At 35.1% G+C, this 69,120-nt stretch overlaps 2 protein-coding genes, 1 long non-coding RNA gene and 1 other non-coding gene across 4 annotated transcripts; 1 reads left to right on the forward strand and 3 right to left on the reverse strand.

Moving 5' to 3' along the window:
• Positions 1–13,498: 13,498 nt before the first annotated feature.
• LOC141670132 (small nucleolar RNA R71) lies at positions 13,499–13,605 on the reverse strand. Its single transcript, XR_012554376.1, has one exon. It is a non-coding gene; the product is annotated as a small nucleolar RNA R71 (small nucleolar RNA).
• Positions 13,606–36,236: 22,631 nt separating this feature from the next.
• Positions 36,237–43,074, reverse strand: LOC141663950 (serine/threonine-protein kinase haspin homolog). Its single transcript, XM_074469796.1, has 14 exons — positions 42,917–43,074; positions 42,557–42,806; positions 41,590–41,680; positions 40,470–41,053; positions 39,605–39,728; positions 39,277–39,389; positions 38,873–38,984; positions 38,632–38,724; positions 38,491–38,552; positions 38,280–38,410; positions 38,130–38,200; positions 37,997–38,049; positions 36,877–36,943; positions 36,237–36,576 (listed from the first exon to the last, which is right to left on the reverse strand). Exons 1-14 carry the CDS (start codon positions 42,930–42,932, stop codon positions 36,451–36,453), a joined length of 1,893 nt encoding a protein of 630 aa, XP_074325897.1. The 5' UTR covers positions 42,933–43,074; the 3' UTR covers positions 36,237–36,450.
• A 5,808-nt stretch (positions 43,075–48,882) lies between these two features.
• On the reverse strand, positions 48,883–49,458 carry LOC141664238 (uncharacterized). Its single transcript, XR_012551897.1, has 2 exons — positions 49,311–49,458; positions 48,883–49,127 (listed from the first exon to the last, which is right to left on the reverse strand). It is a non-coding gene; the product is annotated as an uncharacterized LOC141664238 (long non-coding RNA).
• A 5,731-nt stretch (positions 49,459–55,189) lies between these two features.
• LOC141665528 (uncharacterized) lies at positions 55,190–56,149 on the forward strand. The gene is made up of 2 exons (XM_074471513.1): positions 55,190–55,535; positions 55,644–56,149. The coding sequence occupies exons 1-2, from the start codon at positions 55,190–55,192 to the stop codon at positions 56,147–56,149; spliced, it is 852 nt and encodes a 283-aa protein (XP_074327614.1).
• Positions 56,150–69,120: the final 12,971 nt, after the last annotated feature.

The raw sequence follows: 69,120 nt of genomic DNA on the forward strand, positions 1-69,120 counted from the left end.
ACTGAAATATATTCTTTATTTTATTAAAGAATAAGGTGTCAATAACCAAACTTATTTTCGATTATTCAAATAAAGATAGTACTTTCATATAAGTATATCTTTGGTTATTTAATACTCATTTCAAGTATAAGTTTTAATACTTCTACTTCAATTATTTTTATAAAGATTATTCTTTATGGGAATATTATTTAAATAATAATATTCAGACTTTTCTAAATATTCTGGGGACTGATTTACTTCATTAAATCAGCTTTACTCCAAACACTCTTTAAAGTGTTTTCGAGTCTTCAAAATGATTTTTAAAAAAGTTAGAGCGGATCCCAAAACTCATTTTTATATTTAAGATCTTCCTTTTTAAGGGGATTTAAATACTCGCTCAAAACCTGAGGGATCCGGCTCTGTGGTGTATTTTATATTCGCAACACGGTTGCAGTTTTGGTAAATGAATTGATTACTTACCCAACGTTCGGGAAGTAAGTCCATCTATTGAGTCGGCATAAGCAACATGGGCTCAGTGGGCGTCCATGATAGTGTAAGTGGCTCAGTGGGAGTCCATCAAATGCATAAGTGGCTGAGTGGCAGTCCAGCATAAGGTCCTATTATGACCAGGGTGATGACCAGTGGGGAATTCGTCCATCTACTAGTAGAAAAGGTTACTTATGGGTATCTTTGCCTGATCAGCAAGATATCTGGTTTATGCCAAATTCTTTTCCTTTCCAAATTTATTGGATATTGCAATTCTGTTCATACTTTACATGACAGAGGTTTTCAGGAAATTGTATAAAGAAGATGTATATGTGGATATATATATATATATATCAGAACTTAATGAAGTATATCATAACTTCATTTCCTTTAATAATATTTCAAAGATTTAATCTATTCAAATCTTGTCTTGTAGTCTCATCTATCTGATGAACTGTTGAAAGCTCATTATACTTTGAACAGTGGTAGTTCAAGCAGCTTTTTAAATGATATAAGTATAGTGAAGTATTTGGTAACTTCATCCCTTGTTTTTACTTATATCTAGTAAGTAATTATCTTACGCATGATAAAAGATTCTAGTAAGTATCCATTTAGATACTTATATTATTGTTATCACTATATATTATCTTGCGAGCTGTAAGGCTCACTCTTGCTTTATTTCTTCATCACACAACAACAGTTAGGAAAGATGGCCAGACTCGAGCAGACCCAGCGCAAGCGCGTGGGAAGCGTCCCGCGTCTTCCCGATGATGTTGTAGCTGCTATAGCTGCAGAGGTAGATCTATTGGTAGATCAGGCATTCTATTTTTGAGAATCAAATTATGTATAATTATAACTTGTGGCAAATAATGGCAATTAACTGTAAACTATCAAGTAATCATTTTGGGTTGTAATAACTTTTAAATTGTGGATTCAAAGACTTGTACTTATTTCAATTTCATTTCTGAGACTATAACGGGTTGTGGTGTGTGTTAGTGTGGGGTCACAGCATAAGGTTATTTATTATTAATTAAGTGAAGTGATATTATGGAAAGAAAGACCGTGACGACCCGGATCCCCGACCCCGGATCTGGGGGTGTTACAAGATTCATCCTTAGTCATCTGAGTTAGACCTTTGAAACCAGTCATTAAAACAGAATTATCATGCATATTTTGATTAACAGGAAAAGGCATGTTGTTTGCAAACATGTTATTCCAGTAAGGCATGCTAAATGGCATTTGAGGCATACTAAATGCAGCATAATAAGGATTAGGTGCAAATGGCATATTAGCAAAGTATGCATTCATATTATGTGCAGACATAGCATTCATAGGCATAGGAAGCATGGCATTCATGTTGGGAAAAGAAGATGGTACAGATATAGGAATAGGCATAGCAAGTTTGCAATTAACAGACAGATGATTAACACTACCACACTTAACATATATTTTTCTTGGAGCATATTTATCAGGTGTGTAGTTGTTATGTTTGTTAATCCCTACTTTCCCATTTCTATTGTTTTTCTTTTTAGTTTCTGTTTTAACCTCAATCTTTTCTAATCTGTCATTCAATTGCTTGATAGACAGATGACCAACATTCACTTTCTTCTCCTTCTTCACTTGACTTGATTCTCCTAAAATAAAGTTTTTAGAAAATGATCCATACTTTTCATTTAACTTGGCAAGTTTGGCTTTGCTCACAGGTTTAGTCACAGCCGACGGATGAGGATTTGTGTCACTCGACGGATAATCCTTTTGATTATCCGACGGATGACTCTCATCATCCGTCGAGTCCACATTTGTTAGCAATCCTTCAACCAAATTGGATTCCAGCTTCTCCTTACTCTTTTTCCAGGCTGCATCACAAAAGGACTCAATACCTTGAACTTTGGTGATTTGAGCATGAACATCTCTAGATGATTTCCATGCCTTAATCACCTCTTGTTCTCATTCAAGTTGCTTCTTCAAAATCTCTTCTTTATTCAAGGACTCAGTTAATTCCTTCTTAGCAATCTTACATTCTATTCTCAATTTCTCAAATTCAAGAAACTGAGACTCTAGCACATTATTCCTCTCACTTAAAAACAGATTGTTTTCTTTGATTTTAGCATTTTCCTTAGTGAGAGACTTAAGTGTAACACGCAAATGATAGTTATGTAGACATGTCATTAATTGCATCATTACACTCAGCTTTAGATAAATGAGCTAGGTTAGTGGTGATTACCTGATTACTTGAAGAACTTGTTTCTGTTTCATCAGATTTGGTCATTAGGGCTAGATTTACATAGCTGACATCTTTATCCTCATCCAAGCCATCTACTGCCCAGTCATTTTCTTGTGTAATAAAATCCCTTTCCTTTTGTTTGAACAATTCAAAATACTTCTGTTTATAATCCACGGGCTCAAACTTCTTCTTGCTGGAATCTGACATTCTACACTCACTGGCAAAATGGCCTGCCAAGCCACATTTGAAACATTTGAATTTTGATTTATCCACCATGTTTCTATTTGGCTTAGTTGCTCCAAAGTTCTTCTTGAACTTGAGCTTGGAAAATCTTTTGGAAAGGAATGCAAGATGTTCATCAATATCATCCATATCATCTTGGCTCAAAGAATCTTCATTTTCAGCTACCAGCCCCTTGCCCTTGTTTTCACAGACCTTTGAAGTAGACTCGACAGCTTCTACCTTACCTCTTTCTCTTTCTCCAACTCAGCAACCAGTGCTATGGACCCTCCTTTCTTCCTTCCTTTCTTCCTTCCTTTCTCTATCCTCTCATCTTGCTCTATTTCAAGCTCATAAGTTTTTAGGATACCATACAGTCTCTCCATAGTAAACTCCTTATAGTCTTGAGAGTTTCTCAATGAGACTGTCATTGGTTTCCATTCCTTTGGAAGAGATCTAAGGAACTTGAGATTGGAGTCTTTTTTCTGATAGACTCTTCCATGCAACTTCAGAGCATTTAGCAGTTTTTGAAATCTACTAAAAATGTCAGTGAGAGACTCACTATCTTCACAATGAAAGTGCTCATATTGCTGAATTAGCAGCTGCATTTTATTCTCCCTTACTTGCTCAGTACCATCACAGATTAACTGAATTGTATCCCAAACCTCCTTGGTTGTTTTTCAGTTAATGATGTTATCAAACATATCACCATCAACTCCATTTAATAATATATGCATGGCCTTCTTGTCTTTCCTGACTTGCTCAATATCAAGATCTGACCATTCATGCCTAGGATTGGGAACAGATGGTTCATTGCCTGTTACAGCTGTCATTGGCACATGAGGACCTCTCTATATGCAATCCACATAGGCCTCATCTTGAGAAAGAAGATGTAGGTGCATCTTCACCTTCCAGTAGTGATAATTGTCTTTGTCCAGAAATGGAATCTTCACTCCAACATCCTTCTTGTTCATCTTGTTGTTTTGTTATGAACTTTAAACTCTTTGTACTTCAAGAGCTTGCTCTGATACCAATTGTTATTCCCTAACAATACAACAAGAATTACAGAAGGGGGGTTGAATGTAATTCTGGCTACTTTTTGAGATTTATGAAAAATGATTCCAACTTGATTTATATCTAACTGTTTGATTTATAAGGTGCGGAATACAGAGTTAAGTTAATCAAACATAAAGTAATAAAAACTCAAGTCTTTAAAACTTTCTGGTGGATTTGAATGTATCCACCATATATATATATATATATATCAAGAGAACCCTGTGAAGCTTGAATAGCTCACAGCTGCTTTACAAGTGAACAAACAAAACTACAGAGAAATGTTAAAGGATACAGCTTACAAATGTTTCTCTGCTTAAAATGTGTTTGCTTAGTTTTTGTTGTTATTGTTCTACTTGCTACACTTAGTTTATATATCACCAAGTTTACATAGAATAAGACAAGATAATAAAACAGAACCTATCAAGTCTAACTCCATGCTGCTTTACTACTCTATTCCAGCATCTTTGAAAATCTTCATAACTTGCATGGAAATAGTAATGCTTCTTTGTTCTCAAAACCCTGCTAAACAGGCTGCCACATTCCTTTTGCAAATACTCGATGCATGTGACTGTGTTGTCACTGTCAACAGATGTTTGAATTGATCATCCGTCAGGTAGCCTTGTTGATCATTTGTTGGGTAACCTTGTTGATCATCCGTCGGGTAGCCTTTTATCACTTGACTCCATTTCATTTGTGCAGAATTACAAGACATCTTATATTTATATTTAATCAACCTATTCTGCACATCTACTAGCACTCTACATGATTTATAAGCTACTACAGAATCTATACAAAGTTGTTTGCAGAAATGTGCTACATGACTTATTGTTACATAAGCTACTCACCCGATGGATATTAATTAGTCATCCGTCGGGACTATATTGATTCACCTGTCGGGACTATAATTGATCATCCATCGGGTGCTACAAAATTCACTAAGTTAAATCTACTAAGGTGTTTTGTTTAGCTTATCATCAAGTACACAACATATTCCTAACAAGTTGTCAGTTTTTGGGAGGAAGATTAGTTTTATGGTTCAGTAAGAAGCAGAAATCCATTTCTAGTTCAACTACTGAGGCTGAATATATTGTAGCTGGAACCTGCTGTGCACAGTTACTATGGATGAGGAACCAGCTCATGGACTATGGATTATCATTTTCTAAAATTCCTATTTGTTGTGATAATCAAAGTGCAATTTCCATGACAGGAAATCCAGTGCAACACTCTCTTACTAAACATATCAGTATTAGATATCACTTTATAAGAGAACATGTCATAGAAGGGACAATTGAGCTTCATTTTGTTCCTACTGATCAACAGCTGGTTGATATCTTCACAAAACCATTCCTGAAGCAACATTTACAAAGCTTGTCAATGAACTTGGTGTGGTTAGTTGGGACAGATAATATTTTTTATTTGATCAAATCCTGATATATATTGATCAAATCCTGATGTTATCTTAAATATTTTAAAGATATTATTTTGGGAATTAATGATGTATTTCTCTATATGCATGTTCAATTAAGTAATTTATTTGCTAAATGTGCATGTATACATATATCTTTGTCATCATTACAAATCAGTCTAGGGAGACGTGTATCAATTATACATTTTTTTTGGTTAAATCGTTTAGTTAACTTTACAGTTAATTATTAACCAAACCCCTAGTCCTTTCATATTCCCTCTCTCCTGGTTATTTAAACCACCATTCAACATCCAGTCTAATCATATCTTCCCGAAACAAAACTCGCATATCTCTTTCATTCACGTATTTTTCTCCTTCTCTCAAACAATAGAGAACTTCGGTTGGTTTTACAGTTATGGCACAAATATTGTGACACTCTTTCGTGAATGGGTGCCAAGTTCATGGCATATCCACGCTATTCCAAATGACATTTGGTTTCAACTCCCAAAAGTAACCAAAACTGACTTTATGGGCTTTCAGAAAGAACTTCATCTCTACACCCTTCTTCAGCAAGAGAAGATCATTCGTCTTGCACTTCTCTTTGTTGAAAGCAGGAAGAAGTCCTGATCATTCACCACCTTAGTCCTCCCGAAAAACATCATCTGGTTGTTTCTCTTCACCATCAGCTTTGTCGGGCTTCTTATACTAAGGCTGCTAAGTTCTTATCTACTAGACTAGGATCCTCTTGTAATTTCTCATGAATGTAATCAAAATTTCATGAAATGTAATCTTTTGATCTATTAATGAAATTTTTTGTTTACAAGATTTAATCTCTGTTATTTAGTTGCGTGAGCATGTGATTGTTCTAATTGTATCCTGTTAATCTCTAAATCATACACTTATCATCTTATCATGTATATTTTGATGGTTATTGAGATTAAATTGTGGTATTCTAATGAGTTTGCATTTTTGACGAATACTGATGAATTTGAGTCGACAACTCCTGAGATTGTCAAATCCTGAAGGGTAAGCAATTCCAAATACTGCCGACAGGTCAGCATATTCTAAATTAGAATATTATTTTTAAATAATTTCTGAGTTGTTTAGTGCTGCAATTGAATATCTTATTCAATTATTGATTAATAGTGGATTATATGTTGAACAATTTCATACGGTGAATTCTTGATAAAGTTGTGCGTATTTTGTTGCTAATTCCGCACTTTACTCCACTTTTAAATCCTATTACTCAGTAATTGTCATCTTTCAGAAGTCTAATTATATAAGCTTCATTCTTCGTATATGTTTGTTATATGCAATTCAGCTCTACAAATCTATATACCCACAAGAACTTCAGTTACACAAATCATCATACACACAACATTAATATCCACAACTCACACATATCCTTACTCAACTCCTACATACATCATGTCATCTTCTGAGGTTTCACCATTCTTCATCCAAACTACTATCATTCATGAAAACACCTTTGGCACCAATAACTATTTGGCTCTGCTTACACATAGGCAGTTTCCAAAATCTTTTCATGATATTCAGGATTTCTAACTCCAATGTCCAATTGGGTATGCTCTTACAAATCCTACCAAGGTGTCATACAAGGTTGTAATGCAGGTATGGAATACAGCTCTTGTTAATGAAACAAACACTGCTTTCTCTTTTGAATGTAAGGGACGCAGGTATGAAGTTGATGTTGTTGTCTTGGTTCAAGCCTTGAGACTGCCTGCTTGTGATGGTGCTCCTGATAACTATGCCACTGAGCACCTGTTTGCTATGCTAAGGACACTGAGCTATAAAGGTGAAATCACAACCATTGGCAAGCTGACAAGGACAAAATTGAAGAGGGAATGGAATTTTTTCTTTGACTGCATCAGCAGGTGTTTCTTGAATAAAACATCAAATTTTGATGCTCTTCCATCTACTTCTCTAAAAATTGGGTACCCTCTCCTTTACTCTGGTAATTTTGACTATGGTAATACTATACTTTAATTCATAATTGCTAGGATAGAAGATACATCAGGAGTTATAGGGTATACTAGATTCTTTCAATTGATTTTCAATTTTCTATGCCCTAATGATAAATTTGATAATGATAAATTGCACCCTGTGTTTCAAATTTCTGAAAAAACTATCATTGATCACATTAAAAGAGATAAAAAGAATGACTTTTCAGGACCTTCTTTCCTGCATAGGGAGGTCAGGCAATTTCTGTTAAGAAATAGACCTACTCCTATACAAGTGCCTGCAAATCCTGATGTTGGCACCTCTGTACCACTTCCTGATGTTGTGGGACAAGACACTACCCATCTTGTTTCTAACCCAAGCACTTTTTCCCCTAAATAGCACTCTCATCCAGCCCCTTAATTAGCTTCCTCTGATGTCTCCCAAAAGGCATCAGTTGTAATAAAGAAAAGGCTAGTTAAGAAATCTGTTCACTCTGAACAGAAAGCTCTAAAGGCCTTATTAAGAGAGAGTAAGAAGAAATAAGGATGTTCAATAGTCCAAAAGAGAAGACTGATCATGCCTGTTAATTCAAATTCTGATGATCAGATGCCCATAGGGTCAAGGTTGAAGATCAAGAAACCAACAGTTGGAAATCCTGATGCATCTGTTCACATTACTGGTACCAAGGAGCCAACTACTGATGCTAGTGCTCTAATCAAAAAGATTCCAGTACTCAAAGAAAATGCAGTGACCAAGATAGCTGAAAAGAGCAGCTTGAAAAGAAAAGGTGGATCAGCAGTTGGGTACACCAGAAAAAAGAACAAGGTTCAGTCCTCTACTATGGATGTCAGTCCACAAGAACCTGAGTCTCAAAGGGATTTAGCAACTGAGACACATCCAGTCACACAAGAACCATCTTCTAAAAGGGAAGATGCAGACCAGGAAGTTGCACAAATCATTGTTAATTTTGCTCAAGGTGACCTTCTTGCTGATTCCGAGCAACTACTGAAGGAAAAGAAGGCTCATCAGGAAAAAATAATCAAAAGTGGATGCAGTTATTAATGATCCTATTTTTTAGGAGAGTATACAAGAACCTTCACCAACTCTAACTGAAGCAGCTCATATTCCTCAGGCACCACAAGAACCATCCGTTCATAGTACTGATGCTGGCCTATCTCATCCTCTTGACAAGTCAACTCCTGATGCTACATCAACTTCTGATGTTGTTCCTTTTTCCACTACAACAGCTACTACCGATGATCCTTTGCTAAAGCATCCTGATATGTTGTTAGTTCCTTCACTATCGTCACTTCCACTTGAGGACTCACCTTCAGGTATTGTTTATTCTCTTACACATTGTTACTCATGTTTGTATGATTATAAATAGTCTCTTATTTGAGGTTACCTCTATTTATATGACAAGCATACTACTTCTCTCAGCCATCTCTTATTTCTTTGACAAATGTGTGACTGTGCTATTCTGTGAGACTGTGTGAAAATATTATGAGAGAAAATAAAATTTTTGAGTGGCAGTCTCTAGTGCTGGAAAAAGGAGAGGTAGCTTTGAGAAAAGATTTTTATAAGTGTTTCTTTACTTATAAACTTTCTTCTGTGAGAAAAATATTACTCTCAAAAGTAATATATGTGTGAGAAGTGATGAGATCACTTGAAAAGAAAAGAGAGATTTAGGTGTTATCTTGTTAATATTTCAGGATCTCGTCAGGAACAGACACATATTGCTAAGGATTCATCTAAAAGCAAAGCAATTATTCCTAGTTCTGCAAATTCTTCTGAGGGTCTGTCAAGTTCTAATTCTAATGATGATAATGATGATGATGATTCTAACATAGCTGGGCTTAAGGCTGCTATTGATGTATCTAAGAAATCCACTTTTGGTTCTTCTTCATATTTCAGTGAGAATCCTTCTTATTGCAATGTTGATGTTGAGCACTTTAAAAAGCCTGAATAGGATTTTAAATGGAGAAATGCAAATACTTCTATTTCATCTGCTATATGCAACATGTTCACAAGGCCTAAGATGAAATTCAAAATCCTGATCTGAAGTTGCATCTTAAGGATTCTACTATTTCTGTGAAAGGGATTCATTCTGAACTTGCTGATATAATGGAATCTCATGCTAGTTTAAAGGAAAATATTGATGCATTCATGATCAATACACCTACCTCAACTGAACTCACAAATGTGAAAACTGCTCTTCACGCTGTGGTTCAATCTCAACAAAGCATGGATTTTAGATTTTCTTCTTTGGAAGATAAAGTATTTTCTATGGCTAACAAACTGGATGCTATGTTTTCTCTTCTTTCAAATATTGATGCCAAAAAGGGGGAGAAGATAGTTGCTACAAAATGTACACCAGATTCTATTCAGATGAAGGATAAAGATACTGATGGTGATGGTGAGAAAAATCCAGTTGCCAATGTTCCAATTGTTCCTACTGCTCAACAACCTCAACATTCTAAAAGGTCTGTTTTTTCAGGGGCAAGGAAAGTCTACAGGTGCTCATGAAGCCAAGCACAAGACTACTGATGATGCTCCTGAGACTGGTGATGTTACAATCTCTAACTTAGCAGATGCTAAAGGGTTATTCTTTCCTTACAGACACAAGGAAACAGGTGAAGAGATTATTATGTACTACAAAGATAAAAAGTTTGAGAAAAAGAATTCTAGGAGTACTCTTGGAATGATAAATGAAGAATTTCCTGATCTAACAACTGAAGAAGTAGTTATGCAACAGAAGGAGTTAATAGCTCAAATTGAAGTTGAAGTCAACACCTCTAAAGGAAGAGGAAGAAGATGTGGAAGATCTACAAGAGCTAGAGGAAGATGAGGAAGAGGAAGGACTCATAAACCAAGTCAAATGGTTACAATTGATTCTGTATTTATGAATGTCTTATCTAGAGAAGGTTATGTTCCTGTACAAGGACATGAATTAGCAGAAGAAGTTCAGAAGACTGAAGAATTAATTGTTCAAAGGAAGAAAAGATCAGCCACTGATAATGCTCAAGTTGATATAACAAATCTGAATGTAACTCTTGAAGCAGACACAAATCCTGAGGATAAAGTGAATCCTGATACTGAAAATTTGACAGCTGATTTTGACACTGATGAAAAGGTGATCAAAGCATTGAATCATTTGGTTCTTACTACAGTAGTTGATTCTCATAACTCAGAGGTTGATGAACAAGAAAGAATTGACAAAAGGAAAGATGATCAAGCATGTAATGATTATGTATAGAGAATTTTAAATTCAGAGAGAGAGCAATGGCATAAAGCAAAAGGAAAGATTTATGATTTACCTACAAGTTATGCTCCTTTCAGAAAACATGATAGAAGATGGAAAGATGTTTATTCATTCAGTTATCCTAAAGGGTTCAAGCATATTGAATATATGTCAGCAGGACTAAGAGATCCTATTATAGAACAAGAAGATGTTGACAAGTCCATCAAAAAACCTTCTTGGGTGGAACATAATGAAAGGCTGAAGCTTATCAAAACTCGAACCAGAGGAGGTATTGGTCATTCTGGAATGGAGATTCTGAGGTCTGATTTACTGGATACAAATACTCTAACTGACAATCTTGGTGAAAGAGTTACTCCTTCACATCTTGAAAAAGTTGAAGCTGTGAAGATTGTATATTGAAAGATAAATAATGATGACGTCAGAGAGGAGATTCTGTACTTTTTGAAAGATGGTAAAGTAAAGAGTTTTAACTTGCAGACTCTTGATGAAGACTGTGACAGAGTTGAAATACATTTACTATCTTCTTAGAGTTGAGAATAATGTCACTAGAAATTGGTCTTCTATGATACTTAAAATTATCAAAAGAAGAGTCATGACCAAAGATGATAAATACAATGGTAATTATGTTCCTATGTACAAAACGTATACTGGTCAAGAAATGAAGATGCAAAAGGGAGCTGTTGTTCTAAAAGTTTTTCTCAACAATTCTCAGTTATCCTTCAGTCCTGATCATGAAGATGTTAGTTTGAGCTTTATATTAATTGGTGATCTTGAATTGAATACAAGTTCAATCTCTAAACTAAGATCAGTCATCTATCAGCTTGAAAAAGATACTGAAGAGAAAAAAGAGTTTAAGAAAAAGCTTATTAAAGTCCTACAAGACAAGGAGGAAGAAAGGTTGAACAACTTTCTGGAAACAACTATCAATTATCTTAGGATACTGAAGTAAGCTTGATAAGTGGATTTTATATCCACTAGGAACGCTTTATTACAAGCTTAAATTGGTGTTTTGGACTCAAGTTGTTGGTATTTTGATGTGTTTTTGTGTTATTGCATTTCAGGTATCAGTTAAATGAAGAAAGGAGCTTTTAAAGGAAATATGATAAAAAGTGATCCGATTTGGAATCCAAGGCCATTGTCAAGATATAGAGAATCTTGTTAACTTCGCGTGGGCAGTTGAATCGCGGAACTCAAGTTATGGCCAAAATAAGATTCATCAGAATTTTCCAGAAGCCGCCCACGCGGCCGCGTCAGAAGTGCACGCGACCGCGTGCTGACACGCGGCCGCATCAGACCCGCGCGCGACCGTCTACTGATGCGCGGCTGATTTCGCTGATTTCGCTAAAAAAGCCTTTTTTGAGTGGAATTTGATAATTTTAAGGGTACAGGTCCACTAGGGGCTTATATATACTTAAAAAAGGGTTTATATCATCCGGGAAGATTGGGAGATCAAGGAGAAGACCTAGAAGCACAAAATAACTCCGAAAAAGAAGATCTTGTTTTCTACTTATGATTCTTTGAATTAGTTGTAACTTTGGATGTTCGTTTTCATTCTTGTTGAACCTAGACCTTTTTTATTCATACTTTGATTATTATTCAGTTTATTAAGACCTTGTTTTATACCATGCTTTCATTGGAACCCATGATGACGATGAGTTCAATTATGGGCTAATCGTTATCATGGGATTCTAGCGGATTTACTTATGGATTTCAATAATTAATTTGTTTCGATATCTTGGTGCGTGGTGATTGTATGATATCCTAGTATTGGTTGTGCTTATTCGTCTTATGTGTGTAGCTAACATATAAGAACTTGCCATGCTAGCATAGGTTCATGTATTTGTTATGCATGATTCGTAGGTAATTTTAACCATCTTACTTGCCCTATGTAATCAGGATAGATAACTTGCGTATTAAGCCGTTATGTTTTCAATTCTTATAGACATATAAGGACTAAGCATAATTGGTGTCTATTCAACTTCTATCTCTTTTGTGGATGCTTGGTAGTAGGGTATTCGTACAACGAAAGTTGGCGTTTACTAGTTTTGTGTTATCTGGTTAGTGTCATCAACATTACATGCTAAGGTTAAGAACAATAAGGCTATTGAATGAAGTATTTAATGAAGTTAAAATCCCATTTTGTCATATATAGTAATTCAACCTCAATTCTCTTAGTTAATGTTATTTAGTATAATCTCTTGGTTTAATAAAAACCCAATTTGTTATTTGTCTTAGCATTGAGCGACAACCATACATTGTTGCATAGGTGCATAAATTGAACCTAAACCAGTCTCTGTGGGAACTAATCTGATTTATATCTTATACTACTTGCAAACGCGTATACTTGCGTGAATTTTAGCGCATGTTTTCGCCCTAACAAGTTTTCGGCGCCGCTGCCGGGGACTCGGTGTTAATTTTTAGTTTATGTGCTTGTCATCAGTGGCCGTTAAAGTTCACTGACTCAGACTCTTTTACTTTCACGGTTTATTTGTTTGTGTTTCAGGTACTCATTACAATGGGAGATCCAGCAGCATGAATGAAAGCCTTGATGGATTTTTCTCAACCCAAGATCAATGACATTCAATCTAGCATTGTTCGGCCATCTATCACAGCTAATATCTTTGAGATCAAGCCTGGCATAATTCAATGGGTGCAGAATTCAATCCAATTTGGGGGTTTTCCAACTGAAGATCCCAATATGCACATTAGGGATTTCATTGAGATCTGCGACACTTTCAAGTTCAACGGTGTTTCTGAAGATGCTGTGAAGCTGAGACTGTTCCCATTCTCTCTGAGGGACAAGGCTAAGAGATGGTTACACTCTCTACCAGCTGGTTCAATTACTACTTGGGAAGATCTTGCTCAGAAGTTTCTTACTAAATTCTTCCCTATGGCGAAGACAGTTGCACTCAGGATTGCTATTACTCAATTTGCGCAGGAAACGGGAGAATCGCTATGTGAAGCTTGGGAGCGCTTTAAGGAGATGCTTAGGAAGTATCCTCATCATAGAATGCCTGATTAGATGATCATCAATTGTTTTTACAATGGGTTGGGAGCACAGTCTAGACCCATGCTCGATGCAGCATCAGGCGGAGCATTATGGGCAAAGAGCTATGAGGAAGCTTATGATCTAATTGAACTGATGGCTGCTAATAAATATCAGTATCCAACCCAGAGATGTTCACAGGGAAAGGTAGCAAGAGTTCTTGAAGTGGATACAGCTACGGCTATCACTGCTCAACTAAAGGCGTTATCTATGAAGATTGATTCTCTGGCTAACTATGGTGTTAAGCAGATAATTAGTGTTTGTGAGCTGTGTGCAGGTCCGCATGTGACGGAGCAATGCGCTATATCTAGTGACTCGGCTCAGTTTGTGAGCAACTTTCAGAGATCGCAGCAACCAGTTCCAGACACTTATCATCCTGAAAACTAGAATCATCCTAACTTCAGCTGGAGCAACAATCAGAATGCGATGCAACAACCGTTCCAGCAGTTTGGAAATAAGCTATTCAACCCTCCTGGTTTTCAGCAAAAAATTACACCAAAACAACAAACTCTTGGTGCATGTCTATCTTCGAATGAAAAATCTGAATTGGAGGAGTTACGGCTTATGTGCAAAAACCTGGCTCTTATATACCAAAGCCAGGCTATTTCTATCAAGACTCTGGAGAACCAAATAGGGCAAATTGTTAATGCCTTATTGAATCGACCACTAGGAACGCTTCTTAGTGATACAAAAACAAATTCGGGCAAGAGGGAAGTTAAAGAACAGGTGAACGCCATCACCTTAAGGTCTAAAAAGGTCACAAGCCCCTAAATTCAGCAAGACGAAGAGCCTAAAAAATCTCAAGTTTCAGAAAATGCAGTTGTGGCTAAAGAAGAAGTGCAGAAGGAAGCAGAGGTGGAACCAAGGAAGACTACTTTGGAACACACTCCTCTTGAGGGTAATACAGGGGAGAAACAGATTTATCCTCCACCTCTTTTTCCTAAGAGGCTGCAGAAGAAAAAGCTGGATAAGCAGTTTGAGAAGTTTTTGGAGGTGTTCAAGAAACTTCATATCAACATACCTTTCGCTGAAGCTCTTGAACAGATGCCTAGTTATGCGAGGTTTATGAAAGGTATTCTCTCTCGAAAAGTGAAGCTCGATGACTTAGAGACCATTGCTCTAATGGAGGAATGCAGTGTTGTGCTGCAACAGAAGTTGCCTCCGAAACTTAAAGATCCTGGAAGCTTCACTATTCCTTGCACCATCGAAAACTTATCATTCGACAAGTGTTTATGTGATTTAGGAGCTAGCATCAATCTGATGCCCTTATTTATCTTCAAGAAGCTTGGTGTGCCTGATCCGAAATCAACATACATGTCATTGCAACTAGCTGACCGTTCCATTGCTTATCCACGAGGTATAGTGAAGGATGTCTTGGTCGAGGTGGATAAACTCATCTTCCCTGCTGACTTTGTAATTCTTGATTTCGAGGAAGATAAGAAGATTCCCATTATCTTTAAAGACCGTTCTTGGCTACAGGCCGAATTATGATCGATGTGCAAAAAGGAGAGCTTTCAATGAAGGTTTACGATCAAAAGGTCACTTTTAATGTGTTCAAGGAAATAAAGTTACCCACGGATAAAGAGGAGTGCTTTAAAGTAGAGTTGGTCGACTCTGTAGTAAATTCAGAGCTTGAGCAATTGCCAAAGTCAGTTACCTTAGAGAGATCCTTAATAGGGGAATCAGTTATTGAAGATAAAGAAGGAGCAGAGCAATTACAGGATTTGAATGCACCTCCGTAGATAAGGAAGTTGGATTTGCCATTCGATTCTCTTGGGTTAGCAGAGCTGAAAATTTCTCAGGAGCGTTTTGAACCATTTATTCAAGAAGCTCCCACACTTGAGCTCAACCGAATGCCAGATTACTTGAGTTATTCATTCTTAGGTGCACCCCATGATAAGGGGTTGGGATATATTTTTAATGATGTAGAGAGTGGCTGGACGGATATTCCCGTGCCTATAGAGGGTTCTTCTTATATGCAACAGGTAGTTGATAGGACTGGTGTTGGTGATACATAGTATAGAAGATTGAATAGGCGTATGAAGGCCATGCATGTCATCCACCGATATTTTGCTGAAGATTTGACACACACTTTCGGTACTGTTGTTCGAGACACTGGTGGCGAGGTTGATTGGCCACCTGATCCTCCACCCGACGAGGGTGACTCTCCCGCTAACTAGGTATGCCTAAAATCCTTATTATTACCTTCAATGAGGACATTGAAAATTTTAAGTTTGGGGGTGATAATGTAAGGATTAGTAGTGTATGTCCATATAGAATCATATAGATTCATATTGCATGTTTAGTTGTAGTTCATTCATATTTTTGCATGATTGTTCATTTAGGACATATTTGTTTGTTTTTATGTGATTTCATATAGTTGCATTTGCATGCATATTTAGCATGATCCCTTAAGATGAACTGTGATATTTGATAAGTTGATGTTGATTGGAGTGTGGTGATGACGAATAGAGGGATGTTGAAGTCCTAATGAATTAATTTGCATGCCAGAAACAAATATTTAGAGTGTGGTGATGACGAATAGAGGGATGTTGATCATGATCATACTTGTTTGTTGAGATTTAATCACTTGGTTATATTTAGAATTTTTGATATTCTCGTAATGACGTAAAAAACTGATTTTTTTTATCTGGAGAAAAACTTGAATTTCATTGCTAGTTGTTGTAAGGCTAGGCGTCAAATGGCTAGTAGCCGGCTCATATTTTTATGAGTAGTCTAGGGTTGAATGAGATGGAGCGAAACGCACTCATTCAGAAATTATTAAAAAAAAGAGAAAAAAAAGTATGTGTTTATGCATAATTGATCAAGAGTAAGCTCTTTAATACTCGAGTTATTAAGTTCTAGGGGACTTTGTGCCTAGTGACCTCAGGCTTTTATAGTCTGGGATCCGCTAACCTAAAGCTCGCTACATGGGTATTATTGCATATGTCTTTTGGGACCTCATTCATTGCATGGTCAAATAAGAATCTTTGTTATGTGTTCAATAATAGTGTGAATCCTTGTATAACTCTAGTAGAAAGGAGGTGTTACGAGTCATAATGCGTTTATTGTCTATTATGTTTATAAACTTTTGATTGTTTCGATGATAGATAAGTTATGGTTATTGATCTAGTATCGAGAGATATCTGTTAAGCATTCCACCTACGCACGTTTCTGGTTTATGAGTTGGTTTGTGGGATTTATTCGAACTCCATTTTAAGTCATTACATTCTTAGAGGCATTGGCTTATTCATTTGGTTATGGTTATTCTGAGGGGATCGATTGCATTATCATTTATTTGCATTCACGTAGTTGCATTCATGTATTAGGTTTGTTTTGTAGTTTTGAGTCTGTTTATGTTTGAGGATAAGCATCGATTCAAGTTTGGGGGTGTGATAAGTGGATTTTATATCCACTTGGAATGCTTTATTACAAGCTTAAATTGGTGTTTTAGGATCAAGTTGTTGGTATTTTGATGTGTTTTTGTGTTATTGCATTTCAGGTATCAGTTAAATGAAGAAAGGAGCTTTTAAAGGAAATATGATGAAAATTTATCAGATTTGGAAGCCAAGGTCATTGTCAAGTTGTAGAGAATCTCGTTGGCTTCGCGTGGGCAGTTGAATCGCCTAATTCTGACGAGTGGAACTCAAGTTATGGCCAAAATAAGATTCATCAGAATTTTCCAGAAGCCGCCCACGCGGCCGCGTCAGAAGTGCACGCGACCGCGTGCTGACACGCGGCCGCATCAGACCCGCGCGCGACCGTCTACTGATGCGCGGCTGATTTCGCTGATTTCGCTGAAAAAGCCTTTTTTGAGTGGAATTTGATAATTTTAAGGGTACAGGTCCACTAGGGGCTTATATATACTTAAAAAAGGGTTTATATCATCCGGGAAGATTGGGAGATCAAGGAGAAGACCTAGAAGCACAAAATAACTCCGAAAAAGAAGATCTTGTTTTCTACTTATGATTCTTTGAATTAGTTGTAACTTTGGATATTCGTTTTCATTCTTGTTGAACCTAGAGCTTTTTTATTCGTACTTTGATTATTATTCAGTTTATTAAGACCTTGTTTTATACCATGCTTTCATTGAAACCCATGATGACGATGAGTTCAATTATGGGTTAATCGTTATCATGGAATTCTAGCGTATTTACTATGGATTTCAATAATTAATTTGTTTCGATATCTTGGTGTGTGGTGATTGTATGATATCCTAGTATTGGTTGTGTTTATTCGTCTTATGTGCGTAGCTAACATATAAGATAGTGTGTTAATCTCTATTGAAGCGGTAGTGAATATAGAGGTTTAGAACTTGCCATGCTAGCATAGGTTCATGTATTTGTTATGCATGATTCGTAGGTAATTTTAACCATCTTACTTGCCCTATGTAATCACGATACATAACTTACGCATTAAACCGTTATGTTTTCAATTCTTATAGACATATAAGGACTAAGCATAATTGGTGTATATTCAACTTCTATATCTTTTGTGGATGCTTGGTAGTAGGGTATTCGTACAATGAAAGTTGGTGGTTACTAGTTTCGTGTTATCTGATTAGTGTCATCACCATTACATGCTAAGGTTAAGAACAATAAGGCTATTGAATGAAGTATTTTATGAAGTTAGAATCCCATGTTTGTCATATATAGTAATTCAACCTCAATGCTTTTAGTTAATGTTATTTAGTATAATCTCTTAGTTTAATAAAACCCAGTTTGTTATTTGTCTTAGCATTTAGCGATAATCATACATTGTTGCATAGGTGCATAAATTGAACTTAACCTAAACCAGTCTCTGTGGGAACGAATCTGATTTATATCTTATACTACTTGCGAACGCGTATACTTGCGTGAATTTTAGCACGTGTTTTCGCCCTAACAAAGCTTTACTCCTTGTACATTTTGTAATTGGTTTTGGCATCATTGAGAATGGAATTTGTACTTCATTACATAAAGCATAAATTGGGGGAGATTGTTGCATGCCGATTCTCAATGATCAGAAGAAACTCAGGATATGGCTGCATTTTAGATGTCATCAGTATTTGGTGTGCCGTCAGAATTTGACACATCATCAGTATTTGCATGTCATCAGTATTTGGTGTGTCATCAGGATTTGACACATCATCAGTATTTGTATGTCATCAGCATCTGGAGGCGGTCAGCTAAGAAGATTGATTATGTTCCTTAGTTTGAGGAATAGATATCTGTTACGTTATGAGTCATAGGACTTTATCTATTCAGTTAAAGATATGTATCATTTTATGTTAGTATTTGATAGTACATATCTTAGATTGATTTGTAGCAGCTGTGTAATATATAAACACAGTTTAGGTCATCACATAGTGAATTAACTCGAGCATTGTACGATCTAGCAGCTCTCAAGAACATCAGTATTTCCTGAGAGAGTTTGTAACAGTTTTTATCAAAAATATAAGAACTGTTGTATTTTTCATACTTGTTTGAAACATTTATACAATTGTATCCAACCCCCCTTGAACAATTGTATTATTATTGGGTAACAGAAAAACATAAAATTAAAAATATTACATATTAAATACATTAACGATTATTATGAAATTGTGAGATATGCTCATTCAAATCAGTTTGTAGTTGGCGATTCTTTTGTTTGTCACGAATTCGAACATTATTTTGAATATACCTTTCATAAGGAAAAAAAGGTTCTTCCTCTATAATTGGTTGTGATAAACCATTTATTACATCATCGTAAGTTGGCAGAGGACCAAATGGAGTGGCGTATGTATCTCTCATCCTCTAAAACCATATTATGTAATATGATTCACGCCCTCATTATTTTTGCGAGATCTCCTTTGTCCCAAAATCTTGTTGGACAACATATAACTGTGAATCGTGACTGCAACATACCAAATACTCGTTCAACATCTTTTTGTTGGCCTTCTTAATATTTTGCAAATAATCTTCTCTTATCACCCTGGGGACGTGGAATATTTTTAATGAATGTTGCCCATTCCGGATAAATTCCATTTGTTAGGTAGTATCCCATATTATAATCGTGACATATATGTTATATAGATAATAAAAGGAATACATTCTAATGGCTAGTTTACAATGGTTATAGTACAAGAAGAAAAAGGCAAATACTAACTTCCAACGGTTACAATACAAGAAGAAAAAGACAAATACTAAATAATAGCTTACAACGGCTACATCATCCATGATTTCACTTCAGCGAGCAAATTGGCACGTATTTCCCGTTGAGTATCATTCATTATGGATGTATTGGCCATAAAGATTCGTATATCACAATCCTTCTGTCAAACATCATTAAATTTCTCAATTAGCTTTAATCTTCAATCAGTATCGGCCTTCAACTCTTCATACTCTTCATCCATTTTTCCCTTTCCCTTTCCCTTTCCTTTTCCTTTTCCATTCTTAGTCGCATTTCTACCTTTAGGACGAACAGGAGATTCTACAACATTCTCATGCGTCTCATCATTCATCGATGTTGAATAAGTTCCAGAATCACTCAATTTAGTTCTCTTTCCACTTCCACAATTCGATGTTGGAGTTCTTCATTTATGCATTCTCCGAAACTCGTTCCAATGCTTGTCAAAATTTGACTTTTTCTTGTAGTCAATTTTGTGTCAAACGTGACCTGCTACAATTATGTTGTCCATATTTGAACCACTTCCCACCTTTCGTTCAATGTTTTCGTAACACGCCCCGTATTTATTCGTTGCCATCTTTTTTTCATAGCTATAACTCCTCTTTTTATGTCCCAAATTACTTTCTTCACAATACTCGTAAATTTGATCCCAAAATACTTCACTTTTTTAATCATTACCGGTTATGGGATCAGTTGATACATTCAACCATGCACTAGTTAAAATTTTATCTTCACTCGATCCATGTCCACTGAGTTATACCTTCTCACGTATTTTCAACCTCGTTGACATCATCATTAAGATTGATGATATTAGTATTATCAAAAGCGAAACCTCGTGATTGTGGAGAATCAATACTAATAGTATTTTGTTAGGTTCCAAATTGTGGGGTATATTTTAAAAAAAAATGGATAAACGGAAATTGTGAATGCGAAAAATACGGATTTGAAAATGGATATTGAGAATTCGAGGACCGGGGATAAGTTGGATTTTGTGAGTTTGAAAATTTTGAATTTTTAATATTTGGAGTTTGGGTATACGATAAATACGAAATTAGAAACAGATATGGATATTGAGTATTTGGAAATTGGTAATTTTGTGAATTTGAATTTTGTGGATTTCAAGCAAAATAATTATTTGAATTCATCTTGTATCACAAAAATAAAAGCTTGAATTTTTAGAAGAAAGAGTGTGAAAATTTTGATCAGCAAGTTTTCTATTTATAATGAAAATTTTAGACCGTTATAATTTGTTTTAAAAAAATTGAACATTAATATATTAACGTTAATATTAACGTTATATTTCAGCGGGCAATGTTTTGGCAGTAAAAAATGAAAAGCAAAAAAGAAAAAAAAAGTGATAGCAATTTAATGGATCGGAATCAATATTTAACTAAAAGACAAAAAAAAGTAAAAAGCTTAATGTGGGTGGCTAGTCACTGGGCCATGGCCAAGTCCTGCTATCTCTAATGCAAAATAAAATAAAAGAAGATATCCAAGTTCAAGTCACAAACGCAAATATTGGCCTCACATTGGAGACGGTTCAAGGCCCATAAATAATTGAGCTTCACTATAACTAAAATATTTCATTAATGTTGTAAAATACTAACTATATTATAACAATAGGTGGATTAAATAAAAGGGGCAGAGAGGTGATAAAAAGAATGCAAGCAAAGGAGAGATTGTTGCTGGTGTGTTCTTTTCATTCACAATTGCATGGCTTTTATAGGCAATGCAAGGAACAAGGCATTAATTGCATGTATGCAATTTCAAGTGCTAGTTCATAGCCCTACTATTACAAGCTCACAATATTGACCATGTGATAATCATATTATAACACTCCCCTTTGATTGTCATTATGGATCATAGATTGACTCATTAAAACCTTGACAAAGAAAAACCCAGTGGGATAAAAACTTTGTCGAAGGAAAAAGAGTACAATCTCCCCTTGGAAAAACTAATCATTCTATGAAGTTTTGTTGTAACAAATCTTTAAGTCGTCGCATTCCAATACTATGTCGCAACTTCCCAAATGTTGAATTCGGTAATGATGTCGTGAATAAATCAGCAAGATTGTCGCATGATCGAATTTGTTGTATATCAATTTCACCATTCTTTTGAAGTTCATGAGTGTAAAAGAATTTTGGTGAGATGTGCTTCGTCATGTCTCCTTTGATATATCTTTCCCTGAGTTGATCAATGCATGCAGTGTTGTCCTCAAACATGATAGTAGGACTTCTTGTGATATCCGGTAATCCACATGATTCTTGAATATTTTTTATGATAGATCGCAACCAAACACATTCTCTACTGGCTTCATGAATTGCAATAAGTTTCGTGTGATTTGTTGAGGTTGCCACTGTTGTTTGCTTCGTAGATTTCCAGGAAATGGCTGCATCACAATATGTAAATACATATCCAGTTTGTGATTTTCCAAAATGAGGATCTGACAAATATCCAGCATCTGTATATCCGATCAGCTGAGATGTTGAGTTTTTCGGGAAGAATAACCCAAAATCAATTATTCCACGAAGATAACAAAATATATGCTTGATCCCATTCCAATGTATGTCCATCAGAGCAGAGCTAAATCTAGTCAATAAATTCACAGCAAATGCAATATTTGGTCTTGTATTATTTGCAAGATACATAAGTGCACCAATTGCTCCAAGATATGGGATTTCAGGACCAAGAACCTCTTCACCATCTTCTCGTGGTCGAAATGGATCTTTATCAGGTTCCAAAGATCTAACCACCATTGGAGTAGTCAACGGATGAGATTTATCCATGTAAAATCTATTCAAAACCTTTTCTGTATATGTAGATTGGTGGAGGAAAATTCCCGATGGCAAGTGCTCAACTTGTATACCAAGGCAATATTTTATCCTTCCAAGATCTTTCATTTCAAACTCTGTCTTTAGATATATGGCAGCTTCATCAACCTCTGTAGCTGTTTCTACAAGGTTTAAATCATCCACATATACAGCAATAATCACAAAACCAGATTGTGTTTTTTTGATAAAAACACATGGCGAAATTTGATTACTAATATACCCATTCTTTTGTAAATAACGACTAAGTCTGTTATACCACATACGACCAGATTGTTTCAGTCCATACAATGATCGTTGAAGTTTAATGGAGTATATATGACGAGGTTTCTTGAACTCATCCATATTTAACCCTTCTGGGATTTTCATAAAAATTTCACTATCAAGTGAACCATACAGGTATGCAGTAACGACGTCCATAAGACGTGTTTCCAATTTTTCTTTAGATGTCATGCCTAATATGAAACGAAAAGTAATTGCATCCATCACTGGCGAGTATGTCTCTTGATAATCAATGTCAGGCCTTTGAGAAAACCCTTGTGCTACAAGTCGGGCTTTATATCTCATAATTTCATTATTTTCATTCCGTTTTCTTATGAATACCCATTTATTCCCGACCGGGTTCACACCAATTGGTGTTTGGACAACTGGTCCAAATACTTCTCTTTTACGCAATGAATTTAATTCTGTTTGGATTGCGTCTTTCCATTTTGGCCAGTCTTTTCTTCGACGGCATTCATCCACACTTTGTGGTTCAGGATCAAAATTTATGTCGACATCCAGTGCTGCGGAATACATAAATAAATCATCAATTATGGCTTTACTTTGATCCCATAATTTCATATCATGCACATAATTTATTGAAATTTCATAATTGTTTAATCCTGTATCTTCAAGGACTGAAATCTCTTCAGGAGATAATACCACTTCAGGGGTATTTGCTTCTTCTGGAGCATGTGCCACTTCAGGGGCAATTTTCTTTATTTTTCTTTTTCGTGGTGCAACATCTTTTGCACCGACCGGTCTACCACGCTTCAGGCGTGGCTTTGATTCTGTAACCAATTCTTTTGTATCTGATTTTTAAATTGGTATATCTGTTCTAGCTGGAGTATTTACTGCAGGTATATGAGATTTAGTTATATTTCTAGAATCATTAAATGCGTCAGGCATTTGGTTTGCGATATTTTGCATATGGATAATTCTTTTAACTTCAAGTTCGCATTGACCGGTACGTGGATCTAGAAAATATAATCCTAATGCATTCCATGTTAGGTCTGGATTAACTTTATTTGAATGTTTATCTACCCCTAAGGAAGGAAACATAGACTCGTCAAAATGACAATCTGCATATCTTGCGGTAAATAAATCTCTGGTTAGAGGTTCCAGATATCTAATTATAGATGTGGAATCAAAACCAACGTAGATACCTACTCTTCTTTGAGCTCCCATCTTCGATCTTTGTGGTGGAGCAATCGGTACATATACAGCACTTCCAAAAATTTTGAAGTGAGAAATATTAGGAACTTGACCAAGTACCAGTTGTAGCGGAGAATGTTGGTTGTAGGAAGTTGGTCTAATCCTAATAATATTAGCAGCATGAAGTATTGCGTGACCCCAAATAGATGTAGGTAATTTTGCTTTCAATAACAGCGGTCTTGCAATAAGTTGGAGTCTTTTGATAAAGGACTCGGCTAACCCATTTTGTGTATGTACATGAGGAACTGGGTGTTCAACTGATATTCCTATAGACATGCAATAGTCGACAAAGGTTGTAGATGTGAATTCACCGGCATTATCTAGACGAATTGACTTAATGCAATGATCTGGGAATTGAGCTCGTAATTTGATTATTTGGGCAAGTAATTTTGCAAAAGCATCATTACGAGTTGAGAGAAGACAAACATGAGACCATCTTGTTGAGGCATCAATTAATACCATGAAGTACCTAAATGGGCCAGATGATGGGTGTACAGGTCCACATATGTCGCCTTGGATTCTTTCTAGAAAAGTTGGACTTTCAAGCCGAACTTTAACAGGAGATGGTCGAGTAATCAATTTTCCTAATGAACATGCTGAACATGGAAGGTCATTGTTGGAAAGAACTTTAAAATCTTTAAGAGAATGACCATTAGAATTCTCTATAATACGACGCATCATAGAGACGCCAGGATGACCTAATCTATCATGCCAAAGTGTAAAAGATTTTGGATCTATGAGTTTGGAAGCAATGACATTGTGTGACTCAATAGTTCTAATTTTTATCATATATAATCCTGAGGAAAGTGAGTGAAACTTTTCTAAAATTTTCTTGTTGCTAGGATTAGCGGAAGTAATAAGAAGATATTCTCTATTAGCCTCAGAGGTAGTTTCGATGCGAAAATTATTGAATCGAATATCTTTAAAACTAAGAAGATTTCTAGTAGACTTACTAGAATATAATGCATTTAGAATGTGTATGTGGGTATCATTAGGTAGGACGAAACTAGCTTTTCCAAAACCTTCGATTATATTAGATATGCCGGAAATCGTTCCGACTTGAGCTTCAGTTTTGGTTATTTGGGTAAAATATTTTTGGTTCTGTAGAATCGTATGAGTTGTACCACAATCAGCAATGCATATATCTTCAGAATCCATTCTGTATATAATTAAGAAACATAATTTATTTGATAAGAACATAACACACTACATAGTTCAAACAAAATAAAGCACACAATACATACTACTATAGTAATTATATGAAACTAATCTTCAGCCTCCCATATGGGAGTTTCGCTAGGTTCATTCGGACCATTAATGATTATTCCTCCTGTTGTGATTCTCGGAAAATCATCTATATTATTGTTGGCGAAATTTGTTTCTATCATTTTCTCTTTTGATTTTTGAGAAGATTGGTATAGCTTAACAAAATGATCTGGGGTATGACAATTACGTGTCCAGTGCCCATCCATGCCGCACCTATAGCAAACATTTTCAGTTTTTCCTCCTCGCGGTGCCTTTCTTTTACTCTGTGATTCAGATTGCCACTTCCGGTGACCAGAGTTGTTATATGGACGAAAATGCCGTGGCTCCGACCTCGTCCACGGTACCGCCCTTGGCCCCGTCCACCTCTGTACCCTTTTCCACGTACATTCTGCTGGAAAGACATGTTATTTACTTCAGGTAATGGGGCAGATCCTGTTGGACGGGATTGATGATTCTTAATCACCAATCCATGATTATGTTCTGCAACGAGGAGAGTTGATAGAAGATCCCCGAACTTAGTAAATTTGCGCTCCCTATACATCTCTGCTAAGTTGATATTGTTGGGGTGAAAAGTTGATAGTATTTTATCGATTTTTTTTCCGTAACTTTCTCACCACACATAATAAGCCTAGAACTTATTTTGAACAAAGCAGAGCTATATGCTCGGACACTCTTAAAATCCTGAATTCTTAAATTAGCCCAATCATTTTCAGCTGCAGGTAGATAAACTAGTTTCTGGTGATCGAACCTATCCTTTAGATTTTCCCATAAAATAAAAGGGATCCTCGACTTCCAAGTACTCAGATTTTAAATCTCCATGCATGTGGTGTCGGAGAAAAATTATAGAGGTAAAGTTTTCTTCAGCCGTAGATTTATTTTCTGCCTTTATTATATCGCTTAATTTCTTTGAACCCAAATGTAACTTTACATCTTGTACCAATGATAAATAATTATCGCCAGAAATGTCCAAGGCAACGAACGACAAACTTGTAACATTTGTCATACTAAATCTGAATTAACACGATGTAAGTCATATGTCATAGCCTATTTGTATATTCGAGGATTCAACTCAACTCAAATAAGAATGTAATAAGTAAATAGTGGATCGACCGTCAGAGAGATCTCGCAAAGTAATATCTGTCAAAGGATTCAGAAACATGGTTCATCTACAGACTTGAAGAGTTAATTCACTGGAAGAAGTTCAAGAAGTTGATCATGCCTCAGTGATATAAATCAAGATCGTGGATTTAATCAAGTGACAGAGATCTCGTCAGAGTATCATTAATTACAAGGATTTAATCTGAAGAAAATCAGAGTATCAAAGTCAACACATGAAGAAACGTCACGGAAGTTAGTCACTCATGAACCAGACAGTACATCGAGTGTCAACGTTGAAGTGGTGGAATTGATTCATAATTTTCAGTGATTTTCAGAAGATTTGCAGAAGAATGGTTGTTGCTCAAGACTAGAATTAATTCTCTATTAATTAATTAAGTCATCTAATTTAATTAAGAAAATAAATTATATCTGCGAAGAATAATTTATTTATTAATTGAATTAATTGATTAATTAATTCTGAATTAATTTTAGGAATTTTCAGAAGTTTAATTGGTTTAAAAACAGTCTTAAATCAGCAAGACAATTGAAAATGAACTAGCATGACAATCTGGATTGTCATACTGATTGTCATGCCAAGTCATTTCAAATGTCATACCGAAAGTTACACTAGGAAGGAGATTGTCTTGCTAGTTCAACTGATTGTCATACCGATAGTCATTGTAGTTCAATCAGATTGTCTTGCTAGTACAATTGAAAGTCCTACTGAAAGTCTTGCTGAGCCAAAGAGATTGTCCTACCGATTGTCATTGCAGTTCAAGTAATTTTGTTGGATTGCATACAAAAAGAAAAAGAAGCAGAAGACATTCACTAACTGAAAAATACAAGAACACAGCAGCCGCCTAAGAAATATTTCATTGTTCTCTGCTGAAATTCAAAGATCAATTTCTAGATTGCAAAGTTAAATCCAATCAACTAGAAATCTTTATCTTGTTCTTGTGTAACAATCTAGCGGATCAAAATCCCTAGAACTTAATCTCAAATCGCGTTTAGCATTTGATTCTAATTATTGCAAAAATAGAAAAAGTTCATGTCGAATTTATTCTAGATTTATGATAATTGATTTGAGATTAATACCTTGTAATCGATACAGTTGTTGTAACACCTTTCAAGTTTAATAATATTTTTATTTAACTTGAATTTTGTTTCACATTTTTTTTATTCCGCATTTATTCGATTATTTGGTACTGTTTGTATTCAACCCCCCTTCTACAAATAAATTGGGACCTAACAATTGGTATCAGAGCCTTCTGATTAACGAACACATCAAGATCCTAGACTTTTGTGATTTTTCAACTCCTTGAATTTTTATTTATTCAAAAATTCATAATGACTTCACATAAAGTTGGAACCGTTAAAATTCCACAATTTGATAAAGAGAATTATATCATGTGGAAGAAGAAGATGCTATTATTTTTACAAGTTGCAAATCCCAAATATTCAAACTTGTTAAAGAAGGGTATAAAAACTCCGATGGTTATTGAACCGGAGGTAATAATAGATGGTGTGGTGACTACTAAAGCTAGAACCTATCTAAAAGAGCCCGAAGATTTTACTCCTGCTGAGAAGGAAGAAGCCTCCTTGGATGCCAGCCTTCAATTAATATTAATTGATTCCCTTGATCCCTTGATGAACAGACATGTGATGAACTGTAAAAATTCTAAACACATGTGGGAAACTATTGAGGTAATTAATGAAGGCACAGAGGAAGTTAGGGAGAACAAGTTGGAAATCCTAACCTCTGAATATGAACATTTCAAATCAAATCCAGGAGAAGGAATTACTGAAGTGTTTGAGAGGTACAATGCGTTGATCAACAACCTGAACATCAATGGAAAGTATTATTCAATCAGGGAGGTCAACAAAAAGTTCCTTTTAACACTGCCAGCTCATCTTGAACATAGAATCACTTCCATTAGAGAAGCTAGAGATCTGAGTGAGATTTCTTTGGACAGGCTCTATGGAGTGTTAAAAACCTATGAGTTGGAGCAGATTCAACAGAAGGAAGTCTACGGGAAGGATAGAATGGTCAGCACATCTACTGCACTTGTAGCTGAAGGTCAACAACAACAGCAATCTCAACAATTGGAGAGAATGGTACAGTGTTCCAAGGCTGTGGAAAATATGTTAGTAGCAGAATATGATCCTCCTACTACAAATCAATCAAGTGATGATTTTTATTCCTTGGAAGAGCTGGAGCAATTGGAAGACGAGTCAATGGCCCAAATTGTCAAGAGATTCTCCCATGTCAGATTCAAGAAGAATCCCAAGCTTAAGTACAAGTCCCACTACAACAAATTCCAGAAAGGTGGATCTTCATCCTCTAACACCAGCAGTGGTGGATATAAAATAGGGATGGTTAAACGGAGCACCATTAGATGCTATAACTGCAATGAGTTGGGACACTTTGCCACAAAATGTAGGAAGCCAAAGCAAGTAAGAAAGAACTCTGAAAGGGCTTATCTGGCAAAGGGAAGAAGCTGGGATGATACTGACAGTGAAGATGAAGATGAAGGAAATCTTGCTCTTATGGCTATTGATGGAAAAGCTTCATCGTCAAGAATAGAGGTAAAACTTTCTGATGCTGAAATGGTTTATCATCTAAGAGGTAACTTAGATTGTGCACGTCGTGATAATGAACTGTTAAGTTTAAAGATCACAGACCTTGAGAAAGAGGTCAATGAATTAAGACTTGTGCATATTAATCAAGACAAATTAAAAGAACAGGTATCTTTTCTAGAGAATAGAGTTGACTGTTATAGAAAACTCGAAACTATTCTCAAAGACAAGATCACCGGTCTTGAGACTAAGGTTAGAGCCTACTTCAATTCTTCTTCGAAGGCTAAAGAGTTCTACAGTAAGCAAGCTGTTAATCAAACATCTGGAATAGGTTATGATTACAATCCTGCTATTGGAGAATTAGGCATAAACTCCCCTCCTCATGTCTGTGCTATAGGGAGGGAAGTACCACATGTGCTTAAGGGTGTTGATGAACCCCTCTATAAAGCATTAATTGCTGAACCATTTGATGCGACCTCTTCTGTTATTCAAGAAGAAATATGTGCTGAAGATCTTGCTAATGAGAAGGTTGTTTCCAAGTCAAGTGTATCGAAAGTTCCAGTCAAAGTTGTGAAAGCAACTGAGACTAACTCAGACACACATGAGTTGGATAACAAAAATGCCATGTCTACCATGCATAAATTGCCTGCTGTTAATCACTCTCATAAAGCATGTGGTGTTTCTAATTGTATGTCTTGTGCTTTTAATATGATGTATGCTTATTTTAATGGTAAGCATGTGTCTAATGATAAGACTACTCCTCGTCAGCATGTGAATAACAAGAAGCATGATAGGTCTAAGACTGCCAGTCCTTCTAAGGCTAGAAAGGAGACATTTGTGCCTAAGCTTAAACAGAAATTTGTTAAGGCTGTTTACCAGGTCAAATGTTCAGTCATTGAGAAAGTTGAGACAATTAAAATTAAAAATGTTGTTTTGCCTGACAAAGGACAGTTCTACAAGTATGTCGGGCCCAACCAAGTTTGGGTTCCGAAGAAGGTCTAATCCATTTGTAGTGCAGGGCATTAAACAAGTATAACCGGTAGTGTGGATTCTTGACAGTGGATCATCAAGACATATGACCGGAGATAGAGCCCTGCTATCAAATGTGGTTGAGAAAGCTGGCCCCCTGGTTACCTTTGGAGATAACAACAAAGGTTTATCTGAGGGATATGGCTGTTTGCAAGCTGGGAATGTTATCATTGTAATTTTGTATATTGTGCTAGGTTATTATCAGGAAGTAGTATCTAACATATAGCACCAGTGACGAGACTTGAGAATATTACGACATATCAGGCACCTGCTGCACATTACACTTGGAATTGTACTCTAGTAAGATGTGTACAAGTGTACTCCTGATTGGTGAGTTAAAAGAGGAAGTCAGTGCACCACAGTTCATGGACTTTGCAGCTGCAGATCTATTGGACTATGCAATCTCTTCTTCACAATCTCACTTCAGGTTGGTATGAACTAGTATACTGCTCAAGCAATCGTCAAGGACATGGTATGGCACTCTAACTGCAGTTACAGTTTTATATGAATAAGTAGAGTCGTCATATTTATAACTATCTTATCACTAGGCACAATCATATTGTTTTATATGTGCAGTGATATATTAATTATGCAACATAACAATTAGTATCTAAAGTACTTGACAAGTATCGGTCAATGATATCTTGTTAACATTATGTTGCAGATATTTGTAAGTTTTTGACATGAATGAGAATTACTTAGACTTTACCCTAAGTGATCAATGTTTTATCAAAAACCCATTCATATTGAAAAACAAAATCAAACTTCTTTCTACATTAGTGATTTCTTATGCCATGTAAAATCTTTTGAAATCACTATTGTAAATCATTTTCTCTCTATTACCATATATTCTGTGTTACAGGTTCAGTCTCCAATGGCTTTCTTTCATTGACAGTCATGAGGTTGAAAACCCACAACGTCTATCCCAGACTGTAAAGACAAACACAGAAACAGAACCAACCAACACTCTCTTACCACTAAATGTAGTATGAATGAGCGTGAGGGAGATAGTGCCTTAGTGCACCACATAAGGAAGGTTCTGTAGTCAACCCAGTAGCTCTGTCTCCTACATAGATGAGTAGTATTTAAACCGAGACAACTGCTAGCCCCCATACATCTTCTCAAAAAGATGTAATGGCTGAAAAGGCACAAAAACAGTTACTAGATTCATTCTCTCAACAGGGTGCGTCTATTGAATTTTGCCTGTCAGCCAAGGTATCCGATGTAGTGTCACCACTTCAAACATAAACAATTCTTGATGCACAAGAAGAGGTTACACACACAAAGGATGAGTTGACGGAAACAAGAGTTTCGACCATTTTAAGGTCAGATTCGATTGTTCAAGGTTCGTTAGTGGACCAATTGTCTTTACAGGTGTTAGGAGAGGATACTGATCCAAAAGTCATATGTCAGTGGTCAGTATCTACCTCCCCAGGCTTAAATCCCCTGGATGCATCTGCGGATAATGGATCTGACATAGGTGCAGATCGGCAACTTGTTGACAATGATTCAGATATTACCTGATAAGTCACAAGGAAATGTCTTCACAGACATTAGAAGGGAACTTTGATCTTTATGCTAAATTCTTTGGATCATTGTTTACCTTCCCAGAATTCAAATCTGGAACCCTAAAAGGGAAACTAGCAACTTGTAGATTATGACTCAGATTTATCTGACGAGTTTAACAAGGATGGGGATTTGTGAACTCCCATTGCACCACCTGTGACCTCCTTAAGGATGGCTAAGGTGATTTTCCTTGCAGGTATAGCTGATTTTTGGAGCTATGAGAGGAGTGATACACTTGTGAGAATGAGTGTAAACACGAGTGGAGAGAAGAGTGAAACACATGTGAGGTACACTAAAACACAATCACACACTCACAGTAAGGAAGAAAGAGAAACTACTTGTTATTTCTTTTCCAACCAAGTGAAATATGAGAACTCCTTCAGACGACGGCATACATTCCTTCTTTAAGGAGGAGATAAAAGCTTAAGTAATAGTTTGGAGGATTCCTCAACTAAGGGGGAGAAATAGCAGGGAGGAAGAAAAAGATCCTATATGTACACTACACCACACCATTGTTGTTTGTAACTACGGATCCTATTGTACGGGAGAGGTGGTAAACACAAGGTGATTTCCTAGTAAGGGAAGAAGCTGTTAGGGGAGTACCATTGGTTTTTATCTGCGGATCCTATTGTACGGGAGAGGTGGTAAACACAAGGTGATCTTCTTTAATCAGTTGATTCTCATAGGGGGAGAAGCAAGAGATATGGGCTTCTCAACAGGAAATGTGGTTGTACAAATGAAGATGGAACTACTTGAAGATATGTTCAGTCTAGAGGAACATCTACTTGGAATCTGGAAAATGTTAAATCTCATCCAGAACTTTTCTGCTATTTACTTTGCATGTATGTTTATATCTTTTTCTTATTTGTTAGTTGAGTTATCCTCTAGGTATTTGTGTGTTATTGTCTAACAAACAAATAGGGGGAGATTGTAAGTCATATGTCATAGCCTATTTGTATATTCGAGGATTCAACTCAACTCAAAATAAGAATGTAATAAGTAAATAGTGGATCGACCGTCAGAGAGATCTCGCAAAGTAATATCTGTCAAAGGATTCAGAAACATGGTTCATCTACAGACTTGAAGAGTTAATTCACTGGAAGAAGTTCAAGAAGTTGATCATGCCTCAGTGATATAAATCAAGATCGTGGATTTAATCAAGTGACAGAGATCTCGTCAGAGTATCATTAATTACAAGGATTTAATCTGAAGAAAATCAGAGTATCAAAGTCAACACATGAAGAAACGTCACGGAAGTTAGTCACTCATGAACCAGACAGTACATCGAGTGTCAACGTTGAAGTGGTGGAATTGATTCATAATTTTCAGTGATTTTCAGAAGATTTGCAGAAGAATGGTTGTTGCTCAAGACTAGAATTAATTCTCTATTAATTAATTAAGTCATCTAATTTAATTAAGAAAATAAATTATATCTGCGAAGAATAATTTATTTATTAATTGAATTAATTGATTAATTAATTCTGAATTAATTTTAGGAATTTTCAGAAGTTTAATTGGTTTAAAAACAGTCTTAAATCAGCAAGACAATTGAAAATGAACTAGCATGACAATCTGGATTGTCATACTGATTGTCATGCCAAGTCATTTCAATTGTCATACCGAAAGTTACACTAGGAAAGAGATTGTCTTGCTAGTTCAACTGATTGTCATACCGATAGTCATTGTAGTTCAATCAGATTGTCTTGCTAGTACAATTGAAAGTCCTACTGAAAGTCTTGCTGAGCCAAAGAGATTGTCCTACCGATTGTCATTGCAGTTCAAGTAATTTTGTTGGATTGCATACAAAAAGAAAAAGAAGCAGAAGACATTCACTAACTGAAAAATACAAGAACACAGCAGCCGCCTAAGAAATATTTCATTGTTCTCTGCTGAAATTCAAAGATCAATTTCTAGATTGCAAAGTTAAATCCAATCAACTAGAAATCTTTATCTTGTTCTTGTGTAACAATCTAGCGGATCAAAATCCCTAGAACTTAATCTCAAATCGCGTTTAGCATTTGATTCTAATTATTGCAAAAATAGAAAAAGTTCATGTCGAATTTATTCTAGATTTGTGATAATTGATTTGAGATTAATACCTTGTAATCGATACAGTTGTTGTAACACCTTTCAAGTTTAATAATATTTTTATTTAACTTGAATTTTGTTTCACATTTTTTTATTCCGCATTTATTCGATTATTTGGTACTGTTTGTATTCAACCCCCCTTCTACAAACAAATTGGGACCTAACACACGATAATTATTAAATTTTAATTCATTAATGTAAATATTACATAAAATCCTAGTTAATCAGGTGCGTTAACAAGTACGCAATAATCAATGTATATATCATTATTATCATTGATAATATAAACAGACCTATATATAAAATGACAAATGGATTTTCACCCGCCATACGGACGTCTGCGTATGCAGGTTATCTCCGACCAATAATAACTTAAAGTGGATAATCCTGCATAAGTTAGTTAGGGGCAAAAAGTTATTATCCGACAGTTATGCAAATTATAAATTGAGATTCCCACTATACTTCGGTATTACCCAAAATTAAATGGTACCGTAAAATAATAAGCGGTGCTCCGGCCATATATATTTAAATTATTAGTAGAGGGTATAACCACGTCTACTTCGGTCATATATATATATATATATATATATATATATATATTAAAATTATATGTAGAGGATGTAACCACGTCTACTCATATATAAGTAAATTTAAATTAAAAGTATACCTTCTCAGTTTCTGCAGGACTTCGTGCTGATAACGTGTTGTAAAATACTAACTATATTATAACAATAGGTGGATTAAATAAAAAGGACAAAGAGGTGATAAAAAGAATGCAAGCAAAGGAGAGATTGTTGCTGGTGTGTTCTTTTCATTCACAATTGCATGGCTTTTATAGGCAATGCAAGGAATAAGGCATTAATTGCATATATGTAATTTCAAGTGCTAGTTCATAGCCCTACTATTACAAGCTCACAATATTGACCATCTGATAATCATATTATAACAATTAATATATTTCTAACTCCACATATTACATGGTTTATCTTTAGACTCGATATAAATATAAATTAATTAATAATATATATATATTAATTCAGTTTCAAAAAGACTATATATATATATTAATTCCTTATTATCATTCCTCATCATTATAGTATATCATAGATATCTAAATTGAATATAACCAAGAAAGATTGGTTACCTCAAATGGTTAAAAATTTATTCTCGCCGTCCCATTCCTAGTTTCGACTTAAACTCATCTTAGAATTTCTCCTCATATGTACTTGAGTGTAAGGCTATATATAGTCATATTAGTCAAAAAATAAAATTTCAAACCACCAAATTTTTATGTATTTTTAAAATTGAAATGGAATATACCCAACTTCTAAACTTTTTAAAATCGTTCATGCCAGTAAATTTTTGAAATTCCTAGAAAATCCTTAAAAATCCAAATTTAGTATTCCTCCTTTAACTAATCTATCTATACTATCAATATTATACTATATTATAATAGACGAAATATTAAAAGTTTGGTAGTTGGTCGGTTGGTACTTACTGAAATTACTTAATCACCCTTACTTAATTATTCTAATTCTAATCATTGGGTCGATCAATTATAATTCTAATTTATATTGAAGCCAACTTCGTCTGTTACTTTACCAATTTCAATTTTATTTTACATCGAACTCTATATCACTATAATTTATATTAAATTCAACTTAATGTGACTCGGGCTCCGATAAAATATTAATACTATCAATCCTCCTAAAAAAATTATACTAATGAACTCGGATAAACAAAATAATATATTTTATCTATCCAGAATAAAAAAATATATTATACAATTGATTTAGACTAACACAAAACTAAAATAAATATACAATTCGCCCAACAAAAAGCATATATACTAATTATTCAGTCTAAAATAATATTATCTTATTATCTGGAGTTTAAAAAAAACTAAAAATAATTAGATTGATTTGGTCAGTGTATTGGGCATCAGGCTAAAATAAAAAAAATGTAAATCACTAATCCAAGACAAATCAAATTAATATTAGACTAATTATAATTCGTATCCTATTCATGTGAAATAAAAAATCAAATTTTATTTAAAACATAAATATTTTCTTTTAAATACACTTAAAATTATCAATAAAACTATATCATTCAATCAGTAATATTGTCTTTTTAAAATATCTTTTATAGAGTTATAATTAATCAATTAAGTAATCACAATGCTAAAATAATATTTTTTTTAAGATTCCAACATAATTGAGACATTATATTTTTACCCTCAATAAAATAATAATTTAATTATAATAATATTTCCTCTCTTACCAATGTTATCACTTTAAATAAGTTTAAATGTACTAAAAAATTATGAACATATACGTTTACTTATATAATTATCATGAATTTATATCATTTAAAATTTTAAATGAACAAAATTAAGAATTGAATTCAAATATTATTTTTAAAATTAGGTAATATTAAAAAAAATCTGTGTAGTACATCCACGCTTTAAGCTATTTCTATATTATAACCCCAATGTCTAAATCTGATCAGCAAAAAAGAAAGGCAAAAAGAAATAAATTCATAATTAGAGACTTGAACTAATATACTTTAAGTTGATTGATGATGTTTTACATCTGGTAACAGCATCTGATACTAGGATAGAACATAAATTTCAAAATCCAGGTGGTTTCAAACTAAAGGAAGGCCTTGGAAATGCATGAAGCTAGTAGTGTTTATAATGCATACAATTAACACAGCATTAAACTAAGATCACCTTCAGAGAGTATTGTCAACATACAATTCTCTGAAGAAAGGATCGGCGGTTGCTTCTTTTGCTGAACCATAACTGTTCAGCCTCTTTTTTAAGGATCGCAATTCTCTCTCATCTTTTGAACTTCGATCCTGTCATATAATATAAAACAGACATTATTGATGTGTATATATAATACATATGGCACCTAGTGGTTCATAGAACTGAACTGTGTTATGGACTTCTAGCAAAAACACATAGGGATTTACTATCTTGTACAAGTAAATGTTTATCGAGTGCCACTTTCGTTTTCATTCACTTTAATATGGCAGATACAAGTCATTTAAGAAGGCTGGCATTGATAAATTCTCTTCTGATTTAATGATTTCGTCAAAATTTATAAATATGTTAAGCAATTCACTTAAATGTTTAAAGCAGATCCGAGAACTTACAAATGTTTTTTTCAGTAGCAAAATATCCACCAAATACTGCAGCCACAACACATTGGTCTTGGGGAAGCTGTATGATGACAAACACAAAGAGGTTATCAGCAACTGCAAAGTATTGACCAGTAACATATTTGTTAAAAGTTATGGAAAAGCTAAGATCTTTTGTCCAGTAACTACTACAATATAGAAACATTAAGGTTTTACTTGTTTCAACTTATAAGCAAGTTTAATTTTATTACAGAACTAAGAATGACAATAGGAATGTTTGTGACACATTTATAACTAACGAACCAAAAGCCTAAGCAATACTGTCAAACCATATAATCCATAAAAGACCCCCTTAACGATATGCTTTATCTTTTTGTACACTAGTCTGAGTTTTGTTAAAGCTAAGTGAGAACTGGGAACCCTGTAACAAAACTTTCTTCAGAATGAAAACACGGAACTTCACCATAACTTGGTGACTTAGTCTTCTATGCATTTCTCTTCCAAATACCCATCTATGAAAATTTCATGTGTTAAAATGTAATGTGTACAAATGTTGCTTCAATCACGAAGAAACACATATTTTCTATTAGACATCATCATTTAAAGTTATTGCGTTTCATCCTTCAATATATCCATTTCATTTCTACCAGAGACTCTTTCCCTAGCAGTACCGCCCTCAATCACCCCCTTCATAGGAAGTTGAGAGTTAATCCTTGTCAAAGGCAAAAGTGGGTGTGGATGTTCATTAACAAAGGAAAAGAACTCTAGTTCTTCATCTTATATCATTTTTCGATAGGAAGCCTAGATAGAAGAATGCACTTAAAAAGGATTTTATCAACAAAACTGAGTCCAACAGTAAAATGTGCTGGCACATTTCTATTAAGTATGGAGCTTAGCTTGTGGTGGTGGTAAATTGCTTGACAAATAAATGCTATATTTTTTAAGTAGCAGGACAGCTTCCAAATTATAGAACAGGAGTAATAATCTATGTAATGCACTTGATATGAAATATTATCATTTCCCCTTCTCTTTCACCAAATATATACAATCAATAAACATAAAAGACATGTGTACTAAGTTACTAATCTGTTTCCTTGTAATCCTAACATTAGGAGATGGAAATTTACAGATATACCTTTCCTCCCAGCAATCTTCTGTAGCCTCCTTCATTTTCCTGTACGTATCGGCCTACATACGAAATTTATATTGTCAGAGATCCTTTCAAACTTCACCAGAAGTGCCATAATATTTCAGTTGCGCATACTTACTTGTTTATCTCCCTTTGGACCCTCAAAGAGTTCGGGGTCAGAAGATAAATCCAAGAAAAGAATATCTTCACCTGTAGAGAATTATATAACATATCACATTTTGGATCATACCAGAAAACGTATAATAACTCAGATAGAATAAGCTTTCACCGGTGTTAATTCTTGAGAGAGTAAAATCAATTATTGATATCCATAATCCAAATGTTTTGACATGCAAACTCTTGCCCTCAAGATTGAACTGCAGCATTGCAGAATCTTTACGACTTAAGAGAATATTCCCCCTGTAACCAACATCAGAAAATTATAAAGTAACAGTAAGCTGGAAAGAAATGAACACCAGAAGATTGTAAAATTACTAAACCAATGCAAATCTCTGTGTTCAAATTCATAAGCAGCCTCTCCCACAGCCAAGGCAACTGTAACCTGTTGCAAAAGATCACCAAGCATTGAACAAAAAGGCGCACGTATATAACCCAAGACGGTATATGTAAAGAACAATGACCTGAACCAACAAACTCCGTGCTTCATCAAAATTAAGAAGCACAAAGCTTTCAAGATCTTGTCCTCCATGTTCTTGAACAAAGATGACATAGCACTGTAAACAATTTCATCCACTGTAAGTGAAAGAGCAAGAGAAAGATGTGTATTTTCTTTTGAGCTATATTGAGTTCGAGTCCCAAATTGAATCAAACGTATTCATCAATACCAAACAACATCCAGCTAAAATTGGTAGTGTAAACAACCTGATCCTCTGGAAATTCCTTGGGATGATCATTTTCTGAACTATGCTTGTTATCCCAATGTTCCCATGCTCTTATCAGTTCATTATCATAACGTCCTTGACATACCTTTGCACTGTTAGAAAAGAAAATGTAAAATTTTAAATGTTCATCCAAACCATAAGTTGTCTGCACTAGCAAAAGATATGAAGGAATTCACGGTTTGTACATCTATATCTAATTTGAAATTTAGTCTCTTTTTCGACCGTAAGTTTACTCTACTAATTGACAACATAATTATGAATCTGTTCAAAAGCAAAAGATATATATTTGCACTTCTGTAATTAGTCAAGAAACAAAAGGGTTCTAAACAGGCTACATAGTTTCCAATGGAAAAGAAACAGAAATAAAGACAGATCCAAACTTACTCAATTGTCTGTATGAATGTAGTACAAGTGTTGTCACAAGTATGACCCCCATCTCCCCTTAAATGATTAAGTGTCCGAGAGAGTGCAACCTCCTCAAACAATTCTGCTGCACGCTGAAGAATATGAAGAAGATGATGGTTAACTAACATGAACTTCTCAGAAGATCACCAAACTCAATAACATAACATAATCATAATTTCTAACAAAAGGGGGGGAGGGGATTATATTTAAGTAACTACTGAAATGCTTCGAGAGCCGAATGCGATGAGATAGCCCAATGGTAAGGGCTATCTCTTGTAAAAAAAGGATTGCTACTAAAAACAATTACCTTTTGAATTTCTCCATTCACTCGTAAATCACCATCAAATGGAACAACCTTGCAAACAGTTTTCCCAGCTTTAAAAGCCTCACCATAAGTACCTTCACCAACCTTGATGATACTTTTTGGATCGCTGCGTAGTTTTTCATTTTAGGTTAAATTAGAATTACAGCCTTTCGTATTAAAATTTAAAATGATCAGAAATGATTGGGAACTGAAACATATATATAACATGTGACTACGTTATGTTTATGTAATCAGTACCATGATAATGTGCCTAAGTGATAGCTAATATATTCCTTTACACATATAACAACTGACATAGTGCTATCTTCTTAATCTGCATATTTGATCATTGACTAGGAAACAAAATATCGAAGAAAAGGTTCATCAGCCTCCTCAAGCAAATAAATAACCAGCAAGTGCAAGTACATCGCACTATGGATTACAGAAAATGGGCATTTTGCCATTTTTGATGTAGAAACATATACTGGAATTGTTCAACATTGGTTAAATAAAGTAGGTGCATCTTTTCTGCAACTTACTGAATCACAAACTTCGCTAAATTACAACAAATTGAAATAATTATAAAAGTAACAAAGACTCAAGCTAAATGATACAGGTTTAACAGAAGGCAATGTCACTATATTTTATAATTCAAAATCAAATATGTCAATGTGGAAACTAAAATATAATAGAACAAGTGTAAAGCAGATGTTTCGTTCATAAGGCAGAAATGCTTCAGATAAACTAGAGATGTCAAGCGAGATGACAAAAATCACTTTAAAGAAAATTCAAACGTGAAAAATTATACCGATTGACCGATAAATTTAATATAACAAAATACAAGAAGAGGAAAAAGTGAAAGACAAACCAATATGTGGAGAACACATCTGATAGTGTTGAAGGAGCTGACTGTCCACAAAAATCTAGCAGTGCTGCAAAGTCTTCGCAGCGATGACTGAGCAGTGAAGAAGGCCGTGATGCCAACGATAAATTCCGAACTGCATCAGCAATAACTTCACAATCTCCCTCAGCCATTGATGGTAAAGCTTTACTGCTCTTCCTTGAAGAGATGATTCTTTCAGAAACACTTCTACCGGTTAAACAAAACTTGCATTCTTGGTTAGAAGGTACACTTGAACAAATTAGTGCAGACCCTTTTTCTGGAGTTCTTACAAATGAATCATCACAAATGTAAGGACCTTCTTTGAACAAACTAGGAGTCCCTAAAATAGTAGATAGTGATTTAGAAGGACCACAACTGTAATTTAGCCTCCTTCTAAATAACCATTTTTCCAATACAGAGGACAATTGTGTTTTAACTACATTTTCACTTATGACACCCTTGTTCCATATATTTTTAGGTGAGGGGCTTTCCTCCAATAGTTCGAAGGAATCAACCTCTTCAAAGTAGGCCCGCTCCTTATCAAAGTTTGCAGGTTGTAAACCTTTTCCCTAGATATAGCAGATCATAAGAGCATGTCAGTATTAACTAGTAAACTTTACCGGCATTTCAAAACCAATTACTCACTAATAATGTTAAACAACTAGCTACATGTAGAGCAGCAGCATGTGTGGGGGACTAAAAATGCAAACACTAGCAAACCTTATTTCATCTGTGGGGTTAGACATCTATTAGTACAATTAGGCTAGTGAAATTTTGGACCAATATTACGTGAAACAAATTAGGTCAGAGCTGCACATTACAATTAAAGTAGACATACTATGAACCCGAGCTTGTTAACCAACAAAATATTGCCTTTTGGAAATTTCATGCTCCAAATAGGATCATATAAGCGAATCCAACCAGGCACCATAATACCAAGTATGAAAAGCACGACCGAAGAGTGAGCTCCAACTTATTTGATAGTATAACTAATTATTTATAACATTCAGTAAACGTTAGTTCTTCAACTGACTGGCAAGTTAATGAATTCAGAAACTTCAGGAAACAGAAAAGAAAAGAGATAGATAAAGTAATAAATACATACTCTTGGAATAGGTGGTTTTGTTTTCCTTTTTTGAAGTTTTTGTTGAGGTATCTGATCCACGAATACAGCAACAGCTATACTGGTCCTTCCCCTGACATTACAAAATATATCTCATGTCATAAACCCAGATTTAGCTTTGAGCAACAGTTACTAGCACTTTTAAAAAGACATTTCAAGTTGAACCATATGCATAGAAGAATCAAAGATAGTAAAAGTTGATACATACTCAAAAGTGAAAATTAATCATGATAACAGCAACAATAAAGTCAGAAATAAGCTATAAGAATAACTAAATCAGTTTAAATATCTACACAAAGAATCACAAGCTTGTCGTACCATGAGTCCACATGAGTACATGACGAAAATACCAAACTCATTAATAAACTGAAGAAGACCCTGGAAGGCAGACAAGCAACTAATATAAAACATCAAGTTACACTAAATTAGCTGTTAGTATATCATTTGATGTTAAGAAAAGTATTCACAAGAGTGACAAATGTACGCGAAAATTTACCATAAAACAAAACAGAGTAAATAAGCAACAGAGTAGATGCACAAAGTAACCAAAGAAGCAACAATGTTGATATCTATACTCATATAAACTACACAACTCAGTCAATCTTGCAATGTCACAAACCGACATTTTAAAAATATGTAGAAAATGACTTTTAACAAGCAGTGTCTAGATCGCATTGTGTATACACGGAATCAAAGTATAAAGCTTAAAAGACCAAAAAATTGTCCGTTATCCACTTGATATATTAGAACGACGTAAGTGAGCCCGTTAATAATTAAGCCTATAATTTTATTCATTTCTCGAGATTATTCATTTGAGATTAAAAATACATTCTCTCTGTTATGTTAAAACTGATAAAATACATCCATAAAAGTAAAATAATTCGATACAACTCAATCAAGCACACTTTAGAAAAATCAACCACGAAAAGAAACAAAATTAGGGCAAAACCTGGTCGAAAGAGCTCGGTTCCAACTGACTCGTTTCACCGGAGCCTGTGCCCAACTCACACGATTGTCATTCCCAACACACGCCTTTTCTCTACTTATAATCAACAAATCGTTCTTCTGTTTGTTAACTGCATTTTTACGGCGGTAAATCACAGCGATTTCTGGTTGCTGTTGTTGTTTCGACTGTTCGGTATCGTAGTTACTGTTTTGATTTTCTTCTTCTGCTATAATTTCAGACCACAAATCGTTTCCTGCAAAGTATAGAGACATTGTAGATGTATGCGATGTGTAAATGAGTGTGTATTGTAGTGAATTGAAAGTTGAAAGAGGAAAGAGGAAATTAGGGTTTTAGTGAATTTACCTGGGCGAGAAGCCATTGATGATGATGAAATGTTTTAATTTCAAGGGGAGAGAGAGGGATCGAATTACGAGGCACAGAGGGGGGAGAGAGAGCGATTCAAATGAGTATATCAGCGGGAAAGTTACGGGTCAGCCCGATTCATTTACCGACTATTTCGGGTGATGCTAAATGCAGTAACATTTTGCTCCGTACAGTAAGGAGAAATTATCATAACATCCTTGTACCAATTAAATGTCTTAGCTTAGTAATTAAATGTACTAGTTCCCATTAATATTTTAAATTTTTATTTATCTAGTTATATTATATTTTTAAAATATTTATATAAATATATAATTATTATAAAGTTATAATAAAAATAATAGAATAACATGTGGTCGTAATTTAGTAGAATAAATAGACTATTTCTAGTAGTTTAACAATTTAGTAGTTTAACAGATATATAACACTATTATTTATATCTTTTAATAATAGGATAAGTTGTATTCGTATTTTATTAGAATAAGTATACTATATTTAGTAGTAGTTTAATAATTTATTAGTTTATTAGATATATAACACTATTTATCTATTTTTGTAATAATCAAAATTAGGGAATTATTGTTGAACCAAACCGTTGAACCAAATTATCTCTATTTCGGCTATTATAATATAGTATAGATTTTGACTATATGCTAGTATTAATGCTAATATATACGAGTGACATGTCGCATGCTTGCAGCTTGTTCATTGGCCACCAACTTTATCTCCTTGTTAGTTTTAATTTTAATCTTATTCCAAATTTACTTTTAAAATATTGACCTCAAAAATAAAGTACACCTAAAAAAAATTAATACTCTAATAATTTGATTTTAAAATTAGTTATGTAAAAAAAATTAAAAAGAATTTCAGTATATTATGATTTTAAGCCATAATATTTTTAAATAATATTAAATAAATAATAATAAATTTTAACCAAGTAAAAGAGTACATTGCCGTAATAAAAGTTCTAGAAATATTCGACAATCGCATGTGAACTCATTCGGATCTACTACAATATTAATATTTATATAAAGTATATTTATAATAGAAAAGTTAAAAATAATATGTGTTTAATAAGACTCGCGAACCGTGAGCCGAGTAATTTGAAGATCGAGCTCAGCTCGATTAAAAATTTGAAAAGTTCAAGATCGATCTCGGTTCGATTATTTTTTAGCCGAATTTGAATTTTTTACTAGTCGAGTTCAAATGGTTCACAAACAATTTGTTTCGCTTGTACCCCAAATATACTTACGTATATAAAATAAATATATGAATACTGGGAAATTAAAAAATTTAATAAAACGTAGCCAAATTTTCTAAGTATATTATAAAAAATATTCGCATACATTTAATAAAAATTTAGTATTCATGTTTTTCTGTGCTTCAGAGTTAAAGAATATAATTATAAAATATTTATGTCTATATTATAATAACTAATTTACGGCCCGTGCGATGCACAGGTCTTGGTTAGTATTTATATATTTTAATTTTTTTATATAATTTTATTAAAATTTAATATAAATAATTAAATAATATATAATGATTATATAATTATAATTTCAAGTTAGGTTCAAATACTATATTATTGATGAGATCTTATTTGTATATAATAATGTAAATGTTTATTGTTGATGAGTGAGATTCGAATATGAAAACTTATATGTATCTATATAAATAATATAAATGTTTGTTATTAATGAGATTCGAACATGAGAACTTATATGTATTTTTATAAATAATAATATAAATGTTTGTTGTTGACAAGATTCGAACCTGAGAACTTGTGAAGTGTATTTTTTTAGTATTTAGATCTAACGGTTCTGATTATTTGATGAAGAAAATCTTACAGTCATCATAGAAAGGAATAATCAAAATGAGGGGTTAACCAAACTACAAATTATACCTCATTCCGGCTATTATAGTATAGTATCTTTATAAATAATATAAATGTTTGTTATTAATGGAATTCGAACATGAGAACTTATATGCATTTTTATAAATATTAATATAAATGTTTGTTGTTGACATGATTCAAACCTGAGAACTTGTGGAGTGTATTTTTTTACTATTTATATATAACGGCTCTGATTATTTGATGAAGAAGATCTGACGGTCGTGATAGAAAGGGATAACCAAAATGAGGGGTTAACCAAATTACAAATTATACTACATTCCAGCTATTATATTATAGTATAAATTATTGTGAAAATGACTTACTTCAAACATATATTCTGAATTTTATATATGCATAAATTTTATTAAAATTTAAATATTATTATGTATTTTTTATGTTTGTTACACATACTTTTTAAAATATTCTATGAAAATGCTAAAATTTTTAAAAGGAGCCGGTAAAATTAAAAAGTTTAAAAGGGGTTGTGATATTGATTTTGTTCAACACTGTGTCGCGTGGTTAGCATAATGTATTAATACCGCGAGACTTTCTATGATGCACATAAAAAGAGTCAGGGCTAATATTGTAACTTCAGATTACTGCACGGAGTAAAAGTTTACTGCATTTAGCAATCATGACTTCTTTTAAATTAATCCTCTACAGATTTTTTAAATACAATGTATTGGTATGAATTATTCTTAGTCTCTATATTATGAATATATTATTTGATTTAAAATAAAATTTAACTAATATTAAATAGTATGAAATATTTAATAAGATAAATATATAGTAATCTATAAATAACTAATAAAATAAAAATATTATATTAAATTTAGTAAAAATATTAAAACACGACCAATTTTTTATTTCATTAACCTTTCTAATTAATTTATGATTTACCTATTAATTCCAAAATGAAACATTTGTCTATTATTTTTAATTAACAATTTTTATAACATTGTTCATGATAAACATATACTCCCATTTTATTAACTGTTATACAATTTTTAAAAAGAATAAGTTTAAAATAATGTTGATTTATTAGTTTCGAAAGTTGGGAGCCAACATGTGTTAAGAGGCCCGTAAGGGTTGCTCAGCTGGTTAAAAAAAGGAAAATTATCCTTTTGGTCACAAGTTCGAATCTCACGGGAAGAGAATTTATGATTATGCCTCCTGAGTCAGAGCATGTCGCTTAAACGCGGTTTACCTTGGTTCACGTGGTTTGCAGGCTATTGTGTGAGCCCGTAGGGTTTACCCACTACGCACCCGAAGGGTAGCGGCTGTGGGTTACCTACGATAAAAAAAATGTGTTAAGAAATTTGAAAAAGTATTTGACAATAAATCAAATTAAAATCAAGATCTGAGAAAAATCGACTAAATAAATCAATCTGAAACAAAAAATATAAAAAACCTCATTTAAATCGAACTGAATCGGTTATCAATATAGATTAATAACTGTTATATAATTTATATTATTTATATAATAATATAATCATATTAATTCATTTATTAAATATTTTTTTATAATAATATATAATAATATAATTATATTAATTTATTTATTAAATATTTTTTTATAATTAATTAACATACGCACGAATTCGTAATCTCCCGCAAATAGTGTAATGTGTCATTTGTTTTTATTTTTATTTTTATCCGAATTGAATAAAATTTCATGTTATCGAATAGTAACTTTTGGGAGTTTGAAGAGTATACCTGTACATTTTGTTTTGCAAAATTATCTTGAGATCTTTGTTTCTTTCTAGAGGTCGAAACTGAAAATGGTTCTATGTGATTTAATTAAACATCAACACCAGAATTTATAGCCTATTTGAGCTTTTCATTTTGTTCTATAGTCCAATTTCCAGTGGTCTTAAAATTGAATTATGTAATGAGTCTAAAGATCACTAGTCTTCTAATATTGATATTTTATCGTTTTTATATTAATCGTTTTATAACAGTAATTGAATGAATTATAACCCCAATCAAGATTTTTTTATCAAAATTGTATCAGCTATGATTTTTAATTTTAAAAATCGAGTATACATAATTTTTGATTTATTTATATCAAATAATCGAGTTAAACATGCAGGAAGTGATTCCTTTTGTTTTTTTATATGCACTTATCGTCAATTCTTGGGCTTAACTATAGATTAAAAATTATAAGTCACAGTGAGACAGCATCAATACCTGCATCGACGTGACACTTTGTACTACAACTGAATATCTGAATTCGAAGTGTTTTATTAATCCTTATTTTTAGTTTACTCTCACGGCATGCACAGTGCAAACTACACTGCGCACAAACAGATCTTGTTTCATCTCCAACCTACGCAAGTATAACAACTTTTTTCTTTGTGGAGAATATGCATTGTATATGTATTAAGTGTTTTTTCCAGCCCTTGTTCAGTGCATACATTTCTAGTGTCACAGGAGTTAGTTATGGCTCTTAAATTCAATAACAATGTCATTAAATTTCTGTTATAATTTAATTGAATCCCTGACCAATTTATGATAATCAGCAAGTAATACTCCTACTAGTTATAGTAGTACACTGAAAAGGGTATGAATTAGAATCATTCAAGTTTACAAATATGGGTATTCAGTTTGTGTGTAGTTGGATAATTAAGAGTGAAAAAAAAAAGAGTCAGTTGGATCAACAGTAATACTTTTAGAGTGCAAACATAGACCAAATCCACTAAATATTGGAATTGCATGCATGGCCTATTTGTCATTACAAAATTTAAGTGTGAGTTAAGATGGAAATGTTTGCTAATAAGCTGTTAGTGAGCTTCATGACTGCCATTGTCGCGGTCTTCATATCAGACATTGCTTATAATCATGCTCAGGAATTACCAAAGTTTCCCTTTTTCGATTCTCCAGGCTCCTCTGATATACCAGAGTTATCATTCGGTGTCGAATATGACAGCTCCAAATCTCCTTGGGATCCTTGGTATAGTGGATACATCCCTTTCATACCCGCGGATTCCATTCAAGAATTCTCTCCTTTACAGCAGGCCCAACAGGTGCCATTAGCGGTTGATGACCCTGTGTTCAAACCTGTTGGTACAAGCTTGAAAGGCCTCGTGTTCCAGCACCACGTGTTCCACCTCCACCGGCCTTTAGTTCACCACGTGTTCCACCGCCAAAATTCTGGTCACCGCGTGTTCCACCTCCACCTAACCAAGCACCACCTAGGAAGTCACCACCACCACCTGTTTGGACCCGGCCTCCACCCCCACCACCTGTTTGGACCTCGCCTCCACCACCACCAGCACCTGTTTGGCCCTCGCCCCCACCACCTGTTTGGACCCCGCCACCACCACCCGAGCCCACGCCTACACCTACCACTCAGCCATCCTCACCGACGCCTACACCTATCATTCAGCCACCCTCACCTACACCTACCATTCAGCCACCCTCGCCTACGCCTACACTGGAACCGTCACCATTCGATGCACCTACACCTGTAACTGAAGCCCCATCACTCAATCCAGCTAAACCTCCATTTCAAGCATTAGATCCCCCTGCCATTCCTCCAGAATGGCAGAATTACCCCAGTGATCCCCCAAGAGTGACGTGGTAATGTCTCCAAGTGCTAAATCACAGAAGCACCTTACTTATTATCTACTTCCCAAGTCTTGCAGCTTAAATTATGCATCATGCTGCTTCCGAAATATATTTATTATACTCGTATGTTCGATATCATTTGAGTCCACATTTTAAATCTTATGGTTTTACTTGTATTATCAAACTTAATAAAGTGCTTTTTTTTATTTCAAACATTGTCTTCCAGTTAACTCTTCTCTAATTTGCTCAGATTATCTACTTAATAAACAACTTCATGCATAATTGTCACTTAACATAAAATTAAAGAATTGAGACCCGGGCTTACAATTCTATCGCAGCTGATTCCCGAAAAGAGATATCTAAAATTATGATTTACCAACAGAAACAACAGTATCTAATGTTATTAGCAAAAATATTAGTGAACAAATCAAACAGACTTTTGATCACAAAAAGTTCCAAGTATCTAATGTTATTAGCAAAAATATTATTAAACAAATCATGAAGTTTCATTCAGAGCCTTCTCTCAATGACTGCTAAATGGAACTAGCACTCGGAGCATTCAGACAAAACTCGACAAACCAGAAGCATCCATTTTCTGACGAACTTGTAGTTAAAGCCAACTCCAAATTCTGAAATATAATCACTGATATGACCTTCTAAACCGGAATTTACATACCAAATGCCTTCAACACCATAGGATCAGGTGCACAGTCCCACAAGTGAAGTTTCCTGCGTAGAAGGCTTAATTGTGAGTAGATGATGAAGTAATCGGATGCACAGATATCAAGTTTTGGAGTCCGAGATCAGTTATGTTTTGGGATTTTTGGAGGTTAATAAAGCAATATTGCACAAAAACTCAAGAAAATTAATAAAACTGAAGTGAACATATAATATGGAAATACATCAACGCACATTCATTCCCGTACTAAGTATTTAACTCATCGTATTTGCAGAGATGCATCTTCCCCACTCGGTTGATAAAGCTAGGGAATACGATATGGCTACAAAAGTGTTAATTTAGGATTGACGCAAACTCATTACTTACGTTTTACTAAATTCATTTCGTATATGTTTTATTTAATTAACGATTGTACTATCCTAGGAAGCCACAGAAGATTTGTAACTCAAAAGCGTTTTATTTGTATAGGTCACCACTACATTGTACAAAGTTACTCACGGCATAAGTATGTTTGCATAAGACATGATATTGGCATGCATAGTGCAAACTATAATAATGCAGGTGTCACGCACACACACATCTTGCTTCATTTCTATGTCTGTGTAGCAACTCTTAAATCAGTATTAATAGTGTACAAACTTAAAACGACTCTACTATAAAAACTGGATTCGTGCATGTATTATGTCTCAATGCAAAATATATGATCATAACAATTGATATACAGGGAGAGTTAAGAGTTAAGAGTTAAGATGGAGATGTTTGCTAAGAATCTGTATGTTAGTTTCACTACCATTGTTTTGGTCTTCACATCATGTGTTGCTTATAATCATGCTGATGAATTACCAAAGTTTCCGTTTTTCGATACTCCAGGCTCCTCTGATATTTCGAGGTCATCACTTGGTGGCACATATGACACCACTAAATCTTCCATACAAGCCCAACAGCCACCATTAGAGGTTGAGGACCCTGTGCCTAAACCTGTTGGTCTAAGCTTAAATGGATGGGGAAGAATTCCGCGGGATCCAAAACTAAATGGATGGGGAAGGATTCCGCGGGCTCCAAAATTAGATGGGTGGGGAAGGATTCCGCGGGTTCCAAAATTCAGCCAACGAGGATCAGATCAGCTTCGGCTTCCACCCATTAGGCCTCAAAGTGTTGAGCAGCAAAAAGTTAGGTCAGCACATGTTCCGTCACCACCTATCAAAGCACATACATCTGTTACTGAACCCCCAACACTCAGTCCAGCTAAACCTCCATCTCCAGCATTGGATCTGCTGAATTCCCTAGAATGGGCGGCTGCCCCCACTGTTTGACCCCCAAATTGTGATGTCAGCAAGTGCTGAATCTCAGGAGTTCAAGCACCTTCTTATCTAGTCCCCAGTCTTGCAGCTTGAAGTGTACATTTTGCACCTTCTACATATTTAAAACACGTATCTGAATTATATATAATTTCCGCTATGGCACCTTTTTAAGCTTATCGTTTACTTGGGTTCATCCAACTTATAGAAGTGCAGCTTTTCAATTTGCCCAGATAATCTACATCATGCATAATTGGAACTTGATATAAAACTAAGGAATTGAGTTGTAGGCGATTCTATAACCACCAAATTCCTAAAAAAGATGGATTTCTAGACATCCCGGCTCTTCAAATATTTTGATTTACCTACAGAAAAAAGAATATCACTAAAAACATACTTGGCCTGATTTGGTACCAAGTATGTAATGTTATCAGCAAAAGTTACATGGACAGAGGTAAATAAAAAAAATCATATCAAACAAATCATGATGATTCATTCAGAGTCTACTCGCAATAAAAGCTGAATGGAATTGTTAAATATATGATCCTATTGGGGCCTTACTCTAACACCTTAAGGTTTTAGAGTAACTGGTTCCTTGACATGGTATCAGAGCTTAGGCTGGCGAGAGAACTAAGGTTCGATTCTCAGCCACCCCCAACATTCTCACAATTTAATGTGGACACTAAAGACAATTGATACCCCAAAGATGGGTGTCGGTGTTCCACTCTTCGACCCATAAATGGGCTTTCGAGTGAGGGGGAGTGTTAAATATATGATCCTATTGGGGGCTTCCTCTAACACCTTAAGATTTTAGATGAGCTGGTTACTCAACAGGAATTACCACAGAGCGCATTCAAACACGAACCAAAAGAATCCAAAAGAATCCATTTTCTGACCAGCCCGTAAATCAAAGCCAACTCCAAATTCTGAAATATGACCTCCTAACAAGTACCTTCAACGCCATAGGATCAGGGGTGCACAGTCTCCTACTCCCCTGGACACAACACTAAAATTGTGAGTAGATGATTAAATTTGAGTCATTATGGCTAAAGCTTCCTCTCCACTGATAGTTTTTGGTAGATTGAAATTTAAAACTCTCACAATCAACAATCTTCATCATCCCTAGATGCGATCCAAGGACGCACTATAGGAACCCAACACTGCATCTAGTTTACCAATCAGAACATCTCTTTTAAACCCAACACCAGAAAGAGAAAAATAGAGAGAAATAATAGTTATTATAATAACACTGCCTATTAACCAGTTATCTTGCCCGTACCACGCACACGAAATTTAGTTATATATATGATCTTTTTTTAAATTTTAAAGATATATATTCATGAAATTGCGATAATGTATACACATATTTTTATACCAATATTATCATGTGTAAACACTAACAACGAATCATTCGATAACATCTCTTCCCTTTTTCTGTATTTGACAACAAAATGGTATAGTATTATAGTCAAATAGTACGAATAGTTCTATTTTTTGTATATAGTTTAAGCACGTTAATAGTTTAAATATTAACCACATAACAAAAAGGATAATAATCAAATTACATGATAAACTACTTGCCATTAAAAATTATTGGTCCATTAATTTAAAAATTTGCAAAAACATAAAGAACATCCAAAAATTTCAACTTCACCGTATCAAAGTAAAAAGTTTCTGTTTGTAAAATAGTAAACAACAATGGAAATAAAATTCAATTATAATTATTGAAGTTCTGAAATGGAAAAATGAGATAATGTTCATTCAAGATTCCTCAAAACTCGAAACGGAGCGATTATATGAATCTTCAGTCCTCTAGTAAAACATTTTACTTTTCCTGCATAATGGAATATAATATAATGTTAATGCAGTATGATAAATCACATATAATAATGGGTAATTATACAATCTACCGACCTTTTTAACTCGTTTGCTAGTCGATAGAGCTGAACCTAAAGTTCCTGCACAATCTGATGGACTGGGAACACTTGTTTGCAATTTTGGATATAGTATAAAAATATTTGTAAATTCAAGAGCTAACAAATATCTTTAGAATAGACAGTATGGTAGGTATATTGTGGAATAAGCAGGAAATTTTTAAGATGTGAAACATGAAGCTCACATTTGTATAATTTGAAACAGAAGTCCCAGTATCAATGTCTTCAAGCACAGGTAAAGTGCTAACTGGACATTCATATGCATCATGAGCATAATATACTGTGCTGCTAACTAATATGTTATCATCAATGAGCTCAACTTTAATAGTAATTTCTCTTCCTGCAATTTGCTTCAAAGGTGGAGGATGTGATGCATTATCCCACAAAGTATACAATCAGTAGTGTTGAGCAAGATTGAAGTTGTATGTTTATCTCAACAATACTGGTTTGGATAACTCGACATAGGACAAGCACTTTGAAATAATCTATGTTCCACGAGGATCAGTACATATAGTTTATTGGGTATATCACAAAAGGTTTTGTTAGCTGCAGTGAAGAAGACGTCAACAGTGGTCCGTATGAATTTCATTAATATGTTCAGGCATCGGAGAAATAAGGTTGGAGTCATTCGAAACAGTTAATAGAATCAGTGTGAAGACCTCAAGGATTCCTAGTGAAGTTGATTATATTTGGTAGAAGACTTAGCAGTGGTTTGCACATGTATAATACGACGGCCTGAGAGCGGAACTAGTCATCTGTAAACCAGACCCTTGCACTAGACGTCAATGATCCGTGAAAGGAAACGGAGTATTATTTTTAGAAATACTGTTAAGTGATTTTTTTTAACTCGAAAGGATTGAAAATATTTAAGTACGGAGACCCGGAGATTTTGGAGATTAAACGGCTTGAGGATACAAAGGTGTACAGCTAAACTGCTCGAAGAATTGTCAGGCTCAAAGTTTAAATTGTTAACTTAAATAAATTTATTATATGAACTTTAATATAATTTATTTAATAAACTTAATATGATTTATCTTATTAACTTTATATAAGTTTATTTATAAATCTAAATTAGTTTATTTACATAAATTATACTTAAGTTTATGTTATAAATTAATTTAATTCTAATTTAAATATTATTTAAAAGGGCACTCATTTGTTTATTATTATTAAACAAAAGAAATATTGCATGCATGCGTAACAGTGTGCAGGCCTTGGTTAATTCGTTTGCAAAGAAAAGGAAAAGGGATTGAATGAATATACAGAGGTCATCCACGTGGTGGACCCCCTCTGGTACTACAGTTTGAAAACAACAAAAGAAATGAAGTACACGAAAAGGAAAACAATTGAAGTTTTCAGAATTGGCAGATGCTGTTGAGTTTCGTTCGGACTCCCCCATCCACGCGTGTGGAGCACGCACAACGTTCTCCTGTTTTCCTTCAGCGCGTGGACGACACCCCCCGGCGCGTTCCATGTTTCCTACGAGGTGGTTGCCTCTCTCCTGTCACCTGCATGACATTCAAATGGAGTCCAAAGCAATTGTTTATTTAATAAACAATAAAAACCAAATACTTGGCATACCTGTTGTCTGACTTGGGGAACAAATAAATCAAAGGGAATGCATGTGTTGTGTTTCTGTTCATGTCGCCACAGGCGAATGTATTGCAAAGAAAAAAACGGCTGGTTGTTTGCGCGTGAACAGGACGTCTGGAGACAACCTCACTCATCTGTTTTGTTCCATCACCATAAGAGAATAAAATAATGTGTTTGTCTCATTTTGCACAAGCACAGGTCAACAACATGGAGTATTGTATATCTTGTCGCCACAGGCATTTTTGGTCGCCATACAGATTATCTTTGCAAGCTGTGCCACTTCAAATACTTGGATATTATTAAGCCACGTAGTCTCTTAATCTCTCCTTCAATTTTACGACTACAAAACTAATTTCCAATAGATTGGTTTTCAACACTTCTCAGCAAAACACCATTAAAGCTCTGTAGAATTTTTTATGTAGAGTGAGTTGATTTCATTTATTGAAATTAAGGAGAGAAGTGCTGCCCAATTTATTTCTCACCATTAAAGCCTTACATACTTGTAACACTCATTATTTAAAACTCTCTTAATTGTATTTAAAATCTTTTGATAGAAGATTTGAATTTTTAGAGTGATACATAGAACCCCAAATTGATTGTTATTATTTTGGTTCTCTCTATATTTGTTGCTTCGAATTATTTATATTCGGAGTTGTAAACAAACCTTTACGGTTTAATTTCTTAATAAAAAGAATTATTCCGTGAATCTCTTAGTGTTTGTTTATTTCGTTTTCGAGGTTTATTCTCCGCTGCAATTAATTAACGAAAAATGAAAAACATACATTCACCCCCCCTCTATGTATATTTGGACCTAACAATTGGTATCAGAACTTGTTGATCGATATACAAATCTGATCCGTTAAATTAGCAAGTTTTGTTGTTGATTTTGGTTGTACGGAGTCTGGGAGTGCTTTCGGTGTGTAGATTTGATTTAGGTTTGTTAGTTTTTGACTTGACTGGTTTGATATTGTTGACTGACTGGGTAATCGTATTTTGAGACGGTTTATTGCAAAAAAAATTTGGATCTGAAAAGATGAGTTCTCATAAAGTTAGTAGTATCAAGGTTCCTCAGTTTGATAAATCGAGATATAATCTATGGAAAAAGAAAATGCTATTATATATTCGAGCATCGAATCCAGAGTATTGAGAGAAGGAAGGTATGTGCCAATGAAGGATCATCCGGAGTTGCCTAATATGAGAATGTCATGTCCTGAAGCTGAATGAAGTGCACGTGACAAAAAACTGATAACTCTGGATGAAGGCCTGCAGCTTATTTTGGTGGATTCGATGGATGATGATATGAGTCACCAAATTATGGTCTGTGTGAGTTCAAAGCACATGTGGGAAACCATAGAACTGCTTATGGAAGGAACTGAAGATGTCAGGCAAAATCGATTGGATATCTTGACTTCACAATATGAGGCCTTTAAGTCCTTGCCTGGAGAAAGTATTACTCAAGTCTTTGAAAGACTGAACAAGCTATTAAACGAATTAAGTATTCATGGCAAGACTTATCCTCAGAGAGAAGTCAACAGGAAGTTTATGCTTGTCTTACCTCACCATCTAGAGAACAAGGCTTCATCTATTCGTGAGCGTGTTGACTTCGAAACCATGACACTTGAGAAGTTGTATGGTAAGCTGAAAACTCATGAAATGGAGCAGGAATAAAGGAAAATTATCTATGGTGGAGGAACAGTTGATAGCAAGAATACTGAACTACTCAAGACAACTGCTCTTGTAGTCAGTGGAATCAAAGAGCGTGACATTACTGTTGAAAAGCCTAAGTCTAAAGCTGAAACGCTCTTTGAAGCAGAGATGGATGATGGAAACCTCTTTGGGAGTCCAAGTGATTACTACACCACTGAGGAGCTACAAAGTATGAAAGATCCCACTATGGCCAACTTAGCTGGGATGTTCAGTAATATCAGGTTTAGAAGAAAACAAGGCTTTAGGGGTTCTGGAAGCAGCAACCGAGGTCAGAGGTCAAGTCCATCTTCTGGATCAGGTTACAAGACATGGATGGTTGATAGAAGCAAGTTCAGATGCTATAACTGTGATGAGGTTGGGCACTTTGCCACTGAGTGCAGAAAGTCTCAGCAAGGAAAGGATAAAGACAAAACTTATCAGAAGAAGGACTCAGGTAGCTCAAGGAAGTATCCAGTGAAATCTTACATATCTGAGGGGAAGAGCTGGGATGACACTGATGATGAAGAAGAGCAATATGGAAATCTTGCATTGATGGCATAATCTTCATCTCAGGTAATATTTCCAACTATTCGTGCTTTACCTCCAGATAACTTGTGTGAGAATGAACACTGTGTCGCCTTCAGGCAGACTGTCCTAGTGTATGGAAATGCTGTTTCTCATCACTATCTTAAGGCACGATGCAATACAAAGGAATGCATTGAGTAACATGATGTCGTAAAAGAAGTGTATAGAAACGTTAGTACTACACTAAGATGTACTCTGCTTGATGTCGAAGACCTTAAAGTAGAACTAAAGAAAGTTAAAGATGAAAATGATAAGTTAGTTCTAGATAGGGTCAGTGTTGAGAATCTTAAGCAAACCAATAAATATTTAGAGCTTAAGATTACTAAGCACCTTGAGACAGAGGAAGAGCTTAGGAACAAGAATGCAGAATTAGAAACTAAATTTCACGCTTTTACTGATTCTGCAAATCTTGCTAAGAAGCTCATAGCTGATCAAGTAGTAGGTGGAAAGGTGTAGGCTTAGACTATGACGAACTTAGAAAAGCTTCTAAGAAACGAGGAGTTAAAAATGAGCCTGTAGAGAAAGTTGTTAATCCCCATAGTACACCTCATGTTCTTAAGGAAGCTAAAAAGCCTCTATTTAAGAAAGCTACTATTGAGCCCTTTGATGAAGATAATCTTTATATTCATCATGAGATGCTTGTTGAGGATCTCGAGCTTTCAAGGAGACAAAAGGCAAAGAAACCTACGTCTGTTGCTAGTGACTCTGATTTATCTTTTGCCGGACTAGGTTTTACTTCCAAGAATAAGAAGAATAGAAGTAGAAATGGAAGGATAGGAAATAATGGCCCTAGGAAGTTATGCAATAACTGTGGTTCTTCTGGTCACCTTACTCATGCTTGTAGAAAGGTTAAAGTAGATAATGTTAAGAATGATTATGTGCATAACATGCCTAACATGCCTAAAGTTTCTAAGTGTAATAAATCTGTTTGCATGCCATGTGTAGTATCTTTTATGCACACTTATCTTGATTCCACACACTCACATAATACATCTCATAATCATAATAAGCATGTTAGTAAGAACACTAGCAGATCAAAGACTGTAAGCCCTCCTAAAGCTAGGAAAGTGGCACCTATCACCAAGCCCAAGAGCAAATCTGTTGGTGCTTCTGAAAGTGACAAGGAAACAGTCAATGATAAAGCAAAAACTGTTAAGCCTGTCAACTCTGTGAAAAGAAATGTTATATATTCAAATGCTTCTAAGTCTTCTGGACCCAACTAGTTTGGGTACCAAAGAAAACTTAATCACTTTTATTTTCAGGGCATAAAGCATAAGAAGGTCATGTGGATTTTGGACAGTGGATGTTCAAGGCATATGACTGGAGATAGAGCCCTGCTATCAAAGGTGGTTGAGAAAGCTGGCCCAGTGGTTACTTTTGGAGATGACAGCAAAGGTTATACTACGGGATATGGCTGTTTGGAAATTGGCAATGACATCATTGAAGAAAACTCTCTGGTTGAAGGTCTTATGCACAATCTTCTCAGTATCAGTCAATTCTGTGATAAAGGATGTAAAGTGTTGTTCAAGAAAGAGAAATATTTGATCTCTAATCAGAAGAATGAGAAGCTGACTCTTAATGGAGTTAGAAAGGGTGATTTGTTCATAGCTGACTGGAATTCTGCAGATTGTCAAGTAATATGTTTCTACAGTAAAGCCTCTCTAGATGAAAGTTGGTTATGGCATAAGAAGCTCTCCCACTTGAACTTCAAGACCATGAATTCCTTGGTTAAGAGGGAATTGGTGAGAGGATTGCCCGAGATGGAATTCAGTCCTGATGGACTCTGTGAAGCATGTGAGAAGGGAAAGTCAAAGAGGGCATCACACAAGAAGAAGACAATGACTGACATCACTGAACCACTACAACTCCTTCATATGGATTTGTTTGGTCCTGTCAACGTCATGTCTATGTCAAGAAAGAAATATGGGTTAGTGATTGTTGATGACTATTCCAGATACACATGGATGTTATTCTTACATTCAAAGGATGAAGCACCTGATATAATTATTGATCACATCAACAAGATTGAGTTAGAAGCTGGAGTGCCTGTGCGAACAATCAGATCAGATAATGGAACAGAATTCAGAAATGCAAAGCTGAATGATTTCTATGTCGAAAAGGGCAAATCAAGACAGTTTTCAACACCAAGGACTCCACAACAAAATGAAGTGGTTGAGAGGAAGAATCGAACATTGGTTGAAGCTTCAAGGACTATGCTTAATGAAGCAAATATTCCTACTTACTTTTAGGCTGAAGAAGTTAACATTGCATGCTATACTCAAAACAGAACCCTGATCAACAAGATATATGAAAAGACCCCTTACGAGTTAATGGCCAACAAGAAACCATCAGTGAAATACTTTCATGTGTTTGGAGGAAAGTGCTTTGTGCTTAAGGATGATTAGCATCTTGGAAAGTTTGATGCTAAAGCTGAAGAAGGTATCTTTCTGGGCTATTCTCTGGAGTCAAAGGCTTACAGGGTGTATGTGATTAGTGATCAAAAGGTTGTGGAAAGCCTTAATGTAACATTTGATGATGCCAAGCTCCCAAGTATCCAGAAGGAAGATGACAGTGATAATCTTGATGTTGAAGATCTTTCTGATGGAGAAGATGAACCTGAAGTTGTTCCGGACAATAATGACAATGGCAATGATCATGATGATCATACATCTGATGCAGATTCTGAAGGTAATGGTCATGAGACAAGTCACACAATCTCAGGGACCAGTCCTCAAGCTTCAGATTCTGTAGATCAAGCTGGCAACAACTCAGGGGGAGCAGAGCAAGGAGAAGAACAAGGATCCGATAGTCAGACTCAACTCAATTATGGAAATGCTGAGTCATCAAGGGCTAGTCTACCAAGACATAGAGTATGGAGTAAAAACCACCCTTAGAACTTGATACTCAGTAATCCTGACAGTGGAGTCAAGACTAGAAGAGCTACAACAAATGAATGTTTATATTCCGGGTTTCTATCTCAAATGGAGCCAAAGAAAGCAGATGAAGCTCTTGGAGATCCTGATTGGGTGATTGCTATGCAAGAGGAACTCAATCAGTTCGACGACAGAAAGTGTGGAAGCTTGTACCCAGACCTAAAGACAAATCAGTGATTGGCACTAAATGGGTTTTTAGAAACAAGCTTGATGAAGATGGAATTGTAACAAGGAAGAAGGCGAGACTGGTTGCTAAGGGATACTCTCAAGAAGAAGGGATTGACTACGATGAGACCTTTGCACCAGTTGCTAGACTTGAAGCCATCAGGATGTTTTTAGCATTTGCAGCACATTCAAACTTTAAGGTATATCAGATGGATGTGAAAAGTGCTTTCCTGAATGGTGAGCTTGAAGAAGAGGTCTATGTGGAGCAACCCCCTGGTTTCATAGATCCTGAGTTTGAAGATTTTGTCTATTTTCTCTTCAAGGCTCTTTATGGTCTAAAGCAAGCGCCAAGAACATGGTATGACACTCTCTCAGAATTTCTTCTTGAAAATGGTTTCACTAGAGGTGTCATAGATAAGACTCTGTTTCATAAGAATCATAAAGATGATACCATATTTGTGCAAGTTTATGTTGACGATATTATATTTGGGTCTACGAATGATACACTTTGTGCAAGGTTTGCTAAGCTTATGCAAAGTAGGTATGAGATGAGTATGATGGGTGAGTTGAGCTACTTCCTTGGATTACAAGTGAGTCAGAAATCAGATGGTATCTTCATTTGTCAAACGAAGTATATCAGAGATCTTCTGAAGAAATATCAGTTGGAAGAATCAACACCTGCAAAGACTCCGATGGCAACTGCCACAAAACTTGATCAAGATAAGTCTGGTAAGATGGTGGACATCAATTATTATCGAGGCATGATTGGATCATTACTCTACCTGACTGCGAGTCGTCCAGATATTATGTTTGCTACATGCTTGTGTGCACGGTTCCAAGCTGATCCGAAGGAATCTCATATGATAGCCGTTAAAAGAATTTTCAGATATCTGAAGGGTACACCTAATCTAGGTATCTGGTATCCTAAAGATACGAGCTTTGATCTCATCGGCTACACAGATTCTGACTACGCTGGTTGTAAGATTGATCGGAAGAGTACTTCAGGAAGCTGTCAGTTTCTTGGGAGAAGACTGGTTTCTTGGTTTAGTAAGAAGCAGCATTCAGTTTCTATATCTACTGCTGAAGCTGAATACATTGCTGCTGGTAGCTGCTGTTCTCAACTTCTTTGGATGAGAAACCAACTCCGAGACTCTGGACTTGATTTGAAGAATATTCCTATCTACTGTGACAACACAAGTGCCATAGCAATCTCAAACAATCATGTTCAGCATTCAAGGACCAAACATATTGATATAAGGTATCATTTCATTTGAGAGCATATAACGAATGGAATTGTGGAACTTCATTATGTTCCCACAACGGACCAAATTGTAGACATTTTCACGAAACCACTTGATGAAGCTACCTTCAACAAGTTGGTCAGTGAACTTGGCATGTTGAATTTGTCCAATTAATTGGAAATCAACAAATGTAATTTGGTGCGGGTAAAATTTATGACCCCAATGATGATGCTTTGAGGGAAAAGTAAGTTTACATATCTATTCATTATATATATTCATGTTTGTAAACTTGTTTTGAAGCTAACTGATTACCATGTGTTACATGTTATATGCTAGTGGTAAGTAAGTTAGAGTTTTTGATGCAATATATGAGTTGTTTGAATGTTTACATGATATATGTTTACTCTGATACAAACACTCTTGATATTGATATTATTATGTTAGGAGTAGATTTTAAATTGGTTCAGTCTTGTGATGTCTAATCAATTGGTGCATACTTGTTGTATACACTCCTGGCATAATTAATGGCTTATATGACTTATAGGTTGATCCTTTATATAACTCTGATGATCTTGCTATGCTTATAATTTGTTTTGGATATTTGATCCTAATATATTCCTTACACTCTGATTACTTTATGCAAGTCTTATAAGTTTAGAACAATGTTCATCTCTTTCCTCAATAGTAATTATTTTGAGTTGATGAGATTTGTTAAGTAGCATTGTCAAAAGAATTTGAAAGCATGATCATCTGAGACATCCTTCATGAATCCATATTGTGGTAAGTAAAGGTAAAAGATCTCTGGTTCTGAAATCACTCTATTCTTGATCATCAAATTCTCTAATATTGTACTTCGGATGTTTATGATCTTCAACACCCTCAGTGGTTCTAGGAATTGACTAAGAGCCTATCAAACCTCATAGGTTCTAACTCAAGTCATTAGAACCAAACACTTCTCAAACAGTATTCCATTACCTTACTCTAATACATCCCCCAAATTTTGTTCTGATTCACTTAATTTTCTTGAGATATCAACTCAGTGATCAAACAAAATTACCATTTGGTTTTGGAGTTGTGTTGAGAATGAGGAAGATCATGCCAAGAAGCACCACATAAGGAAGGAAAGGTCAACCCTACAGCTCTGTCTCTTACAAAGAAGTGGAGTATGTATAACCTGAGACATCTGTAAGCCCATCTGTATTCTCTCAAAAGGATATAGAGCTGAAAAAGGCATATAAACAGTTACTAGGTGCATTCTCCCAACAGAATGTTATCTATTGAAAATTCGACTGTCAGCCAGGGCATCTGTATAAGAGTCACTACCCCTTGATTAAAATATTTCCAATGCACATGTGAGATTCACACACACAAGGAAGGTATTGACGCAGCAATCATTGTCAAACCATATCAAGGTTAATGGCAATAGGTTGAAATCCTGGATCATGTTCTAATCTTTATCTCTGATTTTGAATAAGAACATGTGATCTTGGTTGGTTACTTTGATAAGTCCTCACAGACTTCAGAAGAAACCTTTGATCCATAATGGCATATCATTGATCATTGGTTATCTTCCCAGAATTCAAATCTGGATATGATTTTGACTTAGTCAAAGTAGCAACTTGTAAATGAGGACTCAGATATCAACTGACGAGTTTATAAGGTATACTTCTTCATGGAAGTTGAGGGATATCAGGAATTCTGCCACTTAAAAGAATCCTAATTTCTCCTCTCAGAAGGAACATTTCTGAATCTCTTGACTGAGAGTTTCCATCCTTGAAGGTGGAATGCAACTTTTCTATGAAAAGGATTTTCTCGCAGGTACACTTGGATGTTTGGAGCTTTGATTGAATGAGACACTGTGAGACTGAGTGACAAACACTTGAGTGTAGATTGGAGTGAAACACAATGTGAGACCACTAAACAGAAATCACACACTTGCACTGTGAGGAATGGTTACCAAATAATCTCCTCACTTGGTTGGTTGATCCTAAGGTTTTACTCTGAATACATTTTGAAGGATTACTCAACTAAGGGGGAGAGATTATAAAGAGATTGTGGACTGATAGTCTTTCTGTAACTAAGAAGAAGAGTTTCTAACTTTATTGTACTAAGGAAGTGATTCTTCATCTTAGGGGGAGAGATTATTGGGCTTTGGTTCTGGATTCCAAAATGTTTTCTATGTGCTTTATGGGAAGATTTGAAGATTATTGAAGACATTATTTGGAAGACGTATCTATCTGCAACTTTACATAAGGGAGAGAAAAATCTGTTCTCTGCTGAAGCTGAATGCTTATAGAAGATGTGAAAGATATAAGATAGTATTATTTCCAAGTCCAGGATTGAAAGTTGAAAGTTGATTGAAGATTTTTGGATAAGGTTAGTTGAGTTATCCTCCAAACTGTTGCTTCTCCATTATTATTTGACCGTCAAGTGTAACAGTCAAATAGGGGGAGATTGTTGAGCATGATTGAAGTTGTATGTTTATCTCAACAATACTGGTTTGGATAACTCGATATAGGACAAGGACTTTAAAATAATCTATGTTCCACGAGGATCAGTACAGATAGTTTATTGGGTATATGCACAAAAGGTTTTGTTAGCTGCAGTGAAGAAGACGTCAACAGTGGTCCGTATGAAGTTCATTAATATGTTCAGGCATCAGAGAAATAAGATTGGAGTCATTTGAAGCAGTTAATAGAATCAGTGTGAAGACCTCAAGGATTTCTAGTGAAGTTGGTTATATTTGGTAGAAGACTTAGCAGTGGTTTGCACATGTATAATACGAAGGCCTGAGAACGGAACTAGTCGTCTGTGAACCAGACCCTTGCACTAGACGTCAGTGATCCGTGAAAGGAAACGGAGTATTATTTTTAGAAATACTGTTAAGTGGTTTTTTTTTACTCGAAAGGATTGGAAATATTTAAGTACGGGGACCCGGAGATTTTGGAGATTAAACGGCTTGAGGATACAAAGGTGTACAGCTAAACAGCTCGAAGAATTATCAGGCTCAAAGTTTAAATTGTTAACTTAAATAAATTTATTCTATGAACTTTAATATAATTTATTTAATAAACTTAATATGATTTATCTTAGAAACTTTATATAAGTTTATTTTATAAATCTAAATTAGTTTATTTACATAAATTATACTTACGTTTATGTTATAAATTAATTTAATTCTAATTTAAATATTATTTAAAAGGGTGTTCATTTGTTTATTATTATTAAATAAAAGAAATATTGCATGCATGCGTAACTGTGTGCAGGCCTTGGTTAATTCGTTTGCAAATGAAAAGAAAAGGGATTGAATGAATATACAGAGGTCATCCATGTGGTGGACCCCCTCTGGTACTACAGTTTGAAAACAGCAAAAGAAATGAAGTACAAGAAAAGGAAAACGATTGAAGTTTTCAGAATTGGCAGATGCAGTTGAGTTTCGTTCGGACTCCCCCATCCGCGCGTGTGGAGCATGGACAACGTTCTCCTGTTTTCCTTCAGCGCGTGGACAACACTCCCCCCCTGGCGCGTTCCATGTTTCCTACGAGGTGGTTGACTCTCTCCTGTCGCCTGCATGACATTCAAATGGAGTCCAAAGCAATTGTTTATTTAATAAACAATAGAAACCAAATACTTGGCATACTTGTTGTCTGACTTGGGGAACAAATAAATCAAAGGGAATGCATGTGTTGTGTTTCTATTCATGTCGCCACAGGCGAATGTATTGCAAAGAAAAAAGCGGCTGGTTGTTTGCGTGTGAACAGGACGTCTGGCGACAACCTCACTCATCTGTTTTGTTCCATCGCCATAGGAGAATAAAATAATTTGTTTGTCTCATTTTGCACAAGCAGAGGTCAACAGCAGGGAGTATTGTATATCTTGTCGCCATAGACATTTTGAAGGGTTTTTAGCACATAAACGCAACGAAAACGTAAATTTAAATCTTAAAAAAAAAACCGAAACCCTCCGCATGATCCATATGAAAAATAATATTTAATTCGTAGTTAAGTATGTTAACCTTAAGAAGCTTTACGTTAATGGAAAGATGGAGGTCTTTAATAGCGATCCAAGAACGATGAGCGGAGATCCCCAAGTGTGAAGCACTCCACCGGTATCCACCAAGAGATCAATGTAATGGAGGAGGAAGAGGTTGAGAGAATTAGTTGTCTCCCTCTATTTCTACTTTAGAATTAGGGTTTTTATTTGGGTTAAGGCAAATAGGGTTTATAATAGTATATTTATAGGTAAAATTTTCAGCTGAAAATTTTCCATAAAATATTATTATTATTAACCCTTTAATTGATTATTCTTATTAACCAATTAACTAATAATTAAAACACATTTTAATCATTAATCCCTTTTCTAAACACTTTAGAAAAATAATTCTCTCACTTGATTTAATTTCAAAATTAAATTCTTAATTAATAATATTAAGAACTTTTCTTAATTAATTTATAATTAATTTAATCTCATTTAATCAATTATTAAATTTTCTAATTAATTATTTATTTCACAAATAAATAATTATCAGCCATTATTAATTAATTCCTCCACCATTAAATCATTCTCTTTTATGGTATGACCCTGTAGGTTTAATATTAAGCCGGTAGTAGAAATAAATAATAATAAAACTATTTTATCATTATTTATATAAATTCTCTAATTCCTTAAATATGATTAATTAATTAATCATATTTATTCTACATCGTGAGGGATACTTCTCAGCATATCGCGACTATCCGGATAATACGAATTAACTGCTTAGAATGCAAGAACCCATTCAGTGAATAATTACCGTACAATCAATTTTTTCTACCCTGCAATGTCACGATTAAATACAAGGCATGGAACTTGTGTCAAGCCTATCTTATTTAATCATATGCTTTCCCATTCACTATGCTTAGTTCTAATTAATGTAAATTAGAAACTCCTTTCTAATTTCATTCACTCTGGCCAGAGATTCCTGAACTAGCATAAGTGGATCAGCATTGAACATTCTCTTCCTTCACTGGAAGGGGTAGATCCTTTATTGATCATACACTATCTTCGTGTATAAATTCCTAAACCTAGTACAACCCTTATTATTGTCCCTTGAGACTAAGAACTAAACCAAAGTATAGTTCAGTGTACATAAGATGACTATGATGACCTCAAGGCTAAGGATACTTGTACAACTATCACTATGTGAACATCTGCTGACACGTGAGTGAACTCCATCAGTTGTTCAGCTGTGTGAGTCATGTTCAGTGAACTTATTCTATAATAAGCACCTATATACTAGCTATAGTGTCACCACACAAATGTCTATGAGAATAGACATCCTTCATAATGAAATAAGCATAGTATGTACCGATCTTTGCGGATTACTAATTACCAGTTAGTAATCCTACGACCATGAAATATTTAAGTTCAGAGTTATCATCTTTTAGGTCTCATTATTATGATCTCATCATAATCCATAAAAAGCTTTACTCTAAACTATGGTATATCTTATTTAAATACTTAAATAAATAAAGCCCGCAATAAAACCAAAACAAGTCTTTTATTAATATCAATGAAATCAAAACAGATTACATAAAAGTTATTCCTAAATCATCATACATGATTGGACTTAGGACACATCTCTTTCAATCTCCCACTTGTACTAAAGCCAATCACTCTGGTATCTGATACCCATCTTGTCTTTATGACGATCAAAGTGACTTTGAGAAAGTGGCTTTGTTAAAGGGTCTGCTATGTTGTTATGTGTGTCAACTCTCTTGACGTTGACATCTCCTCTTTCAACAATCTCCCTAATCTGATGAAAGCGTCGCAAAACATTTCCTATAAGAAGTATGTCATCCACATACAATACAAGAAATGTTACCGCGGTCCCACTAACCTTCTTGTAGACACATGGTTCATCTATGTTTTTGATAAAACCAAATTCTTTGATTGTCTCATCAAAACGGATGTTCCATCTATGAGAAGCTTGCCTTAACTATATATGGTTCACAACAGCTTATACACTAGGTGTTCATTTTCCTTGGAAAGAAAACCCTCTGGTTGTGTCATATACACTTCCTCTTCAAGTTCCCCATTGAGGAAGGCCATTTTTACGTCCATTTGCCAGATCTCATAGTCGTAGTAAGTAGCAATCGCAAGCAAAATCCGAATTGATTTTAACAGGGCTACAGGCGAAAAAGTTTCATCAAAGTCAATCCCTTGCCTTTGTTTGAATCCTTTTGCCACGAGCCTGGCCTTATAGGTCTCCACTTGGCCATCTGCTCCAATCTTTCTTTTGTATACCCACTTGCACCCAATAGGCTTAACACCTTCAGGCGCCTCAACCAGAGTCCATACTTGGTTGGTATACATAGATTCCATTTCGGATTTCATGGCACTATGCCATTTCTCTGAGTCAACACTACTCATAGCCTCATTATAGGTCACAGGGTCGTCATCATCAATGATTGACAACTCATTGTCATTCTCAATGACAAGGCCATAATACCTCTCAGGTTGGCGAGACACTCTCCCTGACCTACGAATGGGCTGTTCCACAAAAAGGTTGTTCAGTCTGAACAGGTGTTTCCACTTGATTCGTAGTAGTTTGTGCTTCTTGAACTTCATCAAGTTCAATTTTTCTCCCACTGTTTCCTTCAAGGATAAACTGCTTTTCCAAGAAGGTAGCATGTCTGGAGACAAACACCCGATGATCGGTGTAAAAGTAATACCCTAAAGTCTCTTTAGGATATCCCACAAGATTACATTTTACGGATCGAGATTCCAGCTTATCTGGGTCAACTTTATTGATATAAGCTGGACATCCCCAAATCTTAACGTGTTTAAGACTCGGTTTCCTTTCTTTCCATATCTCATATGGAGTTTGAGGAACAGATTTGGAAGGCACCTTATTCAGTAAATATGCTGAGGTTTCCAATGCATAACTTCATAGGAATACTGGAAGATTCGCATAGCTCATCATGGACCGAACCATGTCTAACAAAGTTCGATTTCTCCTTTCAGATACCCCATTCAACTGTGGAGTATATGGAGGAGTCCACTGGGAGACTATACCATTTTCTTTGAGATAAGCTAGAAACTCTCCATTCAAGTATTCACCACCTCGATCTGATCGAAGAGTTATAATACTATGTTTGGTTTATTTCTCCACTTCATACTTATATTCTTTGAACTTTTCAAAGGCTTTAGACTTGTGTTTCATCAAATACACATATCTGAATCTATATCGATCATCTATGAAAGCAATGAAGTATGAAAATCCACCTATGACTTGCGTAGACATTGGTCCACATACATCTGTGTGTACCAATCCTAGCATATCTGCAGCCCTCTCTCCATGTCCACTAAATGGAGATTTGGTCATTTTACTCAATAGACAAGACTCGCATGTAGGATATGATTCAAAATCAAAGGGGCCAAGTAACCTTTCCTTATGCAATGTCCGCAGTCTATTTTCACTAATATGACCAAGTCCGCAGTGCCACAAGAAAGTGAGATTTTCATCCTCCCTTTTTCTTTTATTAGTATGTTCAATTTGTAGTAAATTATGCTCTTCGTCACATACATACAGACCATTGTTTAAAATACCACTTCCATAAAGAACGTTATCTCTAAGAATTGAACATTTATTATTCTGAATAACAAACGAAAATCCAGCCAAGTCTAACATGGAATAGAAATAATATTCCTCACAATTGAGGGAACAAAATAACAATTATTTAGAATAATAGTCTTTCCCGTAGGCATATGTAAATGAAATGATCCTACAGCTTCAACAACAACTCTTGCTTCATTTCCCATCCGTAGAATCACCTCCTCTTCTTCAAGAGTCCTACTTCTCCTTAGTCCCTGCAACGAATTGTAAATATGAGAACCACAGGCGGTATCTAATACCCAAGTAGAAATTTGACTTAGTGACATATTAACTTCGATCATGAACATACCTAAATTAGAAGCGGTAGTCTCACTACCCTTCTTCTTCTTCAATTCTGCAAGGTAAACCTTGCAGTTCCTCTTATAGTGCCCCACCTTGTTACAGTGAAAGCAAACAACTTTGCTCTTGGGGCCTTCAGCTTTTGGTGGAACCGGCTTTTTCTCACCTACTTTCTTCTTCTTGGAAGGGTTCTTCTTCCTTTTCTTAGGATTGGAACCTTCACCAATTAGAAGAACAGAACTCTTCTTAGGGGAAAATTCGATTCCGCAGTGTTCAACATGTTGTGGAGTTCAGGCAGGCTGACATCCATCTTATTCATGTGAAAGTTCACAACAAACTGCGAGAACGAACTCCGAAGTGATTGCAAGACCAAGTCTTGGCTCAGCTCCCCATCCATGGCAAAACCAAGTTGTCCAAGACGTTCAATCAAATTGATCATCTTAAGTACATGGTCATTCACAGATGATCCCTCAGACATCCTACAACCGAACAACTCCTTCGATATCTCATATCGAGCTGTCCTCCCTGCCACATCATACAACTCTTATAGATGTATAAGGATAGTGTGAGCATCCATATGCTCATGTTGCTTCTGTAGCTCAATGTTCATGGAAGCTATCATGATGCATTGAGCAACATTTGCATCATCTATCCACTTACGATACACAACAT

This window comes from Apium graveolens, chromosome 6 (genome assembly GCF_009905375.1).
Source record: "Apium graveolens cultivar Ventura chromosome 6, ASM990537v1, whole genome shotgun sequence".
Classification (NCBI taxonomy): Eukaryota; Viridiplantae; Streptophyta; class Magnoliopsida; order Apiales; family Apiaceae; genus Apium; species Apium graveolens.

Bases quoted from the DNA above. Each gene is read 5' to 3' on its own strand.
- LOC141665528 (XM_074471513.1), top strand. From the start codon at position 55,190: ATGGATGATGATATGAGTCACCAAATTATGGTCTGTGTGAGTTCAAAG. The intron at 55,536-55,643 runs GTAAGCTGAAAA...CTGCTCTTGTAG, and splicing joins GACACTTGAGAAGTTGTATG to TCAGTGGAATCAAAGAGCGT.
- LOC141663950 (XM_074469796.1), bottom strand. The intron at 39,390-39,604 runs GTAATTGTTTTT...CATATTCTTCAG, and splicing joins TGAATGGAGAAATTCAAAAG to CGTGCAGCAGAATTGTTTGA. The intron at 38,050-38,129 runs GTAAGTATGCGC...TTTCGTATGTAG, and splicing joins GTCCAAAGGGAGATAAACAA to GCCGATACGTACAGGAAAAT.